Here is a 71,850-nt window from a genome sequence, read left to right as displayed (position 1 = left end):
TTCCTTTCCTAAATCCATTTCTTTGCCTCCCCCTCTTCCTTCCCCAAACAACCCCCCTCCCCCCAAAATAAATAAAATACAACTACTCATGCAGAAAGGAGGAAAGAAAAGGGGGAGGAGGGGGGATTTTCTGAATTAGCTTTTCAGCTTTACTAAATAAGTTGGAGCAAAACTCCTAAACTCAGTACAACTACTACTAAGGAAAACCCTGATTCATAATTTCTACAACTACTCCCAAGAAAATAAGAAACAAAAGTTTCAAATTAATTCATGGTCATTGAGCATACCTTACTAACGAGCTTCTCAAATGCTTCTGTCCCATTCTCTGCAATGTATTTCTCTGCAGCTGTTAGAATGTCATCTGGCTTACTGAAAACATCCTTCTTCCGTGGGATGTACCAGATATTTACTGTTTGTGGGTTCACAAAGAAAGGTCTAACAAAATGCTCATATACATATGCAGCTCCACTGAAGTAAGGCAAAACCAACCAGCAGGTGACAATTAGTTTTGCATAAGACCAAAATGGGAGCCTGCCACAGAGATGAAGAAATTTGAGTTATATTAAAGGAAAAGAACAGAATACAACGCAAAAGCCCAGAAGGCTAACCACTGGGGGGACACCCATCTAACTATAAGAAAGAAAACAACAAAAGGATGATGCAGCAAAAAACCAGGGGACAGAGAAACAAATATCACATGGATGATAAAACAAAAGCTAAGGGACGGGTGAAACAACTAACAAAAGGATGATACATCAAAACCAGGGGGGGAAATAAAGGGGAGGAGGAGATCCCCAAGATATTAAGCACGAAAAGGCAGTAAAATATTACAAAATGAAAGAACATGCCATATGTTCAAATAGTTTCTAATCAATACAAGCAAGATTTTTTTCAAAAAAAAATCAAAGAATACAAGCAAGAATTTATTAAAAAAAAAAAAAAAATCAAATAATACAAGCAACAACAACAACTTCAGTAAGTTCTCAACAATGAGAGTTATTCCACTTTTCCATTGTACAGAGGCCATTTCTTTTGTTTTCAATATGGGCAACAAGAGTAACAACCTAGCTCCAAGATGGTAACATGAATAACCTCAATTTTTGCACTTCATTCTTTTGTTTTCCACATTTTGAAAAGCTACCTCTACAAAATGAATCAGTCAAAGGTGATTTCAATTAATCTAGAAACAAAATTTGAATCAACAAGTCTGTTCCCTTTTCTTTCTTCTGGTTCCTCAAGTTCTTTTAGCCCTTCACAGCTATCTTTAATATAGAGCCTTGTCCGTGCAGAGACTGGCCTGGTTAGGGTGATTATAGTTTTGGGTCTAACGCATGATTTAGGTTAAAGTTCAAAAAAATTGTACCTCAAAAAAATGTTCCATGTAAAACAACACTCATCATTGATAATAGGTTCCTATTGCATTAATTTTGTGTTCCAAACACTTGGTCAAAACATGAAACCAAGGGGCTAGTAGGGTATAAATGGATAATCGATTATATAATCATTCACAATGTCAAAAACCAATATCCCAAAGTCAATTCAAGATCAAAACAAAATCGTAAAAGTTATTTAACCATCAAAACGAATAATGTTAGAGAAAATTTACCATTCAATAACTTTAGCAAAGGTGAGCTCGAATAGGGTAATCATGGAGTACAGAACCCAGTATGTGAGCCATTGCTGATCGTCTGCACGAGACTTGGTCTCAATTGCTCTAATTGAGGCATATCTGTCCATAAACCAAACAATAGAACCAATAATTTGAACATCTAAATTGTCTGCATTTCATGTAAACGGGATAGTAGAGGAAATCCACTTACAGAGGGTAAGCCAGAGTAACCAAAGGCCTGTGGATCGAACACAGATAAACAAATTATAAAACGAAAAGATTGCGTTACTCTTCAGCAATCATATAATCGAAAAGGGAAAAACCAAGCAGCCATGAGTTTATCATCAGAAAAGCAAAATTCGAACTTTAAAAAGAAAAAGGTATTGGAGGCTTCTGCATTGCAACACATAATTCGACTTCGGCAGAAAACAATGAAGACAATAAATGAATTTACCAAAATTCAACAATGCCTTCGTTTCCAAAACCCCACTACTTCCCCTCCCCCTTCGTTCTCAAAAAATATATAAAAGGAAACAAAAAAAAAAAGGTTTAATCCTTACGGATTTTGCGTAAATTTACAGAACAAAATTTCAGCCGGAAATGATGAAAAGAATCTTCAGAATGTAATATAGAAGAACATACCCAGCAAGAACATCAAAGTTCTTCGCCACCACCTTGAGAAAACTCCCAGATCCCATCTCTTAGAAATTCTTATCCTCCTGAACTTGTGATCTGAAACTTCTACAACTGAGATTTTTTCACACTCTCGAAGAGTGTAAAATAAGTATGAAAGAATTTATTCCAGACAAGAGTGTGAAAAGAATCCAAAGAAAGGCAATAAATCTAAAATAAAGGTAATTACAACCCGGGTCTCAAGTACTAGGTAATAGTGCCATATACGTGAAACGTGTGACGCACAGGATTTTCGAACCTGCGCTAATTAGTGGGTCCCCAGAAAATAAGATTGCAATATAAGAAGTAATTAAGGTCAGATTAACAAATCTGATTTCCACTAACCTGCAAACCTTTTTTACCCGCCGCGAGGAAGATGAACAGATTAATTATATTTAATGAGATATAAACAACAATTAAAATCGTAATTAATAGTCGAAGTCCAGTCTGGCCATGATACTTAATGTACGCTGTCTTGCTGTCATATATCCTATGTACGTTGTGCCATATGCCATACTTGACGGAGCCGTTACCTTTTTCATGTAGAGTCACAGAGGTTTGTATTTAGCTCGTCTCTAGGGAGGTGGTGTCAGGGGTATCAAGTGGTTGAGCTGTGTGGCACACATCTCGGTGCACATCTAGGTATGTGTGCGGCACAGCCCAACGGCTGGCAACGCCCTAGGCATTCTTTGTTCCTTGGAGACGATCATGATCCCGGCCTTGGGAGTAGGGATGTAATCGGATTCGGCTCGAAAAATGCTATATCTACATCCGCATCTGCATCCAATTAGCTTTTAGACGGATTTGGATAGTACTAAACGGATACGGACACAGATACAAATCAGATATTTTATCCATTTACATGTAAATATAGCTTTTTGGATAGCTATAGTCTATCTGTATCCGCATCCATTTAGCTTTCGAATGGATTCGGATAGTGCTAAACAAATACAAACACAGATACGGAAATGGATTTCGGCTATTCATTTACACCCCTATTTGGGAGCATTAATAGCAATAGACCAGCCTGTGTATGTGTACACATACGGAAAGAGGATCCGATCTCCACATGTTATGCATGAAATTCGTGTTGCATTTTGGCACTAGAGACCGGTTTCCAACATACAAGCTGCCCATTGGACCGGCTAAGACCAAGACACTCATCGTCCCCCGCCAAAGAATGTGTGCAGAGCATTTGATTAAATGGAATTTTTTAGTTCACTAAAGAGTGAGCGATAAGGAGTACAAAAATAAGGGGGAAGATGAAATTGGAACAATGGAAGGTCGAGGAGATGGATTTGGGTTTTGTAATGTAAGGATAAAAGAATAAAACTACACTAATAAAAAGTAATATGACCATTTATGATTTTTTTTGCTTCAACTAATGATTTCAACTTAACGGACTGAGATTATTTGTAAACCCCACTATAGTCCAGGGGAGGTACATCTAATTGTTTAAACAATGGGGGATTACAAGAGACATATATGTAAATTGCTCTTCTTTTTTTTCGGTCTAACAGATAAAGTTCTGTTAGCTAAACATCACGATCAGTACATCCACCATATGGATCAAACAAAAACTGATGAGCCAAAAGTGGGATTTGTTCACAGAAAGTTAACCTAATATTAATTGTAAGATGCAAGTATGTAATCCATATTTGGCCATGTCATCGAAGAACTCAGCTCAAGACCCAACTAGGCTATCCAAGGGCGAAGACAATCATATATTAGAATAAGAGAAAGGCCTCACGAAGAAGCAAGATTTCTATTCTTTTTAGTATCAAGGCAAACAGCACATCTGTGTAGAATTTTTTTTCCTAATCTCAAAAAGAAATTGTATTCCACATCTTACTCAATAATGTGCGAGGAAAAAATCCATCTTCTTCAATTTCTTTCCCACTATATATGATAAATCGGTCTCCCACTTGGATTATCTGAAAGCAAGACTGATGTGAAAATTCCAGTTGCATGATTGAAGCTTGTCAATATAGACAAGTATGGGAAGAATGGATCATTATCCTGCTGTTGACAACGCACGAAGTTTACGTATTCTCCCCACATGGGGACGGGTGGGGACAGAACTGACCCCTCCAAGGGACATGAGTCCCACACCCTTGAGGCCGATCCCACATCCCCATGGAGGGTTCATATCTATCCCTACCCGTCCCCATGTGAGTAGCAGATCTGAGCTCCATATTCCCAGCCTCCTCCAAGCCATATTCAGTCCATCCTGTGGGGTGGTAGTTTTAAGTTTTACAACTGTGATGATTGCGGAATCCAAGAAGTTCGAGAAATTGAAGATCCAAGTTTGGTTTCTATTTTTGCCATTTACTAAGGGAAAACATGCAAATGATCCATTCTCCTTAGGACCTTAGCCAGGGTTTTCCTCGACGGAGGCCTCAGTATTGAGCTTGTAGTCACCAATACGATATCTATACAGGTCCGCAGTATCAGCCAAAAGGTGGTGGTTTTTAAACCCAGATGGGAACGTCCATCCCACTTAAATGAGTGAGTTTTTGGGACCAATCAAAAGTGACCACCGAAATGTGTGTGTGTGTGTGTGTGTGTGTGTGTGTGTGAGAGAGAGAGAGAGAGAGAGAGAGAGAGAGGGCACTTAGAACCAAACAGTGGAGGTACTCAGCATTTGATTAAAGATTAGATTAACAAAATGCATAAAAGACATATTACAACCTCAACTTCCAATCATACCAAGAGATACATCACAAGCTTACACATTGTCTAACATAGACATCTTTGGCTCCAATGACATTGCTCAAATCATCTAGGGCAGTTATCCTCAGAAGTTGGCTGTTTAACAAGGAGTCGTGATGGCCACAAATCTGATGGGGTTGGGTAACGAGCATGTGGCTTGCTCACGTTTGAGGAAGGCTTTGATGGTGTAAGAGTGGTTTCAGGCTCTGAATAACCATGCCGCTCATGAAGTGGAATTACAAAGACTGGACCGACGACAGCTGACTGCTGCAATGTGGGGTCTATGACAGGCAATGTGAGGCAGTCCTCTGATAAGTGTGATACTATTTTCTTGTGCTGCGATTGAGCCGTAGCTGCATCCCAAGCTGGTTTTACCTGAGCCCTATCCTGTAGCTCAGTCTGCAGCTTCTCAATCTCTGCTTCGAGGACAGAATTCTCATCTCTGAGCTCATTCTTCTCAACGGTCACCTGTTTCATGATCATCCAAACAAGAAAGAGGTTGACAACGGGATTATTAACTGAACACAAACAAAACAACACTCACTTTCCAAGCAAACTGTTAACATAATTAACATAAATAATGGAAGCTACTTTGTCACTATTGGAAGGATTACACTTCATATTCACCAAGTAAATTTGCGAATATGGGCAGTTATGGTAACAATCTGTTTGAAACCAGGGAAGGAAGGAAAAAGAAAAAGCTTTGCCTGCTCCGATTTGTTGCAGCCTTTGCTACACCATTCTTTGTGTGTTGGTGGTGGCCGTGTGTGTGAGATAGTGAAAGACAGGGGAGAGAGAGAGAGAGAGAGAGCTCATTGCACTTGTGGGTTCCATTGCTGTTGGAAAGAAAGAATTTATTGTATGTAAAACAATGACATTGATGGTGGGAAGAAAGTACAAAAAGAATTTATTGTATGTAAAACAATGACATTGATGGTGGGAAGAAAGTACTGCAAAAGTCAACCTCGAACCAGGGAAACCAGCGGGAGATCGATTGCAGCCAGGATCAACACGATTAGGAACAAATTAAATAACTAAAACTCTATTTTTTTTATTGTTGTTTTCTATTACATATGAATGGAGAACATAAGGGATAAGAAGAAAGGAGAAGAAGATAAAGAATAGAAGAAGCTAAAAGGAAGAAAACAAAATTAGTTGTAATAGCTTTATCTTTCAATCCTAGATTAAATTGAACAAAGCCTTACAGTCAATCTCACTTGTTTTCCAGAACATTCCCGTCATAATTGCAGAAAGATGCAACTCAATCACAGCTGAGTTGAAAGTGGTAATCTAAGGATTGGTGATATACTATTGTGATGGGTGATTGGATTCAGTGGTTGAAGGTGATGCAGCTTTAGTCATCAAGTATTTGAGCTCTAGTGTTAGGGGCTCTTCACTATCTGAATTTCACAAGCAGAGCAAGCTCTCTTTCAACATGTGGAAACATTTCTTCTAGTTGGAGCTAAGATCAGCTAATGGTGAGGGTAGTTTATAGGGTCTCCTTGTACTTGCCTGTTTTTTTTCTTTCTGGGTCAGCTATGTGAGACCTTTCCTAGTATGCTATACTAGCATCCGGTCTTAATTTGTCCTGATCTCTAGGTTCTCTGTTGTCATTGTATACATATATTTATGTAGCTTTTCTATTCTCTAACAAAATTGATGATTATTAAAAAAAAGAGAGCTAAAACCTTGAGCCCATTCAGTCCAAACATCAAGGAAATGAAAAATGGTTAGAAAACGAGTCTGCTGTTATATAACACAAGAATGAGGAAGAAAGCATGCATGGGTTTCAGAAGCTCACATAGTGAGATTCAGATAACAGTGCTGCATTTTCCCTTTTGAGACATTCAACTTGAGCAAGCAGATCACGGAGGAACCGAGTAGCCTCATCCAATACAGATGCCTTGCCACTATTCTGCCGAGCTGATTCTGTAAAATAGAAGAAATTTTTTAAGAAGTATCCCAGCCCTGTAACCCAAATTTTACCAAGCCCAACAAGTGAGAGATAGCTACTATGATCTAATGATTAAAGATTTTCTTGGGGCGGGGGGAGGGGGGAGGGGAGGAGGTTTTTACTAAAGGTTCTGGTCAACCAAACCATGATCACTGCATGTGGATCAGGCAATGCAACAAATTGGGTAAGGGCAGTGCAGGAGATTATGAGGAAAGCTCAATAAAAAAAGTATGAAAATAGAAGAAAGTAAAAGAAATATGGGCTGCTAATAAATCAAAGACCTTAATAAAGGTCCAGCTTTGTTGTAGCCTGACAATCACAGGCCAACAATCAAATACATTGCTGATCTGAAATCCAACAAGGCCATACCAAACCAACCCCTAAGAGAGCAGATTACACATTAAACCTGCAATAAAGCCATCCCAACTAATTGTCTTTCAGGACAAATGTGTGGGAACCGGCCTTCAAGTAAACACCATAAATTTGAAGAAGAAAATATTAAATGGAACGAAAAGTTACCTAGTGCATTGCCCAACTCAAGGAAAAGCTCATTCAAATGGTCACGTTTAAGCTTCTCTCTCTCAGCCTTGTGGATTTTCTTTGGAATTTTTCCGTTCCTTTTGTTGGGGGTAGACCTACACCATAGAGAACTTTTGGGTAACCAGTATAGACAGAAGACCTGTGGTCTAAAACATATAAAGATCATGTAATAAGATATAAATTTATTAAAACCAGGCAAACTACTCTACCAGAAAGAGAAGAGGGAGTGCGTGTGGGGGGGGGGGAGTCCGACCATATATCAACCTCATGGATGGAAATTAGCTTCACAGGTGAACACTGACAAGGTAAAGTAAATAATAAAGAGCAGAACAGGGAACATAGACTGGCTGTCGATGGGCATAAAGTAGTATCTGGCATATCATGTATTTGCATCTGCAGAACATCAAAATGTATTTTCTACAATTCTGAAGTAGTGGACTCACAATCACATCAAGATATACTCAGAGGCTGGCAGCACAGAGATGCTAATAAGTGCTGCAGTATTTAATAACAGCCTAAGTGCGTATTGGCTCCTCCCATCAGTATACATAGGAACTCACTTCTCATTACCACAAGGCCTTAAATGAATTAACATAAGAAATAAGGATTCAACAGAAGAAGAAAATCCATATAAATGACCAAGGGGCAAGGAAGATAATATCATCATGGATAATCTAGCAATGATCAACTATTTAACCAGTTGACAAAAATTTACCAATATAACATCCCAGAAACCAAGATCAGCCTGTAGTGGTTTCACCAACCACTACGTGCACATTTAACAATTTGGAAATTAATGTTATGACAATATCAATTCAGGCCTTGTTAAGAGCCTAACAAAAACCTAACTCCAGTTTCTAGTTCCATACTCGTTCAAGCCTTGTGAAAAACATATATCTGGAAGTATGAATGTCATTTCGATGTCTTCGTTGGAGGATCTCGCTTACATAAATACATGTGTCAAAAGAATATTCTGAAAGCACAAATGATCTCTTTTATATCAAACAATTTAAGAGAGTATATGTATTTTAACTTTCATGTTAGTTTCTATCATAATAAATATATTTATGACGAACACATCTTCCCCACAAGTGACAGGGACTCATGTTTGACACCAGTAATTTAAGATTTTCTGACAAAAGAACTACATCAGGGAGCATGTCTTGCACGGTTTGTGATAACTTGCTAAAAATGACTGGGCATTCTGCTTGTTTTCCTAATAAAATTTGTTAGCTTTCTTTCTTTGTCTCATTTTCATCGGTAGAACCATGGCATACATTGCTGGGCTCAATCAGCCCAATATGAAGGATAATTAGATAGTTTTGATCCATCTTAAACTTTACATAAGTTTAACAATACTTACACAACATCAAGCAATCAAACGACAACTATTAATTAAAATGATATTTCATCTTCAGAATACTTTCCTGATTTTAAACTATCTAACTTGGATATCTTTAACACTGCACCGCTACAGAAAAAGCACCCTGAAAATACTAGACTGACCTGCCAACCGGTTTATCCGCTACTGCATTGACTTCCTTAGCCATTGGAACAGGAGCATCTGCAACCATGCTCAAGTCCTGATATCGGTCACCAGCTTCTTCAAAGTTAGGCAGCAATTTTTCCTGGTAGAATCAAACATAAAAATTTGTAAGACTTCCAAGTCAAAATCGTAACGTAGATGAAATTTCTTTGTAAGAAAAACATAAGTGATGTCTGCAATTGGTTTCATGAAGAAATAACTTCGATTACAGCTAGAGAAGGGAAAAAATAACATTACAATAGAGGGGGGAGGGGGAATTAATTAAATACGCAAATAAATTCCTTGAACGAACCCTAGTTCCGACTCAAAAGCTTTAAAGCTTTAACATTATGAATCGAAAATCCAAAAAAGAAAGAAAGATTAGAATAGAATAGAATAGAATATCGCTATCAATCAAAAAAATAGAACAGAAATATTAACGAAACCTGTATAATCAGATCCAGGAGAGTGGAGGATTCGAGCAAATTTACCTTCAAAGATTCAGAATCTGCAGCATGAGAGAGAAAAAGCCATCCAAGAGGACCAAATTAACAACGGGAGAGGAGACTAAATTAGAACAATAATTCAAAGTGGAAGAATTTCCAGCAATGGAGAAGTGGTTAATCTTAGGAATAAGTAAGTTGATCAAGTAATTGGAGAATAAGAAATGAAACGAAGGGAAGAAAACAAATCAGAAAAAATTAAATATTTAGGGAGGGTAGTTTGATTGTCGCGTATCGGTCCGCAAGGTTACAGAACAATTGTGGGCTGAAGTGAATTTCCGAACCACGCGGTGCGTGTGGCGAGCAGCCGCCTTATAATAGAATCTAATCCTGATGCACGAGTCCATCACGCGCTTCTTCCTTCTTTCATCTTCTTTACTGTTCTTCACCACAGGCCACAGCACAACCATGCATACGCCACACGGCAACTTTGTCGAACCAACCGTGTAAAAATTGTCTCCTTGCAGGCAGTGCCTGCGCAGAGAACATTATCTCTAAACGTAGACTAGTAAATCTCTCTCTCTCTCTCTCTCCCCGTGTGGACAACCGTATCTCATGTCCAATATCATTATTGGTTGACTCCTCGAGTCCTCTGTATTCTCATTGTTTCAAGAGAATTTTTATCCTCTCCTGTTACAGTACGGTGCTGTAACACATAGTGCAGCGGTTGTAGAGACCATGTGGGGTCTATTGTGCCACATGGCCTCTGCAGCACCGCACGATGCATTACAACACCGTGCTGTAACAAGAGAGGATAACGGTTCTTCTCAGGAACCTCTTCGGATTATTAAAATCCTTTTTCTTTTTTCCTTTTTCCTTCACCTTAATCAATGTTTTTTTAAGGAAGTTGAGCTGTCTCCTATGCTATCACAAAGAGTAACCTTTTTCAAAGGATAAAGCTCCCTGCACCGTAAATTCTGAGCAAAAAAGGAAGACCATTTATGTTTATTTTTAAAAAAAAAAAAATTCAATTCAAGATACATAAACCAAGCAGCCTGGAAATGGAGTAGTAAGGGGTTATGGACTGTCAGGTTTGCTGGTTCCTCTAATAGGGGGGGCAAAAATGATGACCTCACCTCCTGCCCGAACACACTGCCCGGGTGGAGTGAGGTCGTCGTATCCGTCCTCCCTATGAGAGGAACCTGCGAACCTGACGGTCAGGGAACCTGAGAGGAGAAAAATTCAAACTAATAAGCTTGTTACCAAAAACATAAAAATTAGTGATTAAAAGGCATAGTGGCACATTGACTTTTTTCGGCTCTTAGGGGATAAAATCTTGGAGCTCGGTGCTCCTCTGCGGCCACACAATTCTAGACGGTAGAGAATCCAAATCCTAAATTCTTCTATGTTTTTCTTTCAAGTTTGAGCATAATCTTGTAGATCTTGAAAGAACACAGTAAGAGACGCCAAAGACTATTTTATCTTAGAGATCAATTTGCACATCTCCCAATTGCTCCATTAATATAATATCATCTGCAATGCCATACAGTTCGTGATTTTTTTTTAGGTAAGATAGAGTTCGTGATTGAAATACATCAAAGCAACACTTGGAGTGGACTTTTGAAAACGATTCAAATAAGCTTAACTTCTCTCAATTGTCTTATTTTATAACCCGGCCTAAGTCGATTGATCCATTTTAATTCTAAACATGCCTTGTGCACTGGGTATGCCCTTTTAAAATCTAACCTCGATTCCACTTGATTCAAACCGATGAATCAAAATTGAGTCAAATCCAATCAGGATCGATCCAAATCCTGATTCTGTAACCATTAACCAGTGTTTTAAAAACCAAGTCTTTTTCGATGAAAGTGTAATCACACAAACCACAAACCAATCCCAAAATGTTAACCAATTTTTGGGACCGTGGAATGGCAGATATACACAACACACACCACACTCACACACCCGATGTGGGACAAAAAAACACACCCCTTCTTTTTTTGATGAAAGTGTAATCACACAAACCACACACCATCCCAAAAGGTTTAAAATACACCAAGTCTTACTCATAAGCAAAATGCAACAGTTAATCACGTATGACCGTGGCTTAGGCTTAAAAACCAAGCTTTCGGTCTTCTTATTTTTTAATTTTTTGTTTGCCCATTTATCTCGAATCTTTCGCTCACGTCTTCATCGTTGTTTACTCCCCCAGTACCTCTCACACCTACCATATAATGAAAGACATAAATACTCATCAATCCACAAACTTTATATCGGTAGCTACCTCTCCAAGATATTTCCAAAACAAGAATGTTTATAAACCCTAGCCAAAGACATCAATAGTGCAGCAACATAGGTTCAATGTATACTATTGTAATAATATTAAAAAGAGAAAAAGAACGCTACTTGATCGTGTGACTTCTATGTTTAGACATAAGAGTGCGTAAGAGTACCACCCTGCTCCTTATAAAATAAAAACTATGTCAGTATCACTCCTTGACTCATGTTGTAAAATTTGTCCAAAACATTACTTCATTTGACACAATTCACAAGTCAATTTCAGTAAATTTATATGTTATGTGATAGACAGGGAAAAGGTTCAGTATATGGTGGGATCATAAGATTGAGTTTGGTCTCAAATTTTAGGAAAAAGTTCTATACTTGGTGGTGTTTCCTACGCTCTCTCACGGAGCACCGTGAAATGACGCCTCTGCTCCTTAGGTAGATACCCAAACGTGCTCCTCGCTTGTATAGAGACCATGAGACTAAGTAGAGATCTCTTGCCCCAAATTTTAATTAGATAGCAAATACACACGGTCCCATATCCATCGAGTCGTCAGAAATGTCATATTGACCCTCGATTTGAATGGTAGCTGAAATTATATACAAAAAAGAGAAATTTGATTGGATGATGGGTCATGTATAAGGTTGAAATGAACCACAAATTTAAAATTTAAACAATCGACCTGGAGTTCAATATTTCTGTCTATTCAAAAAGTTTGGCTAACCACATTATAGAAATAGCTTGGAGATTGCTCTCTAGAAAACTTAAAATCAGCCTCTACTGCAGAGCAAGGGGTAAGATTGCGTACATTTGCCCCTCCCAGACCTGTAATAGCAGGAGCCTCATGCATTGGGGCGCTCTTTGATTATCATTGATAAGCTTTTATTATTAATTTTACTTCATTATTAAGAAGTTTCCAATTAACATATCTTCATTTTTTATTCAAGGAATAAAAAATCTAGATGTTTATAAAAAAATAAAAAATAAAAAATCTAGATTTATTTCCTTTGCCAATAACAAAATCTAGATTTTTTTCCTTTGTTGGCCGTCTCCAACTGATCTATTCTGTAAAGAAGCTATATTTATTGGTCTGGGTTATTGGATTACCTGAGCATGTCATCAAGAAGTCAAAATCCATATTTTCTAACTACCTATGGTCTGATCCATTTACGGAGAGAATAATCTATAACATTAAAGACATGAATATAGTCGGGATCCTTAAACAAAGTTTGGTAGGTGGCTTCCAAAAAGTCTCCTTATGGGTGAAATGGGTCTAAAATAGATACTTGAAAACGAACTCTATATGGACAGTGCATCCAAATCAAAACAACTCTTAGGTTTGGGGGAAAGTTATTAAGTATCGGGATCATGTTGGACCGTTCATTCATCACATTATAGGAAATGAATCTTCTACATTGTTGTGGCTTGACCCTTGGTATCCTTAGTGGGGGACCTTAAAAATATGGGGACTATAACTGTTACGATGCGGGCTCTAATAGATCAGCTTCAGTGCAATCCATTTTGATGGCTAGGAGATGGAATCATGGGCCATCCACCTTGACGGATCTTGGTCAGGTGTGGGGGCAGTTAGACAATATTCAGCTTCATAACGATTTGGGGGAAGATTACATCATATGGAATGGTTTTTACTCCAGTACCTTTTCTACCAGATCAGCTTGAGACATTGTGAGGTGTCATTCTCCTAAGGTGAATTGGGCGGCTACTGTTTGGTTCAAGAGTTGTATTCCTAACTAGACACTCGGCAACTGCTTGGAGATGTTTGATAGACAATCTACTTACTAAAGACCAGCTTCATATGAGAAAAGTGTTGGTGGTCCTTTTTAATTTGTTACTTTTGTATTAGGTTGGTATTGAGAGTGGAGATCATGTTTTTTTTTATTCACTACCATTATACAGGGCAGATATGGGGAGATATTTAGAAGCTAATTTTTCCTTCTAGAAGGGCGTGGAGTGGTGTCGTTTTGGTGGTTAGATGGATTGGTAAGACATTCAAGGGGGATTCTATTGAGTGTAATGCCTAGCTAGCATTCTCTTATGCTATTGGCCACATATGGAAGGAGAGAAATTATATATTTTTCGTAACAAGACGAGGACTATACCACCTATCATTAGTGATATTTGTGCGGATGTGGATGACAGATGTAGGGAGGTTATTCGTAAGGGAAAGAAATCTCCTAGGAACCTATTTCTTATAGAGAGTTGGAGGGTACATCCAATATAGGAGGCTACGTGAGAAGCTTATATATATTGGTAGTTTATGTTATCATCTTCAGTGTTGTACTTGTCCTGGTGACTAATTTATTTTGAATTTTGGATCCACTCTTGGATTAGTGGGTCGTCTCCATGAGCTTAGTTTGTTTGTCCTTTACTGTTATATGGTTTTTTTTTTTTTGAAAAAAGGAGAATTTAATTAATATAAAGGGCCATAATTATTTACATCCTATAATATTTTCTTACATTGGAATCACCCTGCAAAAGAGAGGTGAGATCCTCTGAAAGACTTTTTATACAAAAATGAACTTCCTCACAAGAGCCTAGAAATCTTGATAGCAAGTCAGTACAAGAATTGATCTCTCGGACATGATGTAAGAAAACACACTACTCAAAACCTTGGCAAAAGTCATGGATTTCCCCAATCAAACCAAGAGCGTACCAAGCGGCCTGAAAATGGCTCGTGATCATCTAGATTGCCAATAGAGAATCAGACCGAACTTGTATCCAAGGCAGCCCCACACACTTATATGGTTTGTTTTTTCTTTTCAATAAATTGATACTACTTATTAAAAAAAATTACAAATAATGCTTGTATCAGAAACTATAAAGTATGAGAAGAAATTGGAATTTAAAAGTAGGAAATGTGTCTCTAAGCCTAAAGCATTTCTTACTCCTTCTCACATATAAATTTTTTAATTTTTTTCTTTTTCTTGAGAAACTTAAAAAAATAGGGAAATAGTTTTCTGTTTTGGGAGTATGGCCTACGCCAGTACTTTCATATGTCTACATCTCTCCTCTTCAAAACAAGGAAGTAGAGGTGTCTTTTCATATGGTGAGGAGAGAGATAGACTCATGGGAGTGCTGGCATAAATCACACTTTTGGACAGAGTTCTTTTTTCCCAAAGAAAAACTTGTTTTATGAAAAAGTATAGGAAATGGTGTAGGTTCAGTGAACCTTTCCCTTAATTAAAAGTAATGACTTTTTGTCAAAAGATAGTTATATTTGTTATTGCATATAATACTTATTATTTCTTAAAGTAGGAATAAACAAGTCTAACTTTCATCAAAAAAAATAAACAAGTCAACTTATTAGTTGTTTTCTTAAAAATATTTACTATATATAGACATTGATTGTCACAATTATAATATTTATAGCAATATGAAAAGTATCACATTCTCATACAATCTATATTGAAGAAAGTTGCATTTTTCTTATTGCTTCAAGATATCTAGCTTGAAGATTGATCCTTACAAGGGAAAGGGTTAGCAGGATTGACGATCCATAACCACTGGTGAGATATACTAAGAAAGTTAAAAAGAAAGAGTTAAAATTGGACAAGTGAGCCATCTACATATTACCAGATTAAAGTTCTCCTATGGCCACCCTTTGCTACTCCCTTGCATAAGCCAAGTCTACCACCTCTTGAGAGTATGTCCATACATGTACATGCATCCACCCATGCTTCTGTGCTGCCTGCAAGCCCTGGTATAATCCCTCTAACTCAGGATGTAAACGGATCGGATTTGGTTCGGAGAGTGCAATATCTGCATCCGCATCTGCATCTGATTAGCTTTTGGACGGATTCGAATAGTGCTAAACGGATACGGACACGGATACGGATCGAATATTTTATCCATTCACATGTAAATATAGCTTTTCGGATAGCTATAGTCTATCCGTATCCATATCCGTTTAGCTTTCGGATGGATTCGGATAGTGCTAAACCAATACGAACACGGATATGAAAACGGATTTCGGCTATTCATTTACATCCCTATATATCTATAACTATGACTCTAGAGTGTTCCCTACATAGGCATGGTTAAGATAGGTTGCAACAAAATAAGAATATAAAAGCAAAAGAGAAGCCCAACCAACCATTACATCCTTGGGTGTATAGTTTCCATTGAATATGATGAGATATGATTCCCCTTCCGATCTTCGGTAATCTCCACAGGTTAAGATTGAGTTATCAGCTTAGTCAAGACAATCATCATATTCATGGTTTTAGTGCACGGTATCGGCAACACGCAAAACCGATACGATATCAATTTGGTATCGGCTTGGATTGGATGTATCGGACAAAATTATCCCTGAATTTCCTTAAAAAATAAAATTTCTGATCATTTTACCCCTTCTCTGTACCGTGCTACCAATACAATATCGACACGGTATTGATATCAGTGACTAGCAAAACCAGTATGTATCGCCCTAGAACCATGATCATATTCCAAAAGAAGAACTCTAAGGTCATAGGTCTATTGCTCAATAAATTAACCAGAGACAGAGGGTTGGGTATAAGTTGTTTAAAAATTATGGGATTTCTACTCCAACTTAGTTATGATGGGATATTAACAAAATTTTGAACTTTCACCAAAAAAAAATACAAAATCTTGAACAATATCAAAGAGCAGGAGACAGGAAATATTCAGATTTAAGACCTAAAGGCCCAGCAGCTAGAATGCGATTTGAGAAGTCACATGATAAGAAAAACAAGACATCTAGTGGTGGGAATGGCATTCAGTTCAATCTTGACCCAATTTGGATCCTCTACTGCCGCCTACCCATCCTGAGCCGTGCTGCACAGACACAGCAAGGCGTGCAATTATCATCTTACCCTTGCCCGACCGCCTTGCTCGAGTGGGGGTAAGGCGGTAATTGTGCACCTTGCTGTGTCTACACAACATGACGTAGGACGGGCAGGCGGCAATAGAAGATCTGGATCATCTTGACTAGAATAGCCCTTCATACTTGGGATGAAAGTGGAATTTTCTACGCCCCAAGTTTCCTCTCTACCCTTCTAACCAAACATTGCCACACTTGAAATTTATTTTTACTAAAAAATATAGGAGTACCAAGATAAACTGCATCCTCTCTAGTGGGGCTAATCCCAAGGTTACACGAGACAATATTCCTAATATGATCTCCCATACTTTGATCATACAAAACGCCACTCTTCCAAAAATTATTTTGTTGACCTGAAATATTTTGACAAATATTTAAAGGGAGAATGTTCTCTGTGCTGCAGTGCAGGCTTTGCTTAGGCACATGGGCAGTTTGTGCAGGAGGGCAGGGTGATCATTGCACCCACCCCTCATGTGCCTATGTGCAGCCTACGCTGCGGCACAGAGAACAGTGCCCCATATTTAAAATAGCATGCAAAGTAAAAATATGCGTATCATCAACAACAAAAAAACAAATGGGTAACTTGTGGGCAATTCCTACATTTCTTAATATCCCTATAAACCTTCAATATTTGTGAAGACCCTCCATAACAATGATAAAAAGATAAAGGGTGAGACTGTCTAATTCCACGGGACAGTTTAAAAAAACCTAAACGACATGAATAAATCCAAAAAAAATTCAAAAATAGCCCATGGATATATATTTAGTTTAAAAGCTGCCTACCCCGCTTACCTTTATGGTTTTTTAAAAAGTGGAACCTCTTGAATTACAATAACATTATTATCCAAAATCTGTCTATCTCTTATAAAAGCTGCTTGAAATGGGGACAATATACGACGCGAAAATGGTCTAAGCCTGTTAGTTAGAATCTTAGCAATTATTTTATATGACATTGTGCACAGACTTGTTGGATGAAACTCATCCACATACCCAGCTTTTTCAGTTTTCGAGACTAAAGTAATCATAGTATGATTAGTCCAAAAGGAAAGGGAGAGGGAAGTGAAAATCATGAACAAATTTAACTATATCAACCTTAATCACATCCCAACATTTTTGGCAGAAACTGGCAGACAAACCATCATACCTGGCGACTTATAAGCACCAATTCCAAATACTGAATCTCTATCTTCATTTCTACCCAAAAAAAAAAAAAAAATTCTCTAACCTCATCCTCTGTGAAACACTGACTAATAATATATCTTCTTCATCCAAAATTATTGGTTCAAAAAGACTCAACAAAAGCTGGGTCTAAAGGGTTTGATATATACTAACTAATAATAGGGGAAAGTTTTCATACACGATTGTGTGCCGTATGTGAGAGGGTCTCTCATAAAGAGTTGAAAAAGTCATAAATCCCCACCTATTAATTAATGCTTTGAAATTCTCACCCTCTCACATACACGGCTTATACGACCATGTATGAAAACTTTCCCCCTAATAATATATGAAGTTTTTCTCTATTGTTGTAGAAAATAGTCTAAATTTTTCAACATGTTTAGGCAATAAGAAAGAAAAAAAAGAGCATCCCAATGCATAAGGCTCCTGCTACTACAGGGTTTGGAAGGGGCAAATATATGCAACCTTAACCCCTGCTTCACAAGAGAGGCTGTTTCCAAGTTTTGAACCTGGTTGAAATAGCGAAAGGCTCACCCATTAAGCTTAGGCAATAACTTGAAGAAAATAGTCTCTATTATCCGACATGCTTAGGCCATAACTTGTTATCATCTCATCGTCAACGAGTATTTCGTAGCTCACTTCCATGTGCGGTCTACACAATCACTTCTAAAAAGTAGCTTCTTCATTGCAGACGTCCATATTAGTCCTTAAGTCTTCAATGGGAAATGAAAAAACTGGGGAAAAGAATATAAATCTACCCCTCCAACCGCTACTCATGTGGAGACCCCTTCTGCTGATTGTATCACTCATATTTTTACAGAATCTGCTAATTCTATTCTAAGAGCTTGACAAAGCAGGAATCAGGGTGGTTATCCTAAACTATTGGAAATCTCAGAGCAGCAAAAGCAACTGTTCTCGCCCTATGTGCTTAAGTCAAGGCCATTTAGAATGCTCTCCTGCTTTCTAAGAGGCCTCAAAAAACAATCTAAGTAATGTGAAATTGCTTCTCCTCAATGAACATGATCACTTGTGTGGTGGATCTTGACAAGAATATCTCCAACAATGTATTTGATATAACCTTGCTGGCCCATAGTTACTGTCAAAGTTCATTTCCATTTTATTTCTTTATGTCCATAAAAATAATTGAACAGGAGACAAGGTATTACAGAACAATGCGAGATATTTCTTATGGGGAGTATCCAACATCACAAGGCAACAATTCTAACATTTTCTAATGACCCTCCCATCTAATGTACAATACATTTATGGTATCAACAATTATGGTAAAATATCTATTTCCAGTTTATGGAATCTCAAATTTGGGCCCTCAAAATGGTGTTGCCAACCGATCCTTGTACACTGCTGTAGTGTCGAGGCAAAGTATTCCAATGCTTTTAGCTACATTGTGTACCTGTCAAAACTTTAAGTTCTTACGCAGCCAAGATGAAATCTGCGTGGCATAATTCTACCATCTAAGGCAAGTGCCAACACATCGAACTCCTCCACAAACCAGAGCTCAGAGACTTCAGCCTGAATGTATTTCAATTATTAAAAAAAACAATTAGGTTCTGCAAGCTACAGATAAATCCAGAAGCCAGCAAGGAAACAACATACCATTAGAAAAAAAAAAAAAATGCCAAAATGAAGTGTTCTTCCTGATAAACCCACAGTTACCTCATTCATTCTTCAATTCAATTTATATGCTTAATAATCGGTCAATACTATTTGTAGGAAAAAATTGCTTTACTCAACTAAATTCACAAAACCAATTTGCAATTCAGTGGGGTTATAGAGAACTATGCAATTGTGCTGAAGCCTTGGATCTGGCACCAATCTATAACTTTACATCCAAAAGGACATAATAGACTGGAAAGTACAAACCAGCAAATTGCTTCAAATTATGTTCTAACAGACAGAGAAGCTGGAAAATATCATGGCGATTCCCAATCTATGTATGTGATCTGTACAGCTGGGCATTAATCTTCTCACCCTCTCCATATTGAAAACTCAAAAGTTCTACTCAACATAAAACAGGATGAATTGTAGTTAAATTGTAATCATCATGCTTTGGAAATTGGAACCAAAAACTACCTCAAACCCATGAAGTTTGTTGTTTAAACGATTCACCAGCTCATGGAAGAATTCAAGTTGGTCAGAATACTTCTTAGTCTCCTGCATATCTCAAACATCACGACACAAAATCACTCAGAAAATAAATTTTGAAAATAAAATAAACACAAACCTAAAGCAGCTTGGAGAATGGAACTTGATTGTTTCATGGACAGAGACAGGATGCCGTATATGGATTATCAAGAGCCTTGACATGTAAATATATGCAAGAATCTTAAAGCAAGAGAAGGTAGTGTACCCAATGAATTAATTTGTTGAGCTCATGAATAGTCTACATGTAAGTTCTCCACTATCGCATAAAATTAATTTCTTGTAAGCTAACTTTGCCTGCTTTCCTACCACTAGTCTCATGTCCGGATAAAGAAGGTGAGTTGCATTGGATTGGTAACCCACAATAGACTTTAAGTGAAACTATTTGAACAGAAATCCCAATGATTGAAATCCAATCAGGATCGATCCAAATCCTGATTCTGTAACCATTAACCAGTGTTTTAAAAACCAAGTCTTTTTCGATGAAAGTGTAATCACACAAACCACAAACCAATCCCAAAATGTTAACCAATTTTTGGGACCGTGGAATGGCAGATATACACAACACACACCACACTCACACACCCGATGTGGGACAAAAAAACACACCCCTTCTTTTTTTGATGAAAGTGTAATCACACAAACCACACACCATCCCAAAAGGTTTCAAATACACCAAGTCTTACTCATAAGCAAAATGCAACAGTTAATCACGTATGACCGTGGCTTAGGCTTAAAAACCAAGGTTTCGGTCTTCTTATTTTTTAATTTTTTGTTTGCCCATTTATCTCGAATCTTTCGCTCACGTCTTCATCGTTGTTTACTCCCCCAGTACCTCTCACACCTACCATATAATGAAAGACATAAATACTCATCAATCCACAAACTTTATATCGGTAGCTACCTCTCCAAGATATTTCCAAAACAACAATGTTTATAAACCCTAGCCAAAGACATCAATAGTGCAGCAACATAGGTTCAATGTATACTATTGTAATAATATTAAAAAGAGAAAAAGAACGCTACTTGATCGTGTGACTTCTATGTTTAGACATAAGAGTGCGTAAGAGTACCACCCTGCTCCTTATAAAATAAAAACTATGTCAGTATCACTCCTTGACTCATGTTGTAAAATTTGTCCAAAACATTACTTCATTTGACACAATTCACAAGTCAATTTCAGTAAATTTATATGTTATGTGATAGACAGGGAAAAGGTTCAGTATATGGTGGGATCATAAGATTGAGTTTGGTCTCAAATTTTAGGAAAAAGTTCTATACTTGGTGGTGTTTCCTACGCTTTCTCACGGAGCACCGTGAAATGACGCCTCTGCTCCTTAGGTAGATACCCAAACGTGCTCCTCGCTTGTGTAGAGACCATGAGACTAAGTAGAGATCTCTTGCCCCAAATTTTAATTAGATAGCAAATACACATGGTCCCATATCCATCGAGTCGTCAGAATTGTCATATTGACCCTCGATTTGAATGGTAGCTGAAATTATATACAAAAAAGAGAAATTTGATTGGATGATGGGTCATGTATAAGGTTGAAATGAACCACAAATTTAAAATTTAAACAATCGACCTGGAGTTCAATATTTCTGTCTATTCAAAAAGTTTGGCTAACCACATTATAGAAATAGCTTGGAGATTGCTCTCTAGAAAACTTAAAATCAGCCTCTACTGCAGAGCAAGGGGTAAGATTGCGTACATTTGCCCCTCCCAGACCTGTAATAGCAGGAGCCTCATGCATTGGGGCGCTCTTTTATTATCATTGATAAGCTTTTATTATTAATTTTACTTCATTATTAAGAAGTTTCCAATTAACATATCTTCATTTTTTATACAAGGAATAAAAAATCTAGATGTTTATAAAAAATAAAAAATAAAAAATCTAGATTTATTTCCTTTGCCAATAACAAAATCTAGAATTTTTTCCTTTGTTGGCCGTCTGCAACTGATCTATTCTGTAAAGAAGCTATATTTATTGGTCTGGGTTATTGGATTACCTGAGCATGTCATCAAGAAGTCAAAATCCATATTTTCTAACTACCTATGGTCTGACCCATTTACGGAGAGAATAATCTATTACATTAAAGACATGAATATAGTCGGGATCCTTAAACAAAGTTTGGTAGGTGGCTTCCAAGAAAGTCTCCTTATGGGTGAAATGGGTCTAAAATAGATACTTGAAAACGAACTCTATATGGACAGTGCATCCAAATCAAAACAACTCTTAGGTTTGGGGGAAAGTTATTAAGTATCGGGATCATGTTGGACCGTTCATTCATCACATTATAGGAAATGAATCTTCTACATTGTTGTGGCTTGACCCTTGGTATCCTAGGGGGGGGACCTTAAAAATATGGGGACTATAACTGTTACGATGCGGGCTCTAATAGATCAGCTTCAGTGCAATCCATTTTGATGGCTAGGAGATGGAATCATGGGCCATCCACCTTGACGGATCTTGGTCAGGTGTGGGGGCAGTTAGACAGTATTCAGCTTCATAACGATTTGGGGGAAGATTACATCATATAGAATGGTTCTTACTCCAGTACCTTTTCTACCAGATCAGCTTGAGACATTGTGAGGTGTCATTCTCCTAAGGTGAATTGGGCGGCTACTGTATGGTTCAAGAGTTGTATTCGTAACTAGACACTCGGCAACTGCTTGGAGATGTTTGATAGACAATCTACTTACTAAAGACCAGCTTCATATGAGAAAAGTGTTGGTGGTCCTTTTTAATTTGTTACTTTTGTATTAGGTTGGTATTGAGAGTGGAGATCATGTTTTTTTTTATTCACTACCATTCTACACGGCAGATATGGGGAGATATTTAGAAGCTAATTTTTCCTTCTAGAAGGGCGTGGAGTGGTGTCGTTTTGGTGGTTAGATGGATTGGTAAGACATTCAAGGGGGATTCTATTGAGTGTAATGCCTAGCTAGCATTCTCTTATGCTATTGGCCACATATGGAAGGAAAGAAATTATATATTTTTCGTAACAAGACGAGGACTATACCACCTATCATTAGTGATATTTGTGCGGATGTGGATGACAGATGTAGGGAGGTTATTCGTAAGGGAAAGAAATCTCCTAGGAACCTATTTCTTATAGAGAGTTGGAGGGTACATCCAATATAGGAGGCTACGTGAGAAGCTTATATATATTGGTAGTTTATGTTATCATCTTCAGTGTTGTACTTGTCCTGGTGACTAATTTATTTTGAATTTTGGATCCACTCTTGGATTAGTGGGTCGTCTCCATGAGCTTAGTTTGTTTGTCCTTTACTGTTATATGGTTTTTTTTTTTTTTTTGAAAAAAGGAGAATTTAATTAATATAAAGGGCCATAATTATTTACATCCTATAATATTTTCTTACATTGGAATCACCCTACAAAAGAGAGGTGAGATCCTCTGAAAGACTTTTTATACAAAAATGAACTTCCTCACAAGAGCCTAGAAATCTTGATAGCAAGTCAGCACAAGAATTGATCTCTCGGACATGATGTAAGAACACACACTACTCAAAACCTTGGCAAAAGTCATGGATTTCCCCAATCAAACCAAGAGCGTACCAAGCGGCCTGAAAATGGCTCGTGATCATCTAGATTGCCAATAGAGAATCAGACCGAACTTGTATCCAAGGCAGCCCCACACACTTATATGGTTTGTTTTTTCTTTTCAATAAATTGATACTACTTATTAAAAAAAATTACAAATAATGCTTGTATCAGAAACTATAAAGTATGAGAAGAAATTGGAATTTAAAAGTAGGAAATGTGTCTCTAAGCCTAAAGCATTTCTTACTCCTTCTCACATATAAATTTTTTTAATTTTTTTTCTTTTTCTTGAGAAACTTAAAAAGATAGGGAAATAGTTTTCTGTTTTGGGAGTATGGCCTACGCCAGTACTTTCATATGTCTACATCTCTCCTCTTCAAAACAAGGAAGTAGAGGTGTCTTTTCATATGGTGAGGAGAGAGATAGACTCATGGGAGTGCTGGCATAAATCACACTCTTGGGCAGAATTCTTTTTTCCAAAAGAAAAACTTGTTTTATGAAAAAGTGTAGGAAATGGTGTAGGTTCAGTGAACCTTTCCCTTAATTAAAAGTAATGACTTTTTGTCAAAAGATAGTTATATTTGTTATTGCATATAATACTTATTATTTCTTAAAGTAGGAATAAACAAGTCTAACTTTCATCAAAAAAAATAAACAAGTCAACTTATTAGTTGTTTTCTTAAAAATATTTACTATATATAGACATTGATTGTCACAATTATAATATTTATAGCAATATGAAAAGTATCACATTCTCATACAATCTATATTGAAGAAAGTTGCATTTTTCTTATTGCTTCAAGATATCTAGCTTGAAGATTGATCCTTACAAGGGAAAGGGTTAGCAGGATTGACGATCCATAACCACTGGTGAGATATACTAAGAAAGTTAAAAAGAAAGAGTTAAAATTGGACAAGTGAGCCATCTACATATTACCAGATTAAAGTTCTCCTATGGCCACCCTTTGCTACTCCCTTGCATAAGCCAAGTCTACCACCTCTTGAGAGTATGTCCATACATGTACATGCATCCACCCATGCTTCTGTGCTGCCTGCAAGCCCTGGTATAATCCCTCTAACTCGGGATGTAAACGGATCGGATTTGGTTCGGAGAGTGCAATATCTGCATCCGCATCTGCATCTGATTAGCTTTTGGACGGATTCAAATAGTGCTAAACGGATACGGACACGGATACAGATCGAATATTTTATCCATTCACATGTAAATATAGCTTTTCGGATAGCTATAGTCTATCCGTATCCATATCCGTTTAGCTTTCGGATGGATTCGGATAGTGCTAAACCAATACGAACACGGATATGAAAACGGATTTCGGCTATTCATTTACATCCCTATATATCTATAACTATGACTCTAGAGTGTTCCCTACATAGGCATGGTTAAGATAGGTTGCAACAAAATAAGAATATAAAAGCAAAAGAGAAGCCCAACCAACCATTACATCCTTGGGTGTATAGTTTCCATTGAATATGATGAGATATGATTCCCCTTCCGATCTTCGGTAATCTCCACAAGTTAAGATTGAGTTATCAGCTTAGTCAAGACAATCATCATATTCATGGTTTTAGTGCACGGTATCGGAACGGGTATCGGCAACACGCAAAACCGATACGATATCAATTTGGTATCGGCTTGGATTGGATGTATCGGACAAAATTATCCTTGAATTTCCTTAAAAAATAAAATTTCTGATCATTTTATCCCTTCTCTGTACCGTGCTACCAATACAATATCGACACGGTATCGATATCAGTGACTAGCAAAACCAGTATGTATCGCCCTAGAACCATGATCATATTCCAAAAGAAGAACTCTAAGGTCATAGGTCTATTGCTCAATAAATTAACCAGAGACAGAGGGTTGGGTATAAGTTGTTTAAAAATTATGGGATTTCTACTCCAACTTAGTTATGATGGGATATTAACAAAATTTTGAACTTTCACCAAAAAAAAATACAAAATCTTGAACAATATCAAAGAGCAGGAGACAGGAAATATTCAGATTTAAGACCTAAAGGCCCAGCAGCTAGAATGCGATTTGAGAAGTCACATGATAAGAAAAACAAGACATCTAGTGGTGGGAATGGCATTCAGTTCAATCTTGACCCAATTTGGATCCTCTACTGCCGCCTACCCATCCTGAGCCGTGCTGCACAGACACAGCAAGGCGTGCAATTATCACCTTACCCTTGCCCGACCGCCTTGCTCGAGTGGGGGTAAGGCGGTAATTGTGCACCTTGCTGTGTCTACACAACATGACGTAGGACGGGCAGGCGGCAATAGAAGATCTGGATCATCTTGACTAGAATAGCCCTTCATACTTGGGATGAAAGTGGAATTTTCTACGCCCCAAGTTTCCTCTCTACCCTTCTAACCAAACATTGCCACACTTGAAATTTATTTTTACTAAAAAATATAGGAGTACCAAGATAAACTGCATCCTCTCTAGTGGGGTTAATCCCAAGGTTACACGAGACAATATTCCTAATGTGATCTCCCATACTTTGACCATACAAAACACCACTCTTCTAAAAATTATTTTGTTGACTTGAAATATTTTGACAAATATTTAAAAGGAGAATGTTCTCTGTGCTGCAGTGCAGGCTGTGCTTAGGCACATGGGCAGTCTGTGCATGAGGGCAGGGTGATCATTGCACCCACCCCCATGTGCCTATGTGCAGCCTACGCTGCAGCACAGAGAACAGTGCCCCATATTTAAAATAGCATGCAAAGTAGAAATATACGTATCATCAACAAAAAAACAAATGGGTAACTTGTGGGCAATTCCTACCTTTCTTAATATCCCTATAAACCTTCAATATTTGTGAAGACCCTCTATTACAATGATAAAAAGATAAAGGGTGAGAAGGCATCCCTGTCTAATGCCACGGTACAGTTGAAAAAAACCTAAACGACATGAATAAATCCAAAAAAAATTCAAAAATAGCCCATGGATATATATTTAGTTTAAAAGCTGCCTACCCCGCTTACCTTTATGGTTTTTTAAAAAGTGGAATCTCTTGAATTACAATAACATTATTATCCAAAATCTGTCTATCTCTTATAAAAGCTGCTTGAAATGGGGACAATATACGACGCGAAAATGGTCTAAGCCTGTTAGTTAGAATCTTAGCAATTATTTTATATGACATTGTGCACAGACTTGTTGGATGAAACTCATCCACATACCCAGCTTTTTCAGTTTTCAAGACTAAAGTAATCATAGTATGATTAGTCCAAAAGGAAAGGGAGAGGGAAGTGAAAATCATGAACAAATTTAACTATATCAACCTTAATCACATCCCAACATTTTTGGCAGAAACTGGCAGACAAACCATCATACCTGGCGACTTATGAGCACCAATTCCAAATACTGAATCTCTAACTTCATTTCTACCCCAAAAAAAAAAAAAAAATTCTCTAACCTCATCCTCTGTGAAACACTGACTAATAATATATCTTCTTCATCCAAAATTATTGGTTCAAAAAGACTCAACAAAAGCTGGGTCTAAAGGGTTTGATATATACTAACTAATAATAGGGAAAAGTTTTCATACACGATTGTGTGCTGTATGTGAGAGGGTCTCTTATAAAGAGTTGAAAAAGTCATAAATCCCCACCTATTAATTAATGCTTTGAAATTCTCACCCTCTCACATACACGGCTTACACGACCATGTATGAAAACTTTCCCCCTAATAATATATGAAGTTTTTCTCCATTGTTGTAGAAAATAGTCTAAATTCTCCAACATGCTTAGGCAATAAGAAAAAAAAAAAGAGCATCCCAATGCATAAGGCTCCTGCTACTACAGGGTTTGGAAGGGGCAAATATATGCAACCTTAACCCCTGCTTTACAAGAGAGGCTGTTTCCAAATTTTGAACCTGGTTGAAATAGCGAATGGCTCACCCATTAAGCTTAGGCAATAACTTGAAGAAAATAGTCTCTATTATCCGACATGCTTAGGCCATAACTTGTTATCATCTCATCGTCAACGAGTATTTCGTAGCTCACTTCCAGGTGCCGTCTATACAATCACTTCTAAAAAGTAGCTTCTTCATTGCAGACGTCCATATTAGTCCTTAAGTCTTCAATGGGAAATGAAAAAACTGGGGAAAAGAATATAAATCTACCCCTCCAACCGCTACTCATGTGGAGACCCCTTCTGCTGATTGTATCACTCATATTTTTACAGAATCTGCTAATTCTATTCTAAGAGCTTGACAAAGCAGGAATCAGGGTGGTTATCCTAAACTATTGGAAATCTCAGAGCAGCAAAAGCAACTGTTCTCACCCTATGTGCTTAAGTCAAGGCCATTTAGAATGCTCTCCTGCTTTCTAAGAAGCCTCAAAAAACAATCTAAGTAATGTGAAATTGCTTCTCCTCAATGAACATGATCACTTGTGTGGTGGATCTTGACAAGAATATCTCCAACATTGTATTTGATATAACCTTGCTGGCCCATAGTTACTGTCAAAGTTCATTTCCATTTTATTTCTTTATGTCCATAAAAATAATTGAACAGGAGACAAGGTATTACAGAACAATGCGAGATATTTCTTATGGGGAGTATCCAACATCACAAGGCAACAATTCTAACATTTTCTAATGACCCTCCCATCTAATGTACAATACATTTATGGTATCAACAATTATGGTAAAATATCTATTTCCAGTTTATGGAATCTCAAATTTGGGGCCCTCAAAATGGTGTTGCCAACCGATCCTTGTACTCTGCTATAGTGTCGAGGCAAAGTATTCCTATGCTTTTAGCTACATTGTGTACCTGTCAAAACTTTAAGTTCTTACGCAGCCAAGATGAAATCTGCGTGGCATAATTCTACCATCTAAGGCAAGTGCCAACACATCGAACTCCTCCACAAACCAGAGCTCAGAGACTTCAGCCTGAATGTATTTCAATTATTAAAAAAAACAATTAGGTTCTGCAAGCTACAGATAAATCCAGAAGCCAGCAAGGAAACAACATACCATTAGAAAAAAAAAAAAATGCCAAAATGAAGTGTTCTTCCTGATAAACCCACACTTACCTCATTCATTCTTCAATTCAATTTATATGCTTAATAATCGGTCAATACTATTTGTAGGAAAAAATTGCTTTACTCAACTAAATTCACAAAACCAATTTGCAATTCAGTGGGGTTATAGAGAACTATGCAATTGTGCTGAAGCCTTGGATCTGGCACCAATCTATAACTTTACATCCAAAAGGACATAATAGACTGGAAAGTACAAACCAGCAAATTGCTTCAAATTATGTTCTAACAGACAGAGAAGCTGGAAAATATCATGGCGATTCCCAATCTATGTATGTGATCTGTACAGCTGGGCATTAATCTTCTCACCCTCTCCATATTGAAAACTCAAAAGTTCTACTCAACATAAAACAGGATGAATTGTAGTTAAATTGTAATCATCATGCTTTGGAAATTGGAACCAAAAACTACCTCAAACCCATGAAGTTTGTTGTTTAAACGATTCACCAGCTCATGGAAGAATTCAAGTTGGTCAGAATACTTCTTAGTCTCCTGCATATCTCAAACATCACGACACAAAATCACTCAGAAAATAAATTTTGAAAATAAAATAAACACAAACCTAAAGCAGCTTGGAGAATGGAACTTGATTGTTTCATGGACAGAGACAGGATGCCGTTTATGGATTATCAAGAGCCTTGACATGTAAATATATGCAAGAATCTTAAAGCAAGAGAAGGTAGTGTACCCAATGAATTAATTTGTTGAGCTCATGAATAGTCTACATGTAAGTTCTCCACTATCGCATAAAATTAATTTCTTGTAAGCTAACTTTGCCTGCTTTCCTACCACTAGTCTCATGTCCGGATAAAGAAGGTGAGTTGCATTGGATTGGTAACCCACAATAGACTTTAAGTGAAACTATTTGAACAGAAATCCCAATGATTGTTGTTTTCAAGTTATACTAAGACAGTATCCAGATGTGAGTAGTACATTGTCACATGGGTTCAGTGAGAAATAAACACACTGTTAACTATGGCATCCCCTGTTATTAACGTGATGCATCAGTGCTTGGTCACAAGTAGATAATAGAAAGGATTCCTAGACCATGGACAAATGCAGGCAAAATATATGTATATGAACTTGATACATATATTGTAAAGAAGAGCTAATATAGCATCATAGGAGATCATGGAAAGGCATGAAAAAAGAAAGGCTACCAAGATTAATACCGCAACTCTAGCATAAAAAAAAGAAGACAATAATAGATATTGTATGGGAAAAGTAAATAAAGATCTAAATATGAAGTAGTGGGTGTTACGAGAATAAGCAACAACGTAAATTCTACTAAACTTGTTTTAGAGAAATAGATAGCTTATAAAGTAAGAGAGTATGCATCTCAAGTACAGTAGATGAAAGCACTGAAAAGAGTCTGAAAGGTATGGATGGGCTAATTCAGGGAGTCCCTGAAAAAGATTAATCATTGGTGGGGACTTAGATAGTTATGTAGGAATAGACAGTTCAGGATACGAGTGTTGATGGAGGATATAGATTTTGGTGAAAGGAGTGGAGCCAAAATGACATTTAGTAATTATTGATATATTTGTATACATTGTTGCTGCTGTTACTGAACAGCTCGTTGGGATAGGCGGTTGTAACATGGTATTAGAGCAAGTTTAATCGATATATCGACTCTGGTTGAGAGTCTTCAAGGCAAGAGTGTGGTGTGTGCAGCAACTGCTGCTGCTTGTGTTCGAGATATCTTCCCTTGTTATCTGAAATAAGGGAACAAGGGACTAATGTGTTGATATGATCTTATTTGTGATGAGGGTTGATCAAAGTATGGCTATATTTTGATCATGAGTGGGATCTGAATGGTTATGGTGCTTCAAGCAAGATAAGCATTCTATATTCTATTCTCATGTGATACTATCTTCTCATCTGAGAAATTTTTTTTTTTTTTGGCAAGGCTGAATCAATTTCTTGAGAATCCTTGTAGTATAAGAATTTTTCAAAAGGGCATCTTCCCATTGTTGGACTTAGCCCTATATGTAGCCTTGCCCTACTATTAAGAGAGGTCAATTGAGTTTAAATTCAGAATCATCAGATTTGTTTTGTTGCATTTTTTAAGAGTCCTTTAACAAGTAGGATTTTTCAAAAAGTCAACTTCCCTTGGTCCAAATCACTTCAGACTTGCAGATTGTTCACCTATTAGAACAAGTAATTGAGCTTATTTTCAAATTTACAAGAAAAGATTTACTCATGCAGTTGGTCATGTTTATTTCCTGCAATTTGTTCCTGGTCTGCTATGTAGTTCAGGTTGATACTGGTTTGATATCTGGTGTGATACATGCATCTGGGTTTGGTTCTTCACCGCGACTTGGTTCTGGTTATGTTAAATGATTTTGGTTCAGTTCTGGATATGTGTTGTTGGAACTGATATTTGGTCTTGCTACTGGTTGTGGTTTACTACATTTACTGATTCTATTCTCCTGTGATTACCCTTTATAATGGGTGATTATAAACCCTTGGTGGATGTAGTTAATGTATAAACCATTGCTAGCTATCAAATTGAGTGGTGCCTCTAATTACTTACTGTGGGTACAAACTGTGAAGGTTTACATTAATGCAAAAGGAAAAACTGAAGTACTTAAGTTCAGACCCTCCACCTAAAGGTTCCAACGACTGATGATTGAATGTTTGAGAATGATACATTACTGGTTTGATTATGGTACTTTCTATTGCTACAAATGTTATGTTTCATACTACAGCAAGAAGTGTTTGGGATGAGAGAGTTTTTCTCATGATAAACATGTCATGAGGGTATGAGCTACACGAGAAGATCTTTAATTTTAAACAAGGTGTCAAGTCCAAGGTTCAATAACTCGGTGCCGACGCCAAGGTATTAAGTAGCTTATTGTGTCATAGACACACTTAGGAATGTGTTAGCATTATTAGGAGTTATTTTTTCTTTAGGAGTTATTTTTTCTTTAGTTCAAGCTGGATCTTCTTTCTTTGCTTATTTGTATAATCCAACTTGAGGGAGAGTGTTGGAATATGTAATCCAGAATACCGTGGGGGTATATTGGTCTTTTTGGGGTAGTTTTATTCTTCTTATATTATTAAGTGTAAGTGGGCTATGTGGGTTTTAGTCCCACATCGCCTAGTTTAGTCTCTTTGTAATTTCCCCTCTATTATAAATAGAAGGGCTTACCTATCAATGAATACAACACATTATTTTCTCTCATTCTCTTCTTCTAACCCACGATTCTGCCAACATGGTATCAGAGCTGGTCTGATCTTGGTTAGAAAAGGAGAAAAAACCCTACTCCATCTCTCCAATCGACCTCTCCTTCTCTCTCTCTCTCGATTTCTCTTTCTTTGGTTTTCTTCTTCTTCTCCTTGTAAGGGGGCAGCGCTAATGAGGTAAAATCCCTGACCAATGATTTAGTTGCTGCCCTCCTCCATGATATCTACTTTTTTATAGTAAAATACTACTGGAATCATCTTTGCGATTTGGGGTTTGCCAGAATTTTTTGGAGATCGACTTCCTATTACTATTGAAGGCTGACCTTCCACCATTGGAGCTCCCTATGCACCCTTCTCCAACCCCTTTCTACCCTATTCCATTATCCTTATTCCCTATTTCCTTTTTCTCCAAACTTTAATTAATTCCAGCCACCATACCCTAATCGATCTCAACTTGTCAGGGTTTTTCAAAACCCCGACTCCAATCGATTTTGGTGTTTCCTTTTTCAGATGCAGTTGATCTTTTAGGGGTGATTCCCTATTACTACAAGCCCTACTCGATCTAGTTTGGACCCTTTCTGATGGCTGGATTTGTTTCTACAGCAAAAATTCCTTAACCTGCTAATTTGGTTACCTGCCAAAAACCCTGACTTTCAGGTTTCAGTTTTTGCTAATTTTTGGAGGGCTGATTACTCCTACTTCAAGGACCAATCGACCTCAATATTGCACCTACCCAAGTTTTTTGAAGACCCCTACCCCAATCGATCTCTTCTTTTCAGGGTTTTCCAAAACCCTAATAAAAATCGATTTGGGCTAGGGATGTTTGCTGCTGTTCGAGTGCTTTGGAGGTGGTTCTAACATTAAAAGAGAACTCTCCTTCATCAGTTCAAGGCTTGAAGAAGGTCCTTTATGCTGGTGTAGTGCTGTAATGCTGCCCTGCTCTACTTCTGCGATTTTGTGGAGTCTCTCCCCTTTGAAGATCAGGTCTCACTCTTACTGGAGATTGATTGTTCACCTTGGAGGTTCCATTCTAGCAGCCTTGGTCAACAACTTTTACATGTCTACATCAGCAATTACAGCCCCCTTTCCCTAAATCGATCTCAATTTCAGGGTTAGGGTTTTCCTATCAAGCTCATATTTTGAGGAGAGTCTTATACATATCAGAGGAGTATTCAACCCATATTTCAGCATCATTCATCAGTTATTTTTGGAAAAAATTCAAGTTCATTCTTATGGCTCGATTTTTCCAATTATCAACCTATTTTCCTTGTTCTTATGTGGCTGGCTGCTTCAACTACCTATTGGATCTACTGAGTGATTATCTTATATTTGCTGGTTCTATTGAGCTTTATTACCTACCTTACTGGTTCTATTGATTGGCTTCGTAAGCATGACCGTTGACATGTTACGCTGCCTTTATGTGGACTACTTGCTGCCCTATTATTGAGACTCGAGTATCCTACTATTGGAGATCGAATTTCTTTCATTATTGAAGACTCGAATCTACTACCCTGGAGATCAACTTATTTGGGATTACAACAGTGTGTTCCAAGGTTATTGGTTGCAACTACGAACCTATTCAGTTATGTGAAGCTTTTCTGGTTCATATCCGACTTACTTTGAGAGCTTGATCCTAGCCTTATTCACTAATTCAGATCTGATCCAAGTTTTTTGTTGAAGCTTCTTACATCCATTGCTGTCCAGATATCTTCGTCAATTCTATTTAGCATGTGGGAGTTTATAGTTTGGAATTTTGCACACTGGTTCTTCCTTGTGTGAAGATCGATCAAGTTTTTGAAGAATGGTGCCTTCTCCTTCTAAAAATCAGGCCTGTTTTTTTTATAATTGAGATCTGATCATTAGAGATTGGTGTTTTGGAATTAGTTTGATCAATTGAAAAAGGTTGAAGATTACTGTGTTGCATTGTTTTTGTCCATGGTTCATTATCCCATTGCTCTTTTCACTTCACCACCTCCCAAAACATACCTTTGGCATATACCCATAACCCCTTTGGAAGTTAATGGTATTCTCTAATTTGCCATTTCTTCCTTTTCCATTACCCTTAGCACCTCTTGGAAAATTCTGGAATATTATGTTTTTGCCTTATCTCTTACATCATCTCTGTTATGTCCACGTGTATTACACGTGAGGGGGAGATTATGTACAGTACACCTGCAAACATTGTAGAAGCAGAACTTGCAGGAACACTTGGTGCAAAACATAGAAGATAAGAGTTTTCACCATTGCCAATGGGTATCTACTTTGTTATCGGGTTGAGTTTGCCGTAAGGGGGAGATTGAAGTATTAAAGTATTGAAGATGTTTAGTTATTGCCTGCCTATATGAGGTTCTATAGTTGGGTTGATTTTTTCCGCTGCTTGATCTTTTCTGCTGCTTGATTCATCTGCTTGCTGCTCTAGTTGCTTATCTTCAAAATTATCAATCAAAGATTCATCACTGGACAACTGTTAAAGAATGGTGAAAGTTTGCTGCTCAAGTCTGCCCAGGTTTTGAAGACCTATTTTTTTCAAGTTCTTAAAGGTTTATTTGGGAGCTGCATTCATCTGTCAAGCTGGATTCTGCTACAACTTAGTTTTTTCCTTTTTTTTGTTCAAGTTGGGCATTAGTACCTTGTATGCGTCAACTTGAGGGGGAGTGTTAGCATTATTAGGAGTTATTTTTTCTTTAGTTCAAGCTGGATCTTCTTTCTTTGCTTATTTGTATAATCCAACTTGAGGGGGAGTGTTGGAATATGTAATCCAGAATACCGAGGGGGTATTCTTCTTATATTATTAAGTGTAAGTGGGCTATGTGGGTTTTAGTCCCACATCGCCTAGTTTAGTCTCTTTGTAATTTCCCCTCTATTATAAATAGAAGGGCTTACATATCAATGAATACAACACATTATTTTCTCTCATTCTCTTTTTCTAACCCACGATTCTGCCAACAGTAAATGAATAGCCGAAATCCGTTTCCGTATCCGTGTCTGTATCCGTTTAGCACTATCCGAATCCGTCCGAAAGCTAAACAGATACGGATACGGATAGACTATAGCTATCCGAAAAGCTATATTTACATGTAAACGGATAAAATATCCGATCCATATCCGTGTCCGTAACCGTTTAGCACTATCCGAATCCGTCCGAAAGCTAATCCTCCTAGACACACTAGATGGATACAATGTTATCCATCCTCCTAATTTATATATTAAAAGAAAAAAAAAAGAAAAAAAAGAGCGTCCCAGTGCATGAGGTTCCCGCAACTCCCGCTACTGCAGGGTCTAGGAGGGGCAAAAGTACGCAGCCTTACCCCCTGCTTCGCAGAAGAGGCTGTTTCCAACCTCACAATTTATATAGTATAAGACTAAAAAAGAATTTGCATCAATGCAAGCTCGGGAAGGGAGCCCACTTGTTTCAAGGTTTACAATTTCAGCTACAGTCGAACATAATTACAAGTAAAATGATGCCTCTATCTCCAGTTGTTTGCACTCTTATATATCTGATGACTGATATGTGGCAATGATTTTCAATAAATATAGGAAACAATATAAAAATGTACTAGTTTCCCAAGTCATTACCTCAGCAGACATTTTTGGCTGCCCCAGAAGACGTGCAAATGAAGTGTGAAGCATAGCAGAATCATACTACAACAAAAAGATATATTGAGAAACTTAGTGATAAAAGACAAACACCAAAGCAAACACACATAGATATACTTCATATTCAGATAATATTAAAGGGTAAGAAGTAGACAAAATGTCATATTCAAAGGTGCCAGCAGGCAAACCACTATGAGAGGTCAACAATGCCTCACTTGTACAATGACGAAAGGCAGGGACTGGGCTGAAACACAGGAGAGGTCCTAATAATGGACTATCTTATATGCAAAAATCAACCCACTCAGACAATCTGAAAACAGACTTCTAGCATTCTATGATCATCCTTGATCAATTTCCCATGCAACCAAAATGGGGTTCCAACTTCCCAGAACACGCAGATAGGCCACAAGTATTTTCACACTATTGGTTTGCTCCAATAGTCTGCAATTCCCATGCTCAACGAATAGTCCATATTGGTATCAAACAAGGACAGTCTGATCTGTGACACGAATATTATTGTTAACACTTGTCATTTCATTAAATTTTTTCTGCCCCGGATCATCCAGTCCAGAATGATCCCATTATGTATTTCCCGGGACCCATTTGGACTATGATACTGATCTTTTGACCCATCGACTATTCAGAATTCTTGTATCGAATTAATGAAGAAATTAAACAATACGAACACTTACAAGTTGCTTTTCAGGTGCGTGTGGGAGAGCACTTCTCAGTTTTGCACGAATGGTCATGGGATCTGTGCCAGAGATTACCTACACTTGCCAACAAGTATGATCATCAGAATGAACTCACTACATAAAGATTAGGAAATTATCATTCATACGATCTAATTTGGCAAATATTTTCAATGTGAGGACCTGTTATCTGAACCTTTGGGATGTAAACTATAATTTGTGAATGTCAACAAAGACAAAATTTGGGGGGAAGGGGGGGGAGGGGATTACAGGTCATAAATATTTAGGTATCAATAAAAGACCACCTAAAGGTTATCCTAGCTAAGAATCATTTTTATCGGATAGGCGTAATCATCTAGGGATGCAAAGGCAACAACTAAGGCCAAGGTGAAAGACCAGGGCAGAAAATCCTAGAACAGTGTATTCATCCAACCAAAGGTCCACTTAAAGGATATTCTAGCTAAGAATCGATCTGGTCACATGAGCATAACCATCCAATTTAGGAATCCAATTGATATACCTAAATATAGCCACCCAATGGTATCACGCCACATCATCATTGTTATGAACGGTCCGATGGATAAAAGCCCATCGGGCTACACTCACATACGAGCCAACCGACCCGGAACCAGGGATCCAGTTATATAAGGACATTATCCACCACGTGGGCAGTGGCCAATCCCACTCCTGATATGGTGCAGTCAGTTAGTAATGCAAACTGACAAGGAAACTCTAATCCTACGGGAATAACTTCCTAAAAGGAATCTAAGAGCGAGGTCTCCGGATGAGAAAGGGAAATCTACCACTTTGGGACTCTCCACTACCGTCTTATGCCAAAAGCTCACACTATATATACTCAGGTATTGGTCACAACAACTCAACAAGCCTTGAATTCTAGTATTTTATCTGCTGCTAAAGAGACCTGACTTAGGCATCGGAGAGTCCCCCGCTGGAGAAGACCGGCTCTCCCTTGCTTACTCTATTCTTCTGTGCAGGCTACCCTACCGGAGGATCTCTCTGACGGTTTCTGGACACAACACCAACTCTAATTAACAAAACCAACAACTAAGGCAAGGTTGAAAAATCAGGGTACAGAGATACCAGAGAAGACTGGACTGTATACTCAAAGAAGCAAACTTAGTCTGCTGTCACATAATGGAAAAGAATGTCTGATAACAAGGTGTGTTTCTTTGTGAGCAAAACACATCCAGTTTATTAATTTGTTCAAGGCCCATACATCTAAAAAGGTTTATATGACCAGTAAATTAATCTGAACCACAGAATTTATCTATGATACTATTTTGAGAGGGATCTTTGATAAAACTTGGAAGGACATGGATCCAAAATTTTTGCAGACCAAGGGATGTAACCTCCAGGTCAGTGGCTGGAAATCTTTCGAAGGAAAATAAAGGATACAACAAACATCAACGGTACACATCTCTCGAAGCCAAAGGATAACAAATCATAGTCATTGAACTATGTAAGTCCAGAAGACAAGAAGAAGGAACAACTGATAAGAGGTTGGTTACCTGCCAGCAGCCCAGAAGCACACCAGTTGAAGTCAAAACCACTCTATCTAAGATGATTTTCAGAGGGCAAATAGAGTCTGCAACAGCTTTAACTGCATTTTCTTCAGCCTCAATCTTGCCAGAACATGGCAGGTTTCAGTGCAATACGAGACGACAACCACAGAAGCAAACAACAAAGGATATCTGACCGACCCAAAACATCCACATACCTCAGGTTTGGTAGCAGGGATTGGCGTTATATGATGTGAGGCATGAAACATACTAAAGTGATATAAACTGGAGTTTTGGAACCAGATTGCTGACCAAGACAAAGAAAAACATATCAATAAATGATAAGAAATGATATCAGAAAATCTCAAATAAATAACAGAAGATAATAACCTAGCGTCACCATGTGGTTGTTTTTATGTTCTAATAACTGAATATTCTATAACAAGTCCCAAACAATAAGAACGGAGAAAAGCGGTTGGCAAATGGAAAGATACCTCACCTTTATCAAAGTACGGAAGAAATATACCCCTTACAGCCTGCCTGCAGCAAGCCAAGCATGCAAGTATGACCATGCATAGACAGAAGAGAAGAAAAGAAAAAACAATTAAAATGATTCCATTCTGACTTCATATTGAGTAAATTCAGAATCAGAAGAGTGTTTAAAAAAATGTCTTTTCATCGGGACACATTTAATGTTAACTTACAATGACAGTAACCATAAAAAATATAAAGCCGAAGAAGCTAAAAACAGAATAAAAGGGGGCATATGAAGTTTTCTAACCACTGTATACAGTCTACACTTCACATTACCCAACTCAAGCTCCTAGGCAAAAGGTAGAACAAAGGGATACATGCAATAGTCATCTTATTGCATGTTTATAAATCTTCCCTTCCCCCTCCACTCCCTGCCAAAAAAAAATCTGTCCAAACAAGTCACATAGACCAGAAGATTAATGGCATCACATTACAATGAATTCAGATGTAGGAAGCTAGGAGCTCTCCTAGGTTATTAGAGAGCATTGTGACTGGTTCAGAAAGTGCAATTTGTGAAATGAAAATAGACTGAAATTGATGTCAATCAACTCGATCCTCTCTGGCTGATGCAAATGCCATGGTTCCCTTGCAGTAATGGATTAGTAAAACAGGAAAACAAAGATAGCAATAAAGAGCAAATGTCCTTTAACTCTTGATGTGCCTCAAGTAAGTAGAACTTGAAGGTTGGTTCAACAAGCACTGAAACAAAAAATTTGAAAGCACTTCATGGGGAACATAGAATAATCTATTCATTTATGTAGACCGAAGAGCATAGAAAGATAATCCTGTACAACATTCTTAAATCATGAAGTGGGAGTTCAAACTCTATGTGAATTATGGTAGCAAGGTCAGTATTCTCACCCATATTATTAGCCCTAATGTTGTCACAATGCAATGTTATGAAGGTAAACTTAACTGCAATTAGATGCCAAGATCTGATAGTTTGACACTGGACCACGTAATGATGATTTGCTTCTTAATAATCCACATGCCAACTTTCTCCTTCCAGGCTTGTCTGACCATAGCCCTTGCCATCTCCTGATTCAACCCTACTCTTCCTTTGGGCCTAAGCCTTTCAAGTTTTTTGACATGTGGTCTTCCCATTCTAGCTTCCTCCCCACTGTTTGTGAAGCTTGGTTCAAGCCCAAGCCTGTGCACTGTTTCTCCCTCCCTCTCCTCGCTTTTGCTAAGAAGCTTCGCAACTCCAAGGAAGCTCTTAAAGCTTGGAACTTGTCCTTATTCAGCAATATCTCCTCCCATGTGGCCTCTTGCTGCACCAGCCTCTCTCGTCCAGTCCAATCTCCAAGCTGACATGCTCAACCCTCTGTTGGCTGAAGAGGAGAAGCGTCTCTCTCTTGAGCTCTCCTCCCTCTCCCCCCCTTGAAGAGAGCTTCCTTCACCAAAAGTCCCCCATAAGGTGGCTTGATCTCGAGGAGTTGGAATTTAAGAGATGAAGATGAGGAAGAAGATGAGAGAAGAAGACAAAGAAAGAGAGGAGAGATAGTTCGGTGGAATGTTGTGTGTTGGAGAGATTACTCCTCCACGCGTTAGGTGACTTCATTTATAATATGAAAGAAATTACATACACCTCCCTAGGGAGGTAAAAGATAAAAAAAGGGAAATTACAATATAAGGAAACTAGTTAACAAACTAGTTCCTAAAATACCCTTACTACACAAACTCTAACACTCTAATTGAGCCTACTTCCACCAATCCTTGAAAGCCCACACTAATTCTAATTCTATTCCCTTACTCCTCACTTGAGACGGCACCCCTCTTACGTCTTTCCATGGCATCAAGAAGGACGTCGTCTCCCATTTCTCCTCCCTCTTCTGCCCTCCCCCCCCCCCTCCCCCCTCCCCCCCTCCCTCCTCCCTCCTGACCTCATCAATAAATTTGTCCCTCCCTCTCTCCGGGATTCCCTCCAATCTATCCCCTTTGAGGAGGAAATCCTCAAACCAGTCTTATCCCATAAATCCAATAGGCCCCTAGTGCTGATGGATTCAATATGGGATTCTACTCCTCCTACTGGGACATCCTCAAAGATGACCTTGTCCATGCTATTCGTAGCTTCTTCTTCAATCCCAGCCAACTCCCCATAATTAATCAAACATTCCTTTGCCTCAATCCTAAGAAAGAGGGATCCTCATCCTTGACTGACTTTAGACCAATCTCCCTTTGCAACCTTCTCTGCAAATTCATTGCCAAAATCCTAGCTAATCGGCTCCAGCTTGTTGTCCCCTCTCTTGTCAGCCACAATCAATCAACCTTCATTTCTGGCAGAAGCATTGCTGACAATATTCTCCTCTGCTCGGAAATAGTCTGAGGTTTCAATCGTAAATCGCACTACCCTGCCGCCCTCATGAAAATTGACATCCACAAGGCCTTTAATTCCCTTCATTGGGATTTTATTTGTGATGTCCTAACCCAGATGTCCTTCCTGCCATTTTTTGTCCATTGGATCCACTATTGCATCTCCTCCCCTTTCTTCTCAGTCATTGTCAATGGCTCCCCTATAGGTTTCTTCCCTTCCAAAGTTGGAATGCTCCAGGGCTGCCCGCTTTGTCCTTTTCTCTTTTCCCTTGCCCTTGAGGTCCTATCGAGAAGCATTCAGGCTAAAACCGACCAGCATCTCATTTCCCCCATTCCAAAGTGCAAAAACCTCAACATTACCCATCTTGCCTTTGCTGATGATATTATGATCTTCTCCAAGGCCTCTCCCTCTTCTATCTCCGCCATGATGTCCTCCCTGCAACTTTTTGAGAGACTCTCTAGTCTCTGAATCAATCTCCTAAAATCCCATATTTTCCTCTCTGGACTCAGACAAGGAAACCCTTCTCCGCCTTACTGGGTTCACTCATGGATCCCTTCACGTAAAATATCTCAATCTCCCTTTAATCCCTGGTAGGCTGACCAGTCATCACTAGTCACTACACTCCTATGCTGGATCTCATCCGTAAAAGACTCCAGCTTTGGAAGGGCAAACTCCTTTCCTTTGCAGGTGGGATTGTTCTGATCAAATCAGTCCTTCAATCTTCCTACATTTACTGGTGCAATATTTATGGTCTTCCAAAATCCACCATCTCTGCCATAGAATCCCTCTTTTGATCCTTCTTGTGGAAAGGTAAGGAATCCTCAAAATTTCTTCACCTGATTAACTGGGCTTCCATTTGTCTCCCAATATCCGAAGGTGGCCTTGGCATACGCCGAATCTGGGATTATAACATTGTTGGCATTCTCAAACTAATAAAAAAAATCTCCTCTAAGCACGACTCTATTTAGGTTAACTGGGTCAACTCCTACCTTCTCAAGCAGGACTCCATTTGAACGGTCCCCCATCCTGTTGATCCCTCCTGATTCTAGCACAAGATCCTCCTCCTCTACCCCTTAGCCCTTTCAGCTACCTCCTCAACGAAAGGCAATAGGACTTCTATTTCCCTCTGGCATCCCCTTGGAGTCCTCTACAATATCCTTGGTGCTCGCTCGGTTTATTCCTCTGGCATTCCTAAATCTGTCCCTCTCTCCACAATCATCTCCCTTGGATCCTGGTCCCCCCCCCCCCATTACTTGAGTCCCCTCTCCTAAAGGGCTTTTTAGCTCTTCCTCAGCTTGGGACTTTGTCAAACTTCATGCCCCCGATCCCCTGGTTCAATATTGTTTGGTTTAAAGGCCACATCCCCCACCACAGCTTTCACGTTTGGAGAATCCTTAGCTATTGCCTCCCCACCCAATCATTTCTTCTCCACCGCCACATCCCTGTTTCCCCCTCTTGTGCTCTTTGTTGGAATGGTATTAAGGACATCAACCACCTTTTTTTTCTCTTGACCTTTAGCCCTAACCATCTGGAAAAAAGCCTTGGCCTCTATTTGGCACTGTAGCAGGAGACCCCTCCCATTTGCAAGGGAGTGGCTTTGGTTGAGTATGGTCTTTCCAGGTAGTACAATCTGTGATACCGTCAGCAAGCTTGTGTTTGGGGCTGCTATATGCATATATCCCACATTTGGATGGAGCGAATCTTAGAAGATGGACCTCCAACTCTCACTCTATCGACATGATTTGGAAAGCCATCTTCTTTGATGTTAGCTCTAAGCTTCACATGCTCCCTTTAAGCCTCTTGTTGATACCCCAAGGAACATGCATATTGTTGTGATCCGGGGTTTTGATGTTTCCCTTTTTTGTTCTGATGGCCCGGCTCTTTAGGGCTTGTCTCGTTGTATAGCTCCCCCCCCCCCCTTTCCTTGTGTATTCTCCCCCCCCCCCCTCTCTCTTCTCCCTTTTGGTAATGAATTTGTTATTCACAAAAAAAAAATCCACAATATTAAGTCGGACAAAAAAAAAAGTTGGCCATTGTGCATCAAAGTAGCCAGCTTAGTAGACATTGTGATGCAGATTTCAGTGGTCAATATGAAGCATAGAAAGAGGACCCACGGCTGTTTGAAATAAGCCTCTTTTGTTGGTCTCCAGTTCTTAAAAACTGAACCAGTATTTGGTTTGGTTTGAACCAATGGTTCAATGGATGGGTTCAAGTCTAATCCTGGGCTAGTAGTGAGTTTATTTAATTATGTATTTAATGATTGTTAGTTGTTGAGTCATGCTGGGGCAGTTCATATAAGTTGCAGCTTGGGTTTTGAAATTCCTTAACTAGTTTCCTAGTTATTTCAGGTTACTCTAATAGCAGCCCACGCAGGGAGTTTCCTAATTAGTCTTTGTTTTGTTTTTAGTTTCTTCTTAAGAGTCTGACTCTGTCCAATCGTGGTCAAGTCTTAACTGGTTATAGATGCATGTCAAGGGCAAATCCTCCACACGATTTTGAGAGAAGATATGGCTTCAACGGTTCAGCCCCTCTGTTCTGTGGTAATTCAATTCCAGCCCCTGCTGTAGTGATTCAGTAGGTCTAATTGGCAGTGATTCCAATCAAGGCTTTGGTGGTGATTCCAAAGCCATATCCCCTTTCTGTTACTTATTTTCTCTTTCTACTTCTTTCTCAACTTATCAGGTCAGTTCTCACTCCTTTGCTGTGCTTTTTTTTTTTTTTTGGCTGGGAGGGGGGGGGACAATAAATAATTCATTACCAAAGAGAGAGAGAACAGGGGCCCCCCGACTAGCAGGGAAGAAGAAAAAAATACAGCAATACATCAAGCAAAACAAAACCCAATCCTCAAGAGGACGGGTGTAAGAAGGAGGTGGAAAGGCCCCAGGATACAACAATTTGCCTGTTCAGGGGTGTCTCGGCAAGAAGATGAGACCAAAGCTAGCTTGCTTTTGATGTCAAACGAGATGTAGTCCCAAATAAGCTGGAGAGATCTTGATCCAGAAGACAATTTTCTGATGTTATGCTCTGATGCAAGCCATCCACCAGCCAATAGGCCAGCACGCCTATTCTCCAAAAAAGCCCAACCCAAAACTCCCAAGTCCAGCCCATAAATCTCGGTCTAGGCTGGCCAGGGCACACTCCAAGCCCCTACGGTTCTGCTGATGTGCATCTAGTGGCCTTGCTGGGAAGCCACTAGAATATCTCTAGTTCTCCTAGTTTCTAGTGCTTGACTTTGTATTCTGAGGCATGTTTATGAGCCTTTTCTTAGTCCTAGGACTATTAATTAGTCTTTTCAGTTTTCTAAGAAGTAGTCAAAGAGTCTAGTGCTAAGTTTTAATTTTGCTTTGGTCTTTTCACTTTGACTTCTTGGGAATTACTTTTGTCTTGGAATCCCAAAAGTCCATTTACTGTATTTTGTAGTTTCAAGAGGCATTTAGCCTCCATAACTTGGACTATATAAAGAGAAACCGTGGGAGCCTTTCTAGCATGGTAGACGGTTCTCGCACCATGCACACTTGAATCCTTGTCCACCGCGCCTCCTCCCTGCGCCATCGTTTCCGCCGCTGCCTGTTGCCGCCGACCCTTCTCTCTCTCGGCGTCATCCCTGCAGCCGCCTCCTCTGACTTGCCGCGACCCACCGTTGCTGCGCCATCTCCGCCTAGCCCTCCTCTTGCGGCACACCTTTGCCGCAACCTTCGTCACCGCACCAAATCCGTCGGACCTTCCTTCTGCCGGCGTGCCCTTGCCGCGACACTGTCGCCACACCACATCTAGCTGGCCCTCATCTTGCCGGCGTGCCATTGTTGCGACACTATTGCCGCACCACATCCATCGGCCCTCCTTGCCGGTGCTGCCATCGCCGTGGTCCATTGATCACCGCGTCTCTTCGCCGATCTCTCCGCAGTAGGTGTTGCTGCCTTCTTCTTGCGCTACTTCTGTAACCTCTTCTCTGCGGTTCTCATGGGTGATAAGAATACCAGTACCATTTCTTCTGGAAATTCTACAGGGCAAATTATTGGTCGCTCTAGCACCAATGGGCATCCCTCACTCCAGCCTGGAGCTATTAAACTCAATGGCCACAACTATCTCACTTGGTCCCGAGCATGTGCCCTCATACTCCGAGGGCACAACTATTCTGGCTTTCTTACAGGGGTTACTCCTAAACCAGTTGATCCTATAACCCTGACTACTTGTTTGTCCAATGATGCATTGGTCATGTCGTTCCTGTTGAACTCGATGGAGCCCTCTATTAGTCCTAGCTTTGTGTTACTTAATTCGGCCAAGGAATTATGGGACGCTGTTCGCCAGCACTACTCCTCGGCTGGAAATTATGCCCAGATTTATGAGATACGACGTCAGGTTCGTAATATTACTCAGAAGGAACTCACTCATATGACATACTATTCTGCCCTGACTACTCTCTGGCAACAACTGGACTTCTAACATCCAGGTTCTATGGTGTGCCCTAATGATGCTGGTACCACAAAAGAAACGAGAAATGGAGCACGTATACAATTTCCTAACTGGCCTCAACCTAAGTATGACCAGGTTAGGTACAAATTTTGGGACATGACATCTTTCCCACTCTCCTTCAGGCTTATAATTTGGTTCAATCTGAGGAGCACCGCCGGACTGTTATGATGCTTGTCGTTCCTCCTGTTAGGTCTGCCCTACTAACTACACCGGCTCCATCTACTTTGGCTCCTACCGACATCTCCAAAACTTCCACTACAGCACGGGCACCTGTTATGTGTGATTATTGTGGTCGCCCCCATTACACTCGAGAAACATGTTGGAAGCTGCATGGGCACCCTAAAACTGGGCGTAACCCTAAATCAAGCGGTAATCGTTCCCAGGCACATCTCACTGTGAGACTTCTGATGTTGCACCTCCTACTGTGGCGCCCTTCTCTCCGGATCAAATGGCTGCTATTTAAAAATTAGTGACACAATTAACCTCTACTTCTACCTCTTCCCCTGGATCTTTATCGTCTCCATTTATCTGCCCCTCCATTTCCTCCATTACATCTCATAGGGGGCGGAAATGACCACCCTACCCCCTGCCCGAACACACTGCCCGGGTGGGGTCCACTCCCCCCTATTAGATGTAATAGAGGAAATGGAGGGGCAGATAAATGGAGACGATAATTTTCCCTCTTCCCCTGCATCAAATTTGGCTCAATCAGGTAATTTCCTTGTTTCCTCCTTGAGTCCTTTGTGGTTGGTTGACTCTGGTGCCACAGATCATATGACTATTAACTCTGAGGTATTCCCGTACCTACACCCCTAGCTCTGGGCGGGATAAGGTATGTGTTGCCGATGGGTCTATGTCTTCTATATCTGGTAAAGGTTCCGTTTTAGGTTCTCCACATCTTTCCCTTTCTTCTGCCTGACATGTTCCCAAATTATGTGTGAATTTATTATCAATTTATCGCCTTACTACTGAGTTGAATTGTTCTGTTCATTTTTTCTCTACCCACTGTTAGTTTCAGGATCTGGTGATGGGCACAACGATTGGGTATGGTCGGGTCCGTGATGGTCTCTACTACTTGGATTCTCCTCCATCCGCACCCCTTCCATCCTCTGCTCACACCCTACAGTCTAATAGTGCCTTGACCAAGCTTCAACACTGGCATCATCATTTGGGACACCCTGGTTTTCATATTTTGCGTTCTTTATTTCCAGACTTGGTTAAAATTTGAGGTTTGGAACAGCTTCATTGTGATGTGTGTGAATTTGCAAAGCATACTAGAGATTCTTACCCTGTTAGTGATGTTAAATGTGAAATTCCTTTTTCTACAATTCATTCTGATGTGTGGGTAATGTAGGACAGGAATGAAGATTCAACCAGTCCCAAAACAGGATCTGAAATCAGGAAAAAAGGCTCAGTTCTATAGGGATAAGGTTGGGTTGGACTGGTGGATTAATCGATAGGCTTAAGGTAAAGGTAAGGTATGGGAATAGGTCTGGAATGATAGGGAGGTCAAGGGATTAGGCAAACAGATCTGCAGCAGGGCAGTTGTCTCTGCCGATTTGGTCTGCAGGCTGGGAAAGTGGGGTTTGATGGGTTTAGGGAGATTTCTTGTGGAAGGTGATCTGCAGGTCAGATGGGGCTAACAAGGGGATTGAGTGGAGGTCTTTGAGGGGGAAGGTTTGCTGAAAAGCTTGAAGAAAACTAATGGCCGGATAGGGCAGGAGAGAGAGGGAATGGAATTAGAAGGTTAGTCAAAAATAGAAGGTAACCTGGGAATGAAGGTCTGGGCAGCAGCAATGGAGCTTGGTTGAAGGATGAGAAGAAGAAGGTAATTACGGAAATCTGTAAATTACTCACTTGAAAAAAAAAAACTGATCTTCAAAACAATAGCAGCTTGAAGATTGAAGGAAGAATGTATCTCCCGATCTGAACAGATGCAAGGAGTGAAGAAGAAGAACCTCCCAATCTTAACAGATGCAAGGAGTCACTGGAGATCCACCAGCCCTGCATCTTGATGTTACTCACAAGGCAAACTCATGTAGAGCTCAACAGCAGCAGCAATGGCAGCAGCAAAACAAATTTTTTTTCAAAACTAAAAACTAAGTAGCTCTTAGCCCCCCCCCCCCCTTGGCTTTTATTTATAATCTTTGAATGAGGTTACATAGCACTATCAACAACTAGGTTGATGTGAAGACTTTCTAATTTCAAAAATAGAAACTAACTACCAATTACAAAATAGAAAGTACTAACTTCTAATTATGAAAATAGAAACTAACTAAAGCAACTAAGTTTCTAAAATATAAAAGGCAGCTTGACTGGTCAAAGGCCAGCTGGCTCCTCTAAGGGCTGTGACACTGTTCACGTGAACAGTGTTTCCTGGTTCAGAACTGGTCCAATACTTGGGCTGGTTCGATCTGCAGCAGTGGGGTCCCTCTAGGACCGTTGATCATAATGGATTTCGTTGGTTTGTCACTTTTATTGATAATTGCACACGTCTCACTTGGGTTTATCTTTTGCATAATAACTCGAAAGGAGAGGCTCTGGCAGCTTTCTCTAATTTTTATGGTAGCTGCACGAATTCTATTGCTGAGCTGAGAGCCATGAGGGATGGCTTAACCCTATGTCAGGCCTTGGGCTATAGGGATGTGGTGGTTAACTCGGACTCTACTTCAACGGTCAGAATGATAACCCAGAAAAGGTGCAACTTGTAGAAGGGCTGGTATTGGTTTCAGGAGATTTTGACTATGGTGTCGGATGGCCGAACCTCTGTGACCTTCTCTTTTCGGGAGAGTAACGGGGCAGCTAACTGGCTAGCTAATCAAGCCTGTGATTCAGGTGTGTCTTGCACCTTCCATCAGGACTGTATTCCCACAGGTAAGCTTCAAGTAATTCTAAGGGAAGACAAGGCTGGACTGCCGGTCCTTAGGAAGTAGGTTCTTTTTGGTGTTTTGTAAGGGCGTTGAGTGGTTTCAGCCTGTGAGAGTTAAATGTATTGGGAAGGGGTAAGGCGGAATGTCCCCCCCGTGTATTATTTGTTTCTTCTTTGAGAGCAATAAAATTCTAGGGGCTTACCTGGGCCCCAGGTAATATTCGGGCCAAAAAAAAAAATCGTTTCATGCTATGATTCGTACCCAATTTAATGCCACTGTTCGGGTCCTTAGAAGTGACCATGGGACTGAATATCTTGAGGGTGATTTCCAACAATACCTTCTTTCCCATGGCATTCTATCTCAAACTTCATGTGTCCATACTCCAAAACAAAATGGCATCCCTGAGAGGAAAAATCGTCATCTCTTAGATGTTACCCGGGCCTTAATGTTCACTACAGGGGTTCCGAAAACCTATTAGGGTGATGTTGCTCTTACAGCTGCTTACTTTATTAATCGGGTTCCCTCTAGTGTTCTTAATTTTAAGACGCCCCTTTCCTTTCTCCCAGATCCAACTATTGCTTCCTCTTTACCTCCAAAAATATTTGGGTGTGTCTGCTTTGCTCATAACTCGTCCCCCTCCAGATCCAAATTGGATCCTCGTGCTATACGGTGTATTTTTTTGGGGTATTCGGCCTCTCAGAAAGGATATAAATGTTATCATCCTCCTTCCCGCGGCCTTTATGTTACCCTTGATGTTACTGTCTATGAATCTGAACCGTATTATATGACACCTCTTCAGGGGGAGAGTCTTGAGGAAGAAGAGTTGTCTATTCCTATACCTTCACTTATTGTTGGAAGGCTTCCTACTCTAGTTATTTCTGCTCAGGGGGAGAAATCTTCCGTCCCTGTCCCAGATGTGATCACTTATACTCTAAACAAATCCAGGCGAAAGGATACCATGGCTGATCCGCAACCATTACCCATTGTGGTGCCTCCCCCAGATCCACTCTCTCCATTAGGTAACATCTCTCCAACTACTCCTATTATTGATTCTGCTCCTATTTCTACTGCTGCCCTTGATGACCGACCTATTGCTCATAGGAAGGGAGTCCGCTCATGCACCCAACATCCTATTAATCACTTTGTCTCATAATAATTCTTTATCTCGCTCCCATCAGGCATTTGTCTCTTCGCTGTCTTCTATGTCTATTCCACAGGATTGGAAGGAAGCCATCAAAGATCCAAAATGGAAGGCTGCCATGGTCGAGGAAATGCAAGCCTTGGAAAAAAATGGCACCTGGGAACTTACCCCCCCCCCCGTCCCACAGGGAAGAAGTTAGTAGGCTGCAAGTGGGTTTTCACAGTAAAGCAGAAAACTGATGGTACTGTTGAGAGGTACAAAACACGCCTGGTTGCAAAGGGTTTCACACAAACCTATGGGATCGATTATCAGGAGACCTTTGCCCCCATAGCAAAGATGAACACGGTTGGGGCATTACTATCTTGTGCTGCCAACTTAGGTTGGAATCTCCAACAATTGGATGTCAAGAATGCCTTCTTGAATGGCGATCTTGAAGAAGAGGTTTATATGGATTTGCCTCCTGGGTTCTCATTTCCTTCTGTTGTTGGTCAAGTCTATAGATAGAAAAAATCTTTGTATGGCCTCAAACAATCTCCCAAGGCCTGGTTTGGTCGTTTTTTGAAGGCAATGCAGAAGTTCGGATATCGTCAAAGTCAGGTTGATCATACTTTGTTTGTGAAGAAGAATGGGACCACAATTACTGCCCTCATTGTCTATGTCGATGACATAGTGATTATAGGAAATAATAATGAGGAAATCTCCCATTTGAAGTCCTTGCTTGCGGGAGAGTTTGAGACCAAGGATTTGGGTTCTCTTCGCTATTTTCTAGGAATTGAAGTGGCTAGATCTGATAAGGGCATCTTTATTTCTCAGAGAAAGTATGTCTTAGACCTTCTCCAAGACACTGGTATGCTAGGGTGTAAACCTGCTGACTCCCCTATTGAGGTAAATCATCAGCAGTGTAATGGTATGGGTGATCTAGTAGATAAAGAACAATACCAGAGACTTGTTGGTTGGTTGATTTATTTGTCCCATACTAGACTTGACATTGCTTATACCGTGGGATCCCAGGACAGTTCACCTTGAAGCAGTCAATCGCATATTGCGATATTTGAAATCTGCCTCTGGGAAGGGACTCTTTTTTTCTAGTAATGGACACCTCCGACTTGAGATCTTCACTGATACTGACTGGGCAGGCTCCATTGACGACAGGCATTCTACTTCTGGGTATTGCTCCTTTCTCGGTGGCAATGTTGTCACATGGCGGAGTAAAAAACAGTCTGTTGTCTCCTGCTCAAGTGCAGAAGCTGAGTTCCGTGCTATGGCTCAAGGCATCTGCAAATTGATGTGGCTTAAAGAGATTTTGGGTGATTTGGGAGTTGTTACTGAAGATCCCATGCGCCTTTACAATGATAACAAGGCAGCCATCAGTATTGCCCATAATCTTGTCAAGCACGACCGCACCAAACATGTTGAGATCGATAGACACTTCATTAAAGAGAAGCTTGAAGAAGGAGTGATTTGCATCCCTTTTGTTAGTACAGAAAATCAGTTAGCTGACGTTTTTACCAAGGGCCTTAATTGTAGGATATTCCAGCCATTGGTCTCCAAATCGGGCATGTTTGATATCTTCGCACCAACTTGAGGGGGAGTGTTGAGAATCGTAGGATTGGAATATTTTCTCTTTGTGTTGGGGTTTGTTTGGGGTTTTATTTATTTATCCCTTTTTACTATTTTGCCCTTGGGTCTGTAACCATTATAAATAAAGTGGACCTCTGTCATTAGTGACAAGTCAATTCATTCTTCTAACTCTGATCTTGAACTTCTCCCCTACCTAAAGATTGTCTAGAAATGTAACGCAAGGCATTCCAAACTGCTGTAAGCAACGGGGAGGAGGAAGACTGAGGGGCCCAATCACTTAGAGCAATGATATCAGCAACTATGGAGTAATAAGGGAGACTAGAGCTATAGATAACCCTGGAGTGGGAGGGGGACCAGGGGACCAAGTATAGGATGATGCCCATAGGGTGCCAGTGGTTAAACCAAAGGGAGGTGGTTGTGTCGTCGCCAATTTGGGAGGAAATGGTCCCAAGGGCCAAGGGCCGAAGTTCAAAATCTTCCGCCAAACCCAAGAAGCATCAGGAGAGGTAAGAGCAATCCAAATGGAGTCAGTGTGGAGGAGACCCGAGAAAACCCAATCAAACAAAATGCTATGGTTCTTAGAGACAATCTTCCAAATCAATTTGATTACACCCGCTTTTTACTTCTTTGATTCTTCTTAGACCAAGACCACCCTCTTTTATAGGGAGGCAGACAGCAGCCCAGCTGATGGGTGAACGAATTTGGTAGTATTAGAGCCTTTCTACAAGAAGGTAGACATGAGGGATTCCAAATCTTTAATGGTAGATAGAGGGAGAACAAAACAGCTGGACCAATAAACGTAACATGACTGAAGGACCGATCTGATAAGAATCAATTGGCCAGAGTATGAAAGAAGTCTACCTTTCCACGGTTGAAGCTTCTTGCCAATGAGATCAAGTATGGGAGTGCAGATGTGGGCTGATAATCTGGCTGGAATCAGAGGTAGGCCCATGTGCTTGACCGGAAATTGCCCAATGCAGAAACCAGTCTTCTGAGTAAAGGTTGCTTGGTCAGTATCATAAACACCAGCCAAGAACAAGAGGGACTTCTCAGGATCGACATGGAGGCCTGACAAATCCTCGAAGGACTGAAGACAAGACATAATTGTCTCAAGGGAGACAATGTATGTTTTAGAGAAGATTTTAAGATCATTTGCAAAGACCAGGTGGGTGAGCTTGAGCACCTTGCACTTAGGAATTGGAGAAATGAGTTGTTGGTCAATGCAATGATGGAGGCTCCTTGAGAGGACTTCAAGAGCAAGGGTGAAAAAGTAGGTAGATAAGGGGCATCCCTGATGAATTCCCACCGATGAAGAAAATAGCCTGCCAGACTATCGTTGACCAAAACTGAGAACTGAGTAGAGATACACTGGTGGACCCAATTGATGAAGGACTGAGGAAAAGCCTTCTTTGACATGACCTTTGAGATGAAATCCCACCGTAAGGAGTCAAAGGCTTCGTAGATGTCACTCTTCATTAGGGTTGTAGGGGAATTGAGATCTTCTATCAAATCCTCAGACTATCTCATTGCAAAAACGGATATTGTCTGAGATGTTTCTACAAGAAATAAAGGCCAACTGATTATGACTAACAAGAGAGTCAACCACCAATTTTAACATGTTGGCAAGAATCTTGGCAATAAACTTGTATAAGAGATTACACAGAGATATGGGCCTGAAGTCAAACATAGCTAAGGCACCCTCCTTCTTGGGAATGAGGCAAATGAAGGTGTGATTGATTCCCTTGATTTGACTTGGATTGTAAAAGAAACTCCTGATGGCCTGGAAGAGGTCATATTTGATAATGTCCCAAGAGGAGAAGAAGAAACTCATACTAAACCCATCCGGACTGGAAGATCTATTGACTTTGTGAGAGCGGACAGTAGCAATGATTTTATCCTCAGGGATAGCCTGTAAGGAACTGATGAAATGAATGGGAAAAAACTTGTTGAGCAGGTTGTCAGAGGTGGAGCCAGGGGAGATCAAAGGATGCTTGAACAGCTCCTTGAAATAATTCACAGCCTTATGTTTTTTTGTCTTCCACACTGTGAAGAGGAGTGCCATCCGATGCCACCAACATGGGGATGGAGTTAGAGTTTGTGCTGGACTTCAAAGACCTGGGGAAGTAAGCTGAATTCGAATCACCAAGTTCCAGCCACTTAATTTTGGATTTCTATCTTAGGAAGCTTTCCTCTTGGGAAAGTAATGAGGAGAGCTCCAAACATAGAACATTTTCTTAATCCTCTAGAGGAACATTGTGAGTATCTAGTTGGAGACTTGACTAAATGGTAGATAATTTGTCCTTATACTCCAAAACCTGCAAAGATATATTCCCAAAAGTGCTGGAATTCCAAACTTTATGGGCACATTTCACATTCCTGAGTTTTCTAGAAAAAGCAATGAGAGGGGATGAATACGCTTGAACAGGCTTGTCCCAAGCTTACTAATAATGGTGAGAAAATCAGGATGGGATGACCACATATCAAAAAGTTTGAATGGTTTTGAGCCAAAGGAGGTATAAGGTTGAATAAGAAGAGAGATGGGGCAATGGTCAGAAATACCCGGGGTGACGAACGTTGCATGCGAGGAGGGGAAGGAGGACAGCCAAGCTTCATTGACCAGCACTCTATCAAGTTTGCAAGCTATCCGGGTGTCACTGCTTCTTCTGTTGTGCCATGTGAACTTGCAACCAAACCCTCTCAAGTCATTAACCCCAATGTCTTCAATGAATTCATTGACAGCCTCAATTGTGGCAATGTCGAATCTGTCTCCTTTTGCATGACTGTAGCGGATGACATTGAAGTCACCAGCCAAACCTCAAGGGAGGGAACCAGCCTGGATGGCAATGGAGGGAAGATCATTCCAAAGGGAATTTCTCTCTGAGGGACTGTTGGAAGCATAAGTGGCAGTGAATAAAAAGCTGGAATTCCCTAGGATGTCGGTGTTGTTGAGGTGGAGGAAATGAGGGTGAGATGGATTTTGGAAGGATCCCACAGAAACCAGAGGTGACCATTATGGCGATGGTACTAGTTAGCAATGAGAGACCAGCCAGGGGCAATGGATGCCGCTATACGGGGGGCATTTGATTCTTGAACACGGGTTCAATAAGGCAACAAAAAACCGAGTGCAGGAGCTTGATGTGCAAATGGATCTCAGAGTGCTTTGAAGGGGAGTTGAGACCCTTGGTATTTTGGTAGTCCAATCAATCAGGAGTTGGACACCCCTGCTGTAGTGATTCAGTAGGTCCGATTGCGGTGATTCCAATCAAGGCTTTGGTGGTGATTCCAAAGTCATATCCCCTTTCTCTTCCTATTCGTCTTTCTACTTATTTCTCAACTTATCAGATCAGTTCTTACTCCTTTCCTGCGCATGTTACTTTCCTAAATTCTATCCATAGTTAAATATCATTCAGTTGATTGTGGTTCATGATCTTAATCTCAGAATTTTCCACTCAGTTTATCTTTTCTAATTCCTGTTTCAGAATCTGTTTTCAAAATTCTATCTTGCCATTGAATTTTTCTGTTTTCCAGTGTTCCTTGTTTCAATAGGAAAACTCCAGATCTTCAAATCTGTCCATTGGATCTGCCTTACATTTTGAAGTAATATTCCTCTAATTAAGCAGAGCACTCAACCAGAAATTATAGACCATCAGATCTGTTTTCTGCAAGTTATTGATTTTTCGCCTTGGCACAACGCTAAGGTTGCTCTATTACACCCTAGTGGTCGCAGATTCGAGTCCAGAAACAGCCTCTTCGCAAAGCGGGGGTAAGGCTGTGCACATTATGACCCTCCCCAGACCCCACAATGGTGTGAGCCTTATGCACTAGGTATGCCCCCTTTTTTATAGAAGTTTCAGGTTTCCAAATTTATTAATTGTTATTGATTCTCCAATTCATATAGTCATTTCCACCTCAAATATGTGTGTGCATACAATGGTGTAGTTGGTTATTTGGTTAGCTTTAGTTGCATAATTGTATGAAGAGTTAGGTTGAAGTCTAAAATTCTTTTATATTCTTAGTTCTTTGTTCTTATTGCTTAATATGTGAAAGTGTATAAAACCTTCTATATATTTACTGCTTGAAATCTTGATTACCCTTTTCCTTCTTGAATTCAACATAAACTATTAGTTAGCTGTTAGTATATAGTGACTGAGATTACCATTACTTTAATGGGCTGTTAATTTATATGAGTGTGTAGCTTACTACCTTTAATGGGCTGTTAAATTGATCATAAAGTATACTAGCTGAAAATTTTTGTATTGTTTTGTTAACTGGAGAGTATTATGTGTTTGAGACTTTTAGTTGGATATATAAAATGATATTAAAAAAAAAAATACTAGGGCACCTTGGTCGCACCTTGGCACCTAAGCACTTAGGCAGCCCTTCAACGCCTTGGATGCCTTGTCGCTTTAACAACTATGGTCCAAAGGCATCTGCCTTGTTAAGTTAGAATAAAACAGGCTACCGCCCAGTCCTTAAAAACCCGCACAAACGCATAGGCGACGCATTGACAACTGTATTCTAGATAACATACAAGTATAGTGCTTACTTAAATCTTTATATTGTATTAAATGTGGTTAGATATTTTGTTAATGAGGTCTTGGCAAACAGGGTAAGATTATTTGGAGAAAGGTCCCAAAGGCCAAAGTGCAAAAGATATTTACAGGAGTTCACACAATTCCCGCTTGATGACCCTTCCAAGAAGGTTTTCAGGAACAAAAATCAGCACAATAAATGATATTTGGCCATTTTCCGTAAAATCTACGGTGATCTTCCCACTGAACAGAAATATAATGAAAAAAAAAAAAATTGGTTGAGATCATCTGGTTTTATGCATCTTGGACCTAATGAAATCTTGGGCAGTACTAAGGGTATCAATCGGTTCGGTTCAAGATACAAAATGTAGAAACCAAACCAAGAATAGGAACACACTTTCAAAACCAAATCAATTCGGTTTCATATTCGGTTTAGGTCCTATTTTAGGTGTTTCAATTTTTACATCTTCACTAAAAAAAACCTTATTTGTTAGGGTCATAGTCCACCAAACTTTTTCCAAACATTAAAAAGGAATAGAATTCATCATCCACATTTGATTGAAATATCAAAAATATATATATATAATTTTACCTGGTTCCTTATTCAGTTTGAAAATAGGTAATTCGGTTCTATTCAAATGGTTTTAGTCATGAAACAAAAATGAACCAAACCGAGAAAATATTCCACCTTTTGAAACCAAAATCGAACGCATTTATTTTGGTTCGACTCAGTTCTGTTGTAAATGACCGGTTTCAGTTTTCGATTTCGGTTCTAAATTGACACCCTTAGGCAGTACCCTAATAATGTTTAGCCCCTCCTAGATCTTAGTACATATTTGGATACAGGGGTTTTTTTCTGATACATAGATATAGGTCAATTTTTCTGCTTACATACAGATGTCTGTGTAACGTAATCAGATTTATATTTTTCTATTTTGGTAGCTCTTCAGTTAGTTTATAATAATGTTTTATATTGTTTTAAGGGAGTGTCTTAATGACACCTCTATAGGTGTATTTAGAATTTGACACCTTCATTCAATTGGCCATTGTCTTATTACTAAAGCATTTAATGCAATTTTTTCAATGAGGGTATATCTGTCACTTCACATAGGAACTGCATTAAATGGTTTTCAACTTTTTGAAAACTACTTTTTTATCTCTGCATTACAAAACTTTGGGGAATAAAACAAGGGGCAAAAAAGTAAGCTTACAAATCTATTAACACCTTAAGGGTTGTCAATAAGAAAATCCCTTATTTTAGTATTCTAGACATATTCATTCAGACATTATTTAGAGGTTAAGGATTAATTGATTATGGTAAGACCTGTCATGGCAAGGATGACTTATGCCCAGCATTCCAACCTTCAGCAAGTATTATTCCAGAAGTTAAAACTAGCCATCCTAAAAATTCAATTCATACGAAATGACATGGTTTAAAACAAAAGCAACTGAGTTACTTTTCACTAGGTATAACAAAAAAGCAAACAAGACCATCTAAGCACAAACAATGATCAAAGCTATCCCAATAATTAAGCCGTAAAATAGATAAGTAATTAAAGATTAGAAGAAAGAGAGAGAAACTTACGAGATCGACTCCGAGAATTCTGGACTCAAGTACAAAACATTAGCTCGAACAGGAGGATTCGCTGCCTATACAGAATAGAAGTAAGCATAAATAGCATGTATTGAATGCTATAGTTATCATGAAAACTATTGAAACTCCTCTTATTACCTTAAGTACAGGCGTGACAGACCCATCTTTCAGGGTAAAAATTTCTGAAAGGGACAAAGACTGAGAAGTTTTCCCCCCTTGAAGAAAAGCAGCGCCATGCTCATCCAAATCCCTCGCCATTTTATCATACAGTTGCGACCGTCTATTGGAATTCAAAATGGAAGGCTCTGTTTGGAATGCATTGTGTTACGAAATTATTCTTCAGTGAAAATTAATGAACGGATTTCACGAAAGATTGACTCTCTGCTCCCTAATTTAAACAGTTCGCCACTCTGGGTGTAAATTCTTAGCGAAAATAGGATTTAGATCCCAGGGACCTTGGATATTTCATTCCTCATTTATCATTTTCTGAATAGCAAAAACAGAACCATGAATTTGAAGAGATTACCTGAATCAGTTAATGAAGAGTTTCTGGATGAAGAGTAGACAGCCATTCGAAACCCAAAGAAGAAAATAACAGCAGAAATTAACCAAATTAAAACGACGGCTTTCCCATGGCTCCACCACTGTCTAACCCTAGCCATGGATCAGTTCCTTCGCACGTTTGAACGCATCACAGGTCTCAAGCAACCAAAGGCGCTCGAGGACGCAGAAAAATGCGCATGATTCGGACAGTGGCAGTTAATAGCGTCTAGAGACTGAGGTGGTTCTGGTTGCAATATAAAACGGATGTCTTCGGTGCGATTCTGGTTGAATTCGGTGAATTGTTTTTAACGGCTATGTTTATTCGGTAGAAACAAATTTGGTCATTAGAGTGTAAAGGACTCATGGTGTCCTTGGAACAAACTGGACAAGCCATAGAGTGGAGATAGGCCAAATAGCTATACCCAAAAAATCAAAAACAGAGATAAACCAAATAGGCACTGTGATTCATACACTCTAGTAACACTGCCTTATGGGCCAGGTTATCAGCAACCAGGTTAATACATTTGGGGATACACTCAAAGATACAGTCTATGAAATTGGACCGCAACTGGTTGATGTCCTGGATAATATGGAGAATCTCCAGAAATGGCACCTAGTTAGAGTCCTTTAGAAGATCAATAACCTGTTTATAGTCAGATTCGAGAATGGAGTCATGACAATCCCCAATCGTAAAAAGTATCTCTGCTCTAATTGCTAAAGCTTCACCTTGGAGCACCGAGGCGAAAGGAATTGGGTCAGGTGCAGCGCACAATTTTTGAATAGTAGACCATTCTATAGGTGGCGATTCCCTACATTCAATTCACCTCTCTCTTCTCCTCAAAAGAGGGATGAGGTGGAGGATGCGTGGCGATCCCCCTCCATGTGATTGTCCTCACACCACATAATAAACTCAAAGCCATAGAATAAACTCCACCACCAATGGCATGCCTTTTAAGCTATTTATATAAGCTCAAGCACTATGTCTTCCTAAATATCAAATTATGGGAGAGGATTTCCCCTGTTGTCAATGTGGGAGGAAACTCTCATCTCACACCAATCACAATGTGGGAAACAATTCCATTAACAAGGGGCCCACATGGTAGGGAAGAAAGAGTATCAGTGTGGATTCCATGTGACCAGGTTGTGAGAAGGTGTGGGGATCCCCACTCTCTATATTTGATACCGGATCTTTTTCCAATATCAAATATATAGATAATATGTTTAGGATCTACTATTGTAACTTGTTTTCATTATTAATGGGATAGTCTATATTGGAATCTCTCAGTACGCCAACCCAATGCACTTGGAAGAGAGTGATGCACAGTTTGTATATAGAAGCCCACATGGTTAGGGAGGAAAGAAAGTGTGAGAGCAATGTACATGTCGTGCCTTAAGTTCAAATATAGGTGATCCATGTGATATGGCACACATGTCCATCTCACTCATAAAATTCCATCCCCAACCAATCATCACAAGTGCCTCAAAATTGAGCTACACCTAACTCAATGGTCAAAGAGGACCACTTAACTCTGGGGTCACTTGGGGACTCACTCCATCACAAGAGGACCTCAAACTCAAACGGGCACTCACTCAACCAAAGAATGGGACTCACTCACCATAATAGGTTACATTAGATTCAAATAATTCTTCCTCTCTTTTCACACTAGCCGTTGAAATAGAGCCAATAGAAATATAGTCATTGGAGTAGAACTGCTAGAAATATAGTTGTTAGAATATAGTCGTTGGTAATTAATGACTTGTGGCATTATGACTTCATCAATACCCAAAATCCTTTAATTATGTAATTTTAGTAAAAGAGGAGGTACTTAAATGTAATGCTTACATGTTATTTTCAATTGTTGTTGCATTAGTTGTTAAGTAGTGTTATTTACTAGAAAATAATAATACTAAATATTATAGATGAGTTAGACTCGACTTGCGCAACCTCAGTGGGAACAACCTATAGGGTCACACCATTTGGTTGGCACACTCAACATCGAAGACTATAAGATGAAATTCTATATATATGTAGTTAAGGAGAAGAGAGACACACACTACTCAACTAATAACCAATGATTTTAGCATTTCAAAAACCCAAAAACTGTGGTAGTCTTTGTCTCTCCTCCTCCAGTTCTTCTCTCTCCCTTCTCTTCAGGTTTGAGAGTCAAGATAAATCCTAATTTGTGATGAACATCTTTGTTGCCTGTGGAGTAGCCAACTCAAGTGATGTAATCTTTCAGAGAATCTGCACTCGTATTTTGAGGTAACCCTAAACCCATATTATGCGTATTTGTTCAAACCTGTAATGCACATTTCACGGTGCTGAGATGCAAAATTTTTGTTGGGTATTCCCCACCTCCAATAGTAAAAATCCTCTTTCTTTAGAATTTTTTTACTACTTGCAAAAATTATTTTTTGAGGAAGACATTAGGGAGGGTGATGTACGATTAACATTTAAAATATTTTTACAACATGGTCAATGCTTATCCAATTCAACCCTAGCTACAACCTGCATGCAACAAGATTTAAGAGTATAAATCACCTTTTGCTTAAGCACAATGGTTACTCTATCTTTGGGTTATTGAGTACTATTGTGTATACACACTAGATAGTGAAGAATGTTTTAGTAATCTATTAGGGAAAATCTTGTTGTAACCAAGGTTGGTTACAACAAGATTGTAATCTTACTCTTTTGTCCTTTTAATATGACACTTTTTTTCAATGAGGGTAAATCATGTCATTTTGCATAAAAACTACATTAAATAACTTTCAACTTTTTGAAAACCTTTTTTTACTCTTGCATTAAATAACTTTCGGGAATAAGACAAAGGGTAATTAAAAGAAAATTACAACTTCGTAGTTCACCACTTTGGTGACAACAAGTTGTTCCCATTATCTATCAAAAAAAAAGTTGTATGATAAATCACCGCACAGAATTCTAAGTGCCCAATGGTATCACAAACTGATTTACCTCTAAAACGATCAAGAACCCACTTCCACTTTCTATCAAAGGACCTAATGAGATTAAGGGAGGGCCAGCTCTCAGCAAGGACAGATTCCCATATCGCCTTTGAGAAATGGCAAGAGAAGAAAAGATGGTTGACATCCTCAACAGTGTTCCAGAACAAACAACATGCAATTAGGGATTGGGAAGGATCTCTACTAGGGGAGAGCTTTAGGGAAGGTATGAGTAAGGACTCTCTAGGTTATGAAGCTATGTCTTGGATCATTTCCCTTAAACCAAATCAAATTTGACCAAAGAATCAGTGGCATCTAGGATCTCATCAGATTCCAAGCTGACCAAGACGAGAATCAACATGAGGGGTAGGCATTCCAATGGACCAGATCCCTGCTTCCTCTGGCCTTCTGGGAATACTCTACAGGTCAGCCCAAGCATCCACAAGAGAGAGGGATATGGAGGGGTTAGGATCCCAATTGCCATCTCTCAAGATGGAGGAGACATTTGCCAAATGATCCGACCCAATGTCATATCTGATTCTATCACCATAATAGATTAATATAACTCCTTTCCAATGACAAGAGTCTAACCAGAGGAGGGTATTCTCCCCATTATCAGTGCAAGAGTAGATTGATGCCTCAACCAAGTATTGCATATGAAGGATTTTCCTCCAAGACCAAGAGGAATCAGGGGAGCAATTAACAATCCATATCGAGTCCGGCCTATTTGAGAGAACATGAATAAAGCCAATCCACCCATATAGATTTAGCCTTTGAGGAAATTTTCTAGATGACTTTCACAAGAGAAGCGCAATTGATCTCCTTTACTCTTCTCAAGCCAAGGCTCCCTCTTCTTGTGGAAAGCCAACTGCAGGTGTGAATAAATTTAGAGTTATCATTACCTTTCCAAAGGAAGGAGTTCATGAGAGATTCAATCTTTGTTGTGATGCTACTAGAAATTAAGGTCAAACGCTCCAGCCCAATAGAGATAAGAGGCCTGCATGACTAAACAAATGAGCTCAAGACTGCTGACATAGGATAGGAATATGCTTTTCCAAAGGTCCAACCTCTTGTGAAGCCCCTATTGAGAATAGGAAGACAGTGGTAGGAAGAAAACTTCAAAGAGATCAAAGGGAGCTCAAGACAGGTGACGAGAAGACTCCTAAAGAGAAGCCCAAGATATTAATATATAAGACTAGCTAGCCTTTTCACCATCAGATAAACCAGCAATGAAGATAATGGATTTTTGAGGATTTATGACAAGGACATACATCCCATTAAAGTATCAGTAATAGATGTCACAGAATCGATAGTTGCCTTAGAGAAGATCATGATATCATCCACAAATAAAATAAGGGTGATCAGTTTCTGGTTCTAGCTATTAATAAAATAACTTTTAGGACAAGGGCACTCTAAGCCATTTTTGTGCATTGCAAGGGCAGGGCACGCCAATGAAGGGGCATTGGACAGTTTCGTTAATAGGAGAGAGAGAGGGGGCATAGGGTACATTGGCAGTTCAGGGGAACATTTTCCCTAATTTTTATTTTTGAAAGTTATCCAAGACAACTAATCCTGATAAGCTTCTCATGATGGTCAATATTTTCCATGTGGTAGATGAGATGAGGCTTCAATATTGTACAGTAGATGTGAAGGTTCCTTGCATTCATTTCAAGTTTTATATAGCAATTAAAAAGGGGTGCATGGACACAATCAATTGTCTGAAAAATACAAAAATATGTGAATATACTTGAATGGATATTTAATTAAATTTGAGTATGAAATTTGACTCCTTCCTAATCCATAAGGTGCATAACTAATCTCACTCATAAATTGTAATCCAAACCATTTTTTACATGTCTCAATAAATGGTGTTCTTCAATCCACAGTTTAAGTTCATCGCCAACAATGGAGAATCACATCCTATTGTGCAACCATCTCCTCACCATTAATATACTACCATCCCCACCCACTCACAATCCTTACTCTTTTTACATGGGCGTGGTGTGCTATCTTACTGTATTCAGGTGATATATCCAATAAGCATAGGTTGGTTCAGGAAAGTCATCTTCAACTAAGGATGTAAACAGATTGGATTTGGTTTGGATTTATTACTATCTGAATCTGAATTCGTTTATCGAAAAACATATCCGTATTCGATCCGATATCTGACGGAATTTTAAAAATTAATACCATATTCAAATTCGAGAGTTTTTCGGATATCCAGATATTATCTGATCCGATAAACTATCTGATTAGGAAATAAATCTTACCTATATCGATTACAGATTTGCAATTCAGATTATCGATTTTCGACTCCAATTACCAAAATATCTTTATAAAAAATGTATATAATAAGGGTAATATAGTAATATATCATATGTTTTCAGCAAAAAAATATATCAAACAAATCGCATTTTACAATTGAATGATAAATTATCTGGATATTATTCGATCCGAAATGGAACTATTCGAATCCAAATCCGATTATCTATCTTTCAAAAGGATTCAGATATTTTTCAAAAACCAAAATTCCAGATTCAAACATGGATGGAACAAGGATTTTCGACTATCCATTTACATCCTTATCTTCAACACTATAAGCCGAGCAGCAAGGTATGGAGGTGGCAATCAAACTGCGCTATCATGGTCATATGTGGAATCCACAACAATGCCTTTCATCGTTTCGGATTGTTCCACAGCTATTGCTTCGCTATAGGAACATGTTTCAACAACTGGCAATGGTTGGAATTTTCATTTTTCAGTATTGTTAGAGACACTTTTAATGATTTAACTACCATTCCTTGTGTTAAAGTCTGTTACGTAGGAAGAGATCTTGTGTTTCCAGCACATAAAGTAGCAAAAAGGCTTTAGAATATGTGCTCTAGAAGGAAAGATTCTAGTAGAAATGGATTCTCTCTGGTTGTAACTCAAAACCAAGATTCATTTAAATAAACTTTTACCTTTCTATTTTTTAAATGGCAAGGGGACATTTTCTATGTCAAAGGTCCATAAGAGAGTAAATCGGTCCGGAAATGGGTATTCGATTCGGTTTCAAGAAGTGTTATTGTTATTTAGAATCGAACCGAATCCCACCTTGGTTCTGAAAATCAGTACTCAAATCAAACTTGTTCGGTTCTAATTCCTATTTAGTTCCTACACGGTTTGGTTATGGTTCTTTTACTGATCAGTTTATACTATAGATAGATATGGTATAATATATTATAAAATCTAGGGTAAATTACACGTCACCCCCTGGTTTTTGAAAAAACTCAAATCACCTCCTGGTTTAGACCCCAATATGACAAATTAGTCCCTACCGTTAGTTTTATGCTGTTAAGTGATGATGTCAGCAATTAAATAAATTTAAATCCTTAAACTACCCATGACCAATGTTGAAGATGAGGGAAGTATAGTATTGTAAATTTAATTCTAATGTTTTAGTATGAGGGTAAAATAGTCCTTTCACACCAATAACTAACAGTACACTAACACCGTTACTGTAGAGGGGGTGATTTGAGTTTTTTCAAAAACTAGGGGGTGATCTGAGTTTCGTTTGAAAACCAAGGGGTGACATGTAATTTACCCTAAAATCTAATACTAATAGTATTAATAAATATTATAACTTATTAGTATTATAGTGTATCAATATATTATAATATATTGGTACCAAAATTCCGTTCTAACTATGCATAGGAATCGAAACCGAATGTATCGAGTCCCAAGTTTTGGATATTAAGCAATGTCAAATGTATCCAGAAACAAACCTAAACCTAATCAAATAGAATTTTGGTCGGATCGGGATCCTCTCCAATGAGGGCATCATCCAATAAGTGCCCAATGAACATCTAACGGCTGGGCTGGTTGGCACACATCCCAATGTATGCCCAATAAGCGCAGCCATTGAATGCCTCATTGGACACTCATTGGGTGATCTCCGCATTGGAGTGGATCCGGATCCCATTTGACACCCTTACCAAAAGAACAGAGTGATGCTTGACAAGCAACGAGATTATATTAGCTAACCTTTTTCGTTAGCCAATTTATATAAATACTATGAAGTCAATCACTGTCAATGTAAGATTAGCACTTCTGAAAAATAACTACAAAATCTTGAAAAAATGAGCCAAGTCTCTCTTTCTCTCTCTCATGGCCCGCGGATGGGTGGCCGAAGTCAAGCCAACCCAAAGCTCAACATATCGGTTGTGTTAAGGCTTGTTAGGAATCAGCCTCTAAATACCAGACGAGGTCAGTTCATGGACCACACCCCATTGCCATACCCTCCTAACTGATTGAAAGCTGGTTGACCTCTGAGTCTTCTATCTTGTCTCCCACTACCGACGCATTCACTACTCTTACTTCTCATCTCATGGAATTTAGTTAAATCTTTAGATAACAAAAATTTACTGTTAAACAAACACCAAAGAAATACGAAGAAAACTGAACAGATCGAATAAAGATAACACATAGATTTAATGTGGTTCACACATCAATATGATGTTACATTCTAGGGCGAAACTGAAGATGATTCATTATATAATGGAAGATGATACAATGAAGGTTTTGTTATTGGTGAAGCCTGATTTCAGTCCAGAAAGTACTGTGGTGATTCTTCGGTTGATCGTTTCACCTTCGAAACGTGCCAGAAAATCGTCAAAAAGTGCATACATCAATGCCACAGGCCTTTTCCCCTATAGAGCTCGTTGAGATCTTCAATTTGATATGTATTTCGACATATGTTGGTTCAGGTCCTAACCAGATCAGGTGGGTCTCTAAAGGTACTTTCTAGGTTAGGGTTTTCCTATATAATGTTGTTTTCTCTTTGAGAGATGTGAGATTGAGGGTTTGTATTTTGCTTCACAGAAATAGTGGAATCATTCTATCACTCGATCGTGGATGTAGCCTTCTTTCTTGGGGGTAAACTATGTAATTCTTGTCTTATGCTTGTTCTTCTCTTTCTCTTCGTTTTTTCTTCTGCAAAATCATCATTCAGGGCGTTGTTTTTCTAACAGATCTTTCAAGAACACCCAAAACGGCGCAACAATCTCTCTCTTCTCAAAACCCTAACACCACAAACCCTCAAAAACTCTGACTTCTCTCTTGCTTACACAACACGACCCGAAAACAGGTAATACTAATCCATTGGGTCAAACCAGGAAAAAAAATCACATTCAGGTCACCACCAAAAATGTTGGCGTGGGTCAATCTTCAAAACAAATACAAGAATTCGAGAGACACACAACATTCACAGTGGAAGATGTGTGAATTCATAACTGGGGTTATATGAATTAGAATCATTTCTGAAGGCCTAATGTACTAAATTCCCACAACAAAGATAGTATCGATCTAAGACCATGAGCTATGAGAATTAATAATAATAAAAGATGGAACTCATAACCAGCTCATGAGAGCTGGCTACCTCATCATTCTTCATTAGTAATATACCTGCAAGGATTACATGATTCAAGACTAGCTGGCTGGGAGTGTTATGGCTTAGAAAAAGCTTCTTCTTTCTTTTTTAAGAAAAAGTAAAGATTGGAGTCTTATGGGCGAAGGTTCTGTGTTAATAAACGCCATGATTAAAGAACCTGGTTGTTTATAACTTGGGTATGGGTCAGTCTGATACACAATCTTCCCTATACTTTACGCGTTTCATTGTTTCAGCTCCAAATCCAAGAGAGAGCAGTTTTGTAATTAATTAATAAAACAAACTGAACTCAAACACTTTACACAACAAGCTCTTAAATTAACCTAGACCATAACCTAACAAAAATGATTCAGATTCAGTTAGGCCACCATTTAACAGCTAAAGCCAACCTCATAATCACATGAATCATGAATAGTAAAGTATTCTTAAGAAAAGAATGAAAATCACGAACATATAATCAAATAATGCATATTATAAGAAGATTTACGTGGTTCGATAAGATTGCCTACATTCAGGATGAGATGAGATCCGTTTCTCTATCAATGGAGCCACCTCTCTTATTGATTACTGAGAAAGAACCCTCACTACAATTTTATAGCGAAACCCTATATAAGTAACTTACCGAAATACCCATTTAACCCAAAAAATCAACCCACTTATGCAAGCGACAAAGACAACACCAACACTGAAAACTATTATGCTTTTTTATTCTTCACAAACATTAATATTATGAAAAAGCATGTATATATATATGTATTAATTCTTCATTGAATTGTAAGAGGCTTTTTTTATACTGAGATTCTAAATGGGCAACCAAGTAAATGATAGAACCAGAAACATGACATTTAAGGTATATTTAAGACACCAATCCTGGGTCTATTTATCAAACTTTTTGAGTTTGTAAACAATAAAGATAAATAGGATCCAATGGGAGGAAGAAAAGGAAAATTCAAGAAGGGAATGATGGTTCATTGCAGTACCATTATGCCTGTATATGTGTCTCTAACATGGTTTGCACATGCTCATTGATTCCTATGGACCAATTCATATACCCCACCTTTAAAGATCTGTTTGTCCTTAAATTATCTGAATTAGAGATCCTTAATGGTAGAGATGGACATTTTTCACCTACAATAATGTGTAATAACCATACTAATTAAGATACAGAAACACCTGAGAGTGAAAATATATATATATATATATATATATAGAATTGAATAATTAAGAACTCCATCCATCACTAGACCATATAAAACTGTAAAACTGCAAAACTTCTTCTACAAATAATATAATGTATCAATGCATGTGTTCTCTCTAGAAAGAGATTTAACTTTGGACCTGGAAACTCTATTTTAGTATAGTTTACAGGTAAGACTTCTCAAACATTTGGAAAGAATGTTAGCCTGGTTTTCTTTACTCTCATAACTGAACAAATCAAAATTATAATTTGGGAGGGCCTTGATGGGAATATATAATTTATGAACATGGTCCACCCAAAAATAGGAATGATCTGTGCTGCTTCATTGCCAAAGAGGAATGATCTCCTCTTGTTAATATCAATGTACATTGGTGTAGCCTATAAACAGTAGATGGGGGAGGGGGGAGGGGGGGGGGGGGCTCACCACCTGAGACTCACCTGAAACTGATGAAACTGTGGACCCCGCCATCCTAGTAAATGGCAGGACCCACACTCTCTCTGATAGTACCTAAAATCACAGTTTTTGCAGTACCGTCAGATGCATGGATGGATTTAGAGAGAATCAAACTGAAAACCTGTGGTGCAGTACTTTTATCAAACAGTTGCTGTAATACACAAACAACTATTCATTTTACCAGAGAGAAGGAGAGAGAGACTGCATGAAGTTCTATGCATGAGAGACTTGTTTGGGGTTTCTGGGTAACCAATTAATTAAAGCATATAATACAATTAAAAAGTGAAGATTAAATCAAAACTGTAAAATTAAACAGCAAATATATAATAAGATTATGTTTAGTAACATCTTAAGAGAGACAGTAATTAACAAGGAAAACAGCCAATAATCATGTTAAAAAATCCGTCTTCTCAAACCCTAAACCCTAATACTCAGTACTCACTCACTCACTCACACATACAGAAGATGGAAGGAGACCCAAAAGAAGAAGAAAGAAAGAAAAAAAAGAAAGGAATATTAGAACTCAGATTTGAAGAAATCAAACGGCACGTGTGTTGCAACTTGCAAGTGCAAAATATGTATTTAAAAGATTTTTAGAAAATAAAAATATTAAAAAAAAAAAGTCAAATTCAAATTCAAATTCAAATTCAAGCCATACATGATCATCTAAGAATGGTGACTGGTTGATGAATCATGTCGTTCATTCCCACCTTGATGATGCTGATTTGAACCACTTGCTTGAGGATCATTAAGTCCGGCGCCGCCGCCGCTGGACAACGGACGATACGCATTAAGTGCGGCAAGCATTCCTAAATGTCCCTCCGATGCACCACCACTTCCACCGATACCTGAACCCAATTGTTGACTAGGCAAGAGAGCCATGGGAGTTGGGAAATTCATGAAATGTAGTCCACTTGACATTGACCCTCTATACATACTAGTATTGTTCACTGAAGGAAATGTCCATATAGGATCACCACTCATTCCTTGGTTGTTAGGGTTAGTAACCATCCAAAAATTCGCCGGAATTTGTTGTCCATGACTGGCCTGAATTGGACCGGAACTTGATTGCAACAAATAACTACCCATCTGTTGTTGAGAAGTATCTTGTTCTTGCCTACGCTTTCGACAACCACCGATGCCGCCGACCTCGCCATCCGACGACATATCCAAGCAAGGATCACGCAGCTCTTGTTTAGTTGTATGTAGCATGACATTGTTTGTGTTGAAATTGAGCAGTGTGGAATTGGAGCTTTCAGGGAATAGAATTCGACGTTGCGAATCATCGATGTTTCGCTCCCATTCACTTCTCATCCTTAGTTGTTGAGTAGCTGCAGCGAAGTTTGGATTGAAGTATGAAGTCCTAAGTTGAGATGGTGCGGAGATACTAGACCCAGAGCTTCGGAGAGAGATGTTGAGGGAAGTGAAATTGGCTGGAATAGTACCGGTACCGGTGGCGGCGATCACGGCTGGTTCAGCTTGTTGGAGGAGCCATTCGATGGTTTCACCGTCGGATTTATGGCCAAGTTCTCGAGTAAGTTGAAAGACACGAGCGGCACATGTCGCCGGCATACGAATTCGACGTCCTCGGCCATCTACTTTGGTGTGTCGATCTTTGGTTGAGGTACGTTTGGGTGGAGGCTTATTTGAAGGTTCAGATGTTTGAACTTGCTGGAGAGTAGAATCGATAGATGATCGGATCGTGCTTGTTTCGGCTGATATGGCTAGAGATGGATAGCCTGAGCTTGAACACACATCGTCTTCTTCTTTCTTCTCTAACAATTGTAATGGAAAGTTAGGTCTTCGGATCCCATTCTCTCCTTCCATGATCAGATAAAAAAATTAATCTTTGCTTCCTTAATAACACATCTGGTGATCGATGAACGAAATGAAACTGTAGATGACCCCCTTAGTGGGTCTCTCTTCTCTTTCTTTCTTTCTTTCTCTCTCTCTCTGTCTATCCTCCTGGACTGCGATTGCTTTCACATTCGTTTGAGAGAGAGAGAGAGAAAGAAGTGTATAGAGAGGATAAGGGAGGAGACCAACCTTTAAGCAAAATTTTTAATTAGAGATAATTATATGGTGGGATTTGAAAAGGAATGTTTGGGAGAAATTTTTATTTTCTTAATTATTTACTGATTAGGTTTTTTTTTTTTTTTTTTTTTTCTTTTTTTTTTTTTTTTTTAATAAATACTGCAATCCTTTTATTGTGGTCGGACAGTCACTTGGTTCAGACTCCACGTGCGGTGCCCTCTATCATTCAATCCATAAAGACAGTGGTGTCCGAGGTGGGACCCGATCCCAAGTCAAAAAATGAAAGGACTGAGAAAGAAGAGATAATCAAATGGGTCCCATCACATTCAAGTAATCATTGCCTTTTGCCTTTGGCTCTTTCCCTTTGCTCTTAACCCTAGTCGGAATTTTATAACTAGTAAAATACAGTTTGCCCTTTGGTTAAGGGTTATGAGTCTTTCCTGTTCTATCCAACTTTTAAGTGCCCTTCATCGGACTAAAGGAGATGCTCTAACTCATTGACTCAGCCCGTCCACCTCTCTGGTCCAAATCTTAATGGCTTGGTTTACTACACATTCTTATTTTGGCTCGGCCTTTTATGGTAGAAGAATATATTACCCCTCTCAAATTTCTTACTTCTTCCACAACTGAGATCACTTTACTCACTCATATTATTTAACAGGCCTATTGTTATGTGTGTGTCTTCAATTCTTGTATCTGTTTCAAAGTTTCTTTTATGTGTCTAGTGGGGCTCATTCTAGTGTATGGATGCTAGATTAGGCTAATCTAGTATGGGATAGATTAAAGAGCTTGATTTTTTATTTGTTCCATCAGCTCTAGAGTTTTTGGCATATTGATCAAGTATCTAACCTTTGGTATCAGAGCTGCACACCATGTCATGAGTTCAAGCCACAGAAAGAGCTACCTAGGAGAAGTCTACCTGGAGTAGAGTGAAAGCCATCAAGAAAGGGTTATCTACTGCCAGGTAAAAACCCTAGAGCAGAGTGGAGTTGCTTGGAAAGGACTATCTACCGCCAAGAATGAGAGCCGCCAGTGACGACGACAACGGAAGCGTGGTGTCTGTTATGTGTCTAGTGGGGCCCACTCTAGTGTATGGGCGCTTGATTGAACTAGCCTAGTATGAGATAGGTTAAAGTGCTTGATTTAACGCGTTCCATCAGCTCTGAAGCTTTTGGCATATTGGTCAAGTACCTAACAATTTGTCTCATTCCGGTTTTTTTGTGACAATCTGAAAGAGAAATTCTATGAGGTTTGTGATGATAGGGGAGGATTTAATTTGGATCGATAGGTCTACACAATTTGGAGAAATATTTCCTTGTTTTATTGTCTTGTTGTGTTAAAAAGACATAAGAGTGAGATTTGAACATTTTCGTATTAGGGGAGAATTTTTGGTAAGAGCTTTGGGTGTTCTTTAGAGATCTCTATTATTTTTTTCTTCCATCACAAAGTGAATCATCTTTAGTTTCACCCGTGGATGTAACACATCAAATTGGTGTGTGAACCAATTTAAATCTCTATATCATCCTTGCTTAAATCTGTTTTGTTTCTTCGTGTTTCTTGATGTTTGCGTTAATACCTATAATTCACCACAGTTATGGTAATTAAAAAGCAATTAGGTAGTTAAGCCCATGCATGCAAGATCTTTTTTCCACAAATTAAGGTGGGATCTAAGTAGCTAGCACAATTAAGTTCATGACATGAACTTAAGTTTGATTAAGTTGATGCACAATCAAATCACTGATAGTTAGTTGCACATCAATGTCAACATGTACTTCCTCTCATATATCTCACTCATATTTATATAGATTTTGAGTGTAATTGTTGAGACATAATCACTTTCTATTAGATCACTAATAGGAAACTAACAATTATTGTGCTTGGAAACAACTTACAACCTTAGCTACTTCACTACTTGTTGGTGAACGACATAGATAAAGATACATAGAAGAGACGCAAGTCCATCATGTACTAGCAAAGAATTCATTGCCCATTGTTGCAGTGCAGCTCTGCCCCCACACCATAACAGTGTGAACCACCAACCGGCGGTGGTGGGAACCCACCAGTGCCGCTCGTCGTAAAAACACCACAAGGTTGCCAACTATATATGCCGGTGAATAAGATGGCTTACCATCCATCTCTAACTATTTCTATATTTGTCGGAATATCGGTTGTAATTGTGATATCTAAAAAATTTCTTCCCACTAAAGTAGTCATAAAATACCCAAATCTCAAACTCATTTTCAATCTAATTCATGTATTAGGGTTGTAATAAATCTGATAGCTATTAACAGTAGAAATGTAGAATCAAGATCCATTCATGCAGACACTACCCACCTGTCAAAAGTTACTAAATAGGGTACAATGGTAATGGTACTTCTCTTTTACTTTTTTTCATGGTAGGAGACCAATGACCTAAATGATAAAGACAGTCCAAAAAATAATGTAATTAATCACATAAGTGAAGCTTTAGTTTGTATTGAATTAGGGTAATTTTATGTACAAATTTTAGGTCTTTAAATGTTCCATATATGATCACTAGCTACCAACAACAATAATATAAAGTGAAGTTAAAACAAAAAACTTTATAATAGTGTTATGTGGGAGTAATAGGGGACATGGATAG

The 71,850-nt window shown here is 39.0% G+C and overlaps 4 protein-coding genes and 2 long non-coding RNA genes across 9 annotated transcripts in view; 1 reads left to right on the top strand and 5 right to left on the bottom strand.

The window, feature by feature from the left end:
* The window catches only part of LOC122671971 (HVA22-like protein a), a 4,418-nt gene extending 2,003 nt beyond the window's left edge, over positions 1-2,415 (bottom strand). The window contains exons 1-4 of the mRNA XM_043869468.1: positions 2,252-2,415; positions 1,821-1,847; positions 1,607-1,729; positions 288-531 (exon numbers count right to left, since the gene is read on the bottom strand). Of these exons, the coding sequence (XP_043725403.1) occupies positions 288-531; positions 1,607-1,729; positions 1,821-1,847; positions 2,252-2,307 (450 nt within the window). The 5' untranslated portion in view covers positions 2,308-2,415. The remainder of the gene's footprint in view (positions 1-287; positions 532-1,606; positions 1,730-1,820; positions 1,848-2,251) is intronic.
* The window catches only part of LOC122671972, a 13,693-nt gene extending 7,300 nt beyond the window's left edge, over positions 1-6,393 (top strand). Inside the window, exons 2-3 of the long non-coding RNA XR_006334422.1 lie at positions 2,723-2,726; positions 6,222-6,393. This is a non-coding gene — a long non-coding RNA (uncharacterized LOC122671972). The remainder of the gene's footprint in view (positions 1-2,722; positions 2,727-6,221) is intronic.
* On the bottom strand, positions 4,896-9,877 carry LOC122671970 (transcription factor bHLH47-like). Of its 3 annotated transcripts, none has more exons than XM_043869465.1 (5): positions 9,767-9,877; positions 8,994-9,115; positions 7,467-7,582; positions 6,795-6,922; positions 4,896-5,461 (listed from the first exon to the last, which is right to left on the bottom strand). In XM_043869465.1, the coding sequence occupies exons 1-5, from the start codon at positions 9,860-9,862 to the stop codon at positions 5,060-5,062; spliced, it is 864 nt and encodes a 287-aa protein (XP_043725400.1). In that variant the 5' UTR covers positions 9,863-9,877; the 3' UTR covers positions 4,896-5,059. The 3 variants fall into 3 exon arrangements, with proteins under 3 accessions (XP_043725400.1, XP_043725402.1, XP_043725401.1); XM_043869467.1 differs by lacking the exon at positions 9,767-9,877 and adding an exon at positions 9,504-9,667 and having other exon boundaries at positions 8,994-9,090; XM_043869466.1 differs by lacking the exon at positions 9,767-9,877 and adding an exon at positions 9,504-9,666.
* Positions 9,878-18,957: 9,080 nt separating this feature from the next.
* Positions 18,958-21,098, bottom strand: LOC122671847. The gene is made up of 3 exons (XR_006334402.1): positions 21,088-21,098; positions 19,868-19,948; positions 18,958-19,306 (listed from the first exon to the last, which is right to left on the bottom strand). It is a non-coding gene; the product is annotated as an uncharacterized LOC122671847 (long non-coding RNA).
* Positions 21,099-28,079: 6,981 nt separating this feature from the next.
* On the bottom strand, positions 28,080-57,306 carry LOC122638410. 2 transcript variants are annotated; one of them, XM_043831359.1, is made up of 10 exons: positions 57,142-57,306; positions 56,754-56,920; positions 56,607-56,671; positions 38,076-38,116; positions 37,795-37,883; positions 37,586-37,699; positions 36,057-36,134; positions 35,344-35,409; positions 28,990-29,070; positions 28,080-28,429 (listed from the first exon to the last, which is right to left on the bottom strand). In XM_043831359.1, the coding sequence occupies exons 1-10, from the start codon at positions 57,275-57,277 to the stop codon at positions 28,322-28,324; spliced, it is 945 nt and encodes a 314-aa protein (XP_043687294.1). In that variant the 5' UTR covers positions 57,278-57,306; the 3' UTR covers positions 28,080-28,321. The 2 variants fall into 2 exon arrangements, with proteins under 2 accessions (XP_043687294.1, XP_043687295.1); XM_043831360.1 differs by having other exon boundaries at positions 56,754-56,922; positions 57,156-57,306.
* Positions 57,307-67,154: 9,848 nt separating this feature from the next.
* On the bottom strand, positions 67,155-69,101 carry LOC122638316 (transcription factor TCP15-like). The gene is made up of 2 exons (XM_043831222.1): positions 67,852-69,101; positions 67,155-67,247 (listed from the first exon to the last, which is right to left on the bottom strand). Exon 1 carries the CDS (start codon positions 69,018-69,020, stop codon positions 67,860-67,862), a length of 1,161 nt encoding a protein of 386 aa, XP_043687157.1. The 5' UTR covers positions 69,021-69,101; the 3' UTR covers positions 67,155-67,247; positions 67,852-67,859.
* Positions 69,102-71,850: the final 2,749 nt, after the last annotated feature.

This window comes from Telopea speciosissima, chromosome 8 (genome assembly GCF_018873765.1).
Source record: "Telopea speciosissima isolate NSW1024214 ecotype Mountain lineage chromosome 8, Tspe_v1, whole genome shotgun sequence".
NCBI lineage: Eukaryota > Viridiplantae > Streptophyta > Magnoliopsida > Proteales > Proteaceae > Telopea > Telopea speciosissima.
The sequence above is the reverse complement of the archived record's forward strand: the minus strand, read 5'-3'. Positions and strand labels throughout refer to the sequence as shown.

What these genes read in the sequence shown, in the direction of transcription:
- LOC122638410 (XM_043831359.1), bottom strand. Translation starts at nt 57,277, where the DNA reads ATGGCTAGGGTTAGACAGTGGTGGAGCCATGGGAAAGCCGTCGTTTTA. An exon ending in CTCTTCATTAACTGATTCAG is followed by an intron (nt 56,921 to 57,141) that starts GTAATCTCTTCA and finishes CATTCCAAACAG; the next exon opens with AGCCTTCCATTTTGAATTCC. An exon ending in TGCTTCTGGGCTGCTGGCAG is followed by an intron (nt 36,135 to 37,585) that starts GTAACCAACCTC and finishes TGGCAAGTGTAG; the next exon opens with GTAATCTCTGGCACAGATCC.
- LOC122638316 (XM_043831222.1), bottom strand. Translation starts at nt 69,020, where the DNA reads ATGGAAGGAGAGAATGGGATCCGAAGACCTAACTTTCCATTACAATTG.
- LOC122671970 (XM_043869465.1), bottom strand. Translation starts at nt 9,862, where the DNA reads ATGGACTCGTGCATCAGGATTAGATTCTATTATAAGGCGGCTGCTCGC. An exon ending in TGAGTTGGGCAATGCACTAG is followed by an intron (nt 6,923 to 7,466) that starts GTAACTTTTCGT and finishes TCTATTTTACAG; the next exon opens with AATCAGCTCGGCAGAATAGT. An exon ending in TGTTATCTGAATCTCACTAT is followed by an intron (nt 5,462 to 6,794) that starts GTGAGCTTCTGA and finishes ATCATGAAACAG; the next exon opens with GTGACCGTTGAGAAGAATGA.